Source organism: Chiloscyllium plagiosum, unplaced genomic scaffold (assembly GCF_037043375.1).
Source record: "Chiloscyllium plagiosum isolate Xiang-an unplaced genomic scaffold, Cpla_swu_hap1 HiC_scaffold_27, whole genome shotgun sequence".
NCBI classification, from domain to species: domain Eukaryota; kingdom Metazoa; phylum Chordata; class Chondrichthyes; order Orectolobiformes; family Hemiscylliidae; genus Chiloscyllium; species Chiloscyllium plagiosum.
Window position 1 is genome coordinate 41,466,868 of NW_028270165.1, and position 72,089 is coordinate 41,538,956.

The 72,089-nt window shown below is 45.8% G+C and overlaps 1 protein-coding gene and 1 long non-coding RNA gene across 2 annotated transcripts; one reads left to right on the forward strand and one right to left on the reverse strand.

Moving 5' to 3' along the window:
• Nucleotides 1–13,741: 13,741 nt before the first annotated feature.
• On the forward strand, nt 13,742–31,199 carry LOC148143748 (uncharacterized). The gene is made up of 3 exons (XR_015751307.1): nt 13,742–13,879; nt 21,814–22,191; nt 30,709–31,199. It is a non-coding gene; the product is annotated as an uncharacterized LOC148143748 (long non-coding RNA).
• A 2,077-nt stretch (nt 31,200–33,276) lies between these two features.
• Nucleotides 33,277–33,979, reverse strand: LOC148143749 (uncharacterized). The gene has a single exon (XM_087974476.1). The coding sequence runs from the start codon at nt 33,964–33,966 to the stop codon at nt 33,277–33,279; it is 690 nt and encodes a 229-aa protein (XP_087830602.1). The 5' UTR covers nt 33,967–33,979.
• Between the last annotated feature and the right edge of the window lie 38,110 nt (nt 33,980–72,089).

The following is a 72,089-nucleotide window of genomic DNA, read 5'->3' on the forward strand; positions in this document are numbered from 1 at the left end:
CTTCATCAGGATCGATGTCCAGGCAGAAGCCCTTCATCAAAATCAGCTATTCCTCCGAACTGCCTATGGAACCATCTGATCTCACATGGACCACATTCAGCCCAACACAGTTTGAACCTGGACAGGATACCCAGTACACACTACAAATTCGAAACCTTCAGCAACAATTCTCTTTCTGGATCCTCTGCTCCATGCTATCAGCCATGCACCGCCACCTACTCTACCTGCAGTCAGTCCTGCCTCAGCAATACTACCCTTTCTCTTGAATACTAATACAAGTCACACCCACAAAGAATCCAAACGTGCTCCACTTGACTGGATTGGTGTCTGAGCAGATGGGATGACTGACTAAATCCCTTTCCGCACACGGAGCAGGTGAAAGGACTTTCCCCAGTTTGAAACCGGTGGTGTCTCTGCAGCTGGAATAATCTGTGAATCCCTTACCATACACAGACCAGGAGAACGGTCTATCCTCAGTGTGGATGCGCCTGTGCGCCAGCAGGATGGCTAAACCCTTTCCCGCAGACGAAGCAGGTGAACAGCCTCTCCCTGGTGTGAATGTGCCGGTTTGTCTGCAGGTCAGAGGAGTTAATGGATCCCTTCCCACACTCGGACCAAGTGAATGACCTCTCCCCGGTGTGAACCAGCTGGTGGGTCACCAGGGTGGATAAATGAAAAAACGCCTTCCTGCACATGGAGCAGGAGAACAGTCTCTCCCTGGTGTGAACCCGAAGGTGCATAAGCAGGGCAGACAAATTAATGAATACCTTCATGCAGACAGAGCAGGAGGATGGTCTCTTCCCTCGTATGGACCTATTGGTGGATCAGCAAGGCAAATGACTGGGTGAATCCGTTCATGCACTTAGAGCAAGCGAACGGCCTCTCTCTGGTGTGAGCTGGCTGGTGGGTCACCAGGGTGATAAATAAATGAACTCCTTCCCACACAAAGGAGATGAAAGACCTCTTCCCCGTGAAACTCTGCCGGTGGATCACTATCTTAGATAAATGAATTAAGCCCTTGCTGCACATGGAGCAGGCGAACGGCCGCTCCCCGGTGTGACCGTGGCAATGATGTTCAAGCAAAGATGGAATTTTGAATTCCTTCCCACAGTCCTCACATTTCCACGGTTTCACTATGATGTGGGAATCCATGTCTCTGTCCAGCTTCAACAACTGTTTGAAGGATCACTCACACATGGAACGTGTTAAATCTCTTGCCACTGCCATTCATCAGGCTTACTTTCCAATTAAGAAGATCATGCATGTCCTGCTGTGGCCTTAACTTCATTTGCTACCTGTACTCAATTACTTTTCATTCCCTGTCTCTCAAAATTCAGTTTAATTCAGCCTTGAATACATTCAAAGAGCCAGTCTCTATTACTCTCTGTGTGGGAGCATTGCAATAAAGAAGACAGAATAAATTCCTCATTCTGCCTGATATGGGAAAGCCCTTATTTATAATCTGCGTCATCGAGTTCTAGATTCTCTGACAAGGAAGTATTTTATCGGCATCTATCCTGACATGTTCCCCCCCCCACCCCCCACCCCCTCAGAAAGTGCCGTACTCACATGTTGGACAATGGAAGGAAGTTGCAGTCTGGAGTGAAGCTCTATCTTCATTCAATTTCAGTGTAAAACTCCCTCCTCTAGGCAACATCGAGGAGCAAAGCAATGTCTCCCCTTTTCCATTCTTCATCTTGGGAGGGAGAGATGGGGGAAAACTGTTCACTTATGGCAACTGCAGTGAACCCAGGGAGGGACAAGGTGCTCAGATGCTCTCTGTCCCTCTTAAATGTATTTTCACTTTTTTTCTTAATTTAACACATTCATTTGAATACAATTTGCATTCTAGAAATGGATTGCTTCTTTCCTCAGGTACACAATTAAAAGTGTAGTTTCTCATGGAACTGAGCAGCATTTAAGGGATTAGCACATTGATATAAAAATACATATGTGTTGCTTCATTTTGTGTATATCTAATATTATTCACTGTTGTAAAACTTTCATGGCTAATATGTTTCACCTTCTAATAACATTCTATATTTCTTGTCATCTTTTTCACTTATTAGGATAGAAGGAAGTCATTCAGCAACTTAAATGGCTTTCTTTTCTCAAGTAGCCTTGATATTTCATTTTCATGTCCTTGATTCAGCTCCATTTGCAGCATCTTTGACAGCATCTTGTTCCAGGTCATTGTGTATGGAGGAAAGCTTCACTTAGGTGATTCTTAAGGCTGGCTGCATGACAGTTTTCAGGTTTTGGTGTCCTGGATAACATGTGATCAGAAGGCATCGGGCAGTTTGCAAGAATTTGGTGTCTATGCTATTTTCATTTAACTGTACACTTACTTTGTTAATTTTTCTGAAGGATATCAAGTGGAAGACATGCAGAAATAAATCTGAAATCAAGTGTAATATCAACTTCTGACAGAGCCATTTGATTTATTAGAACTTGAATATCAGCAGTCATTTAAATCAAGAATAAATGTTTGTTTCTGTGTGCTTCAGAGATCTTGGACACTGGTGTGGCAGGAAGAACATAGCAGAATAGATACCCAAGTGAGGGAGATTCAGGGCATTGACTGAAAAGCGCTTTACCAAATTACTCAGCTTGGGGTATCAACATCACACCACTAGAGACTGTGTGCCTGTTCTGTTTGCTATTGCAGCTGGCCGGCAAACCCAGAACAACGCCAGAAGAACCCAAGCTCAAACATGAAAAACAAACTATGGAAATGTGGGGACGCTAGGAAAGGATTCCCTTCCCTTTCGGCACTTGAAATCCACACATGCTTTCACAACGGGGAGTGGCCTTTCACCTGCTCTGTGTGCGGGTAGAGATTCATTGATTCTTCCACCCAACTGACGCACCAGGGGGTTCATACCAGAGAGAGGCTGTTCACCTGCCCCGAGTGCGGGAAAGGCTTCAGTCAGATGTGCAACCTGTGAACACTCCAGCGGGTCCACTCGGGGGGAGAGGACATTCACAGCCCTGCGTGTGGGAGGTGGTTTGCTCAGTTAGCTGCTCTGCTGATCCACCAGCAAGTCCACACTAAGGACAAGCCATTCACTTGCTTTCAGTGTGGGAAAGAGTTCATTGACTCCTCCTACCTGCGCAAGCACTGGTGAGTTCATGTGCCATCACGAAGGGATTGAAGTAGCGACAGTCTCGTGCTATTATTGGCTGGATGATTAACCCAGTTCTGGGGACTCCCGGGTTCGAATCCCGCCGTGGCACATGGTGGAATTTTAATCCGGTCAGAGGTCTGAAGCTTAGAATCTAACGATGAAATCACTTTCGGGGGGGGAGGCCATCTGATTCACTAATGTCTTTTATCGGGAAGGTAAATGTCATCCTTTACCTGGTCTGCCCCACACATGACTCCAGACCCGCAGCAGTGAGTTTGACTTTTGACAGTACTCGCTCCCGCCGGGCAAGAAATGCTGGTCTAACCAGTGACGCCCTAATCCCACAGAGTTATGGGGTTGTGCAGCACTGAAACAGATCCTTCGGTCCAACTCGTCCGTACTGACCAGATATCCTAACCCAATCAAGTCCCATTTGCGAGAATTTGGCCGCGGAAAATTTCCAAAGGACTTATGACGCATGCTCCTCGGCGTCAGCAAGCACTGCGCATGTGCATTTATGTCGGCAATGTAGTGCGCATGCGCATATCTCTCCGTGGAAGCGCCGCGCGACTAATTTTTACGGACCAATGGAGAACCCTGGAGGACCGGAAGGAGTCTGGTCCTCCTGCCAATTAGAGCCCCGCTATTGTCAAAATGTGGAAGTTGGACTATGAGATTCTGAGGGTAAAAACAATGACTACAGTTGCTGGAAACCAGATTTTGGATCAGTGGTGTTGGAAGAGCACAGCAATTCAGGCAGCATCCGAGGAGCAGCAAAATCGACTTTTCGGGCAAAAGCCCTTCGTCAGGAATAAAGGCAGAGAGCCTGAAGCGTGGAGAGATAAGCTAGAGGAGGGTGGGGGTGGGGAGAAAGTAGCATAGAGTACAATAGGTGAGTGGGGGAGGGGATGAAGGTGATAAGTCGGAGGCGGGGGAGGAGGGTGGAGTGGATAAGTGGAAAAGAAAATAGGCAGGTAGGACAAGTCATGGGGACAGTGCTGAGCTGGAAGTTTGGAACTCGGGTGAGGTGGGGGAAGGGGAAATGAGGAAACTGTTGAAGTCCACATTGATGCCCTGGGATTGAAGTGTTCTGAGGCGGAAGATGAGGCGTTCTTCCTCCAGGCGTCTGGTGATGGAGCAGTGGTGAAGGAGGCCCAGGACCTCCATGTCCTTGGCAGAGTGGGAGGGAGAGTTGAAATGTTGGGCCACAGGGCGGTGTGGTTGATTGGTGCGGGTGTCCCGGAGATGTTCCCTAAAGTGCTCTGCTAGGAGGCGTCCAGTCTCCCCAATGTAGAGGAGACCACATTGGGAGCAACGGATGCAATAAATGATATTAGTGGATGTGCAGGTAAAACTTTGATGGATGTGGAAGGCTCCTTTAGGTCCTTGGATGGAGGTGAGGGAGGAGGTGTGGGTGTAGGTTTTGCAATTCCTGCGGTGGCAGGGGAAGGTACCAGGATGGGAGGGTGGGTTGTAGGGGAGCGTGGACCTGACCAGGTAGTCACGGAGGGAACGGTCTTTGCAGAAAGGGGTGGGGAGGGAAGTATATCCCTGGTGGTGGGGTCTTTTTGGATGTGGTGGAAATGTCGGTGGATGATTTGGTTTATGCGAAGGTTGGTAGGGTGGAAGGTGAGCACCAGGGGCGTTCTGTCCTTGTTACGGTTGGAGGGGTGGGGTCTGAGGGCAGAGGTGCGGGATTTGGACGAGATGTGTTGGAGGGCATCTTTAACCACGTGGGAAGGGAAATTGCGGTCTCTAAAGAAGGAGGCCATCTGGTGTGCCTGGTTCTACCTCTTTCCCAAGATCTACAAGCCTGACCACCCTGGCCAACCCATTGTCTCAGCATGCTCCTGCCCCACTGAACTCATCTCTACCTACCTCAACACTGTCCTATCCCCCCTAGTCCAAGAACTCCCCACAAACGTTCGAGATACCACCCACGCCCTCCACCTCCTCCAAGACTTCCATTTCCCAGGCCCCCAACGCCTTATCTTCACCATGGATATCCAATCCCTCTACACCTTCATCTGCCATGAGCAGGGCCTCCAAGCCCTCCGTTTTTTCCTCTCCCGACGTCCCCAACAGTATCATTCCACCGACACTCTTATTCGTTTGGCCGAACTGGTCCTCACCCTTAACAATTTCTCCTTCGAATCCTCCCACTTCCTCCAGACCAAAGGGGTAGCCATAGGCACACGTATGCGCCCCAGCTATGCCTGTCTCTTTGTTGGCTACATAGAACAGTCGATCTTCTGTAATTACACCGGCACCACTCCCCACCTCTTCTTCTGCTACATTGAAGACTGCATTGGCACCACCTCATGCTCCCGCGAGGAAGTTGAACAATTCATCAACTTCACCAACACATTCGACCCTGACCTTAAATGTACCTGGATCATCTCTGACACCTCCCTCCCCGGGCCTCTCCATCTCCATTAATGACGACCGACTTGACACTGACATTTTTTACAAACCCGCCGACTCCCACAGCTACCTGGATTACACCTCTTCCCACCCTACCTCTTGCAAAAATGGCATCCAGTATTCCCAAATCCTCCACCTCCGCCATATCTGCTCCCAGGAGGACCAGTTCCACCACAGAACCACACCAGATGGCCTCCTTCTTTAGAGATCGCAATTTCCCTTCCCACATGGTTAAAGATGCCCTCTAACGCAACTCGTCCACATCCCGCACCTCTGCCCTCAGACCCCACCCCTCCAACCATAACAAGGACAGAACGCCCCTGGTCCTCACCTTCCACCCTACCAACCTTCGCATAAACCAAATCATCCGCCGACATTTCCCCACCTCCAAAAAGACCTCACCACCAGGGATATATTTCCCTCCCCACCCCTTTCCGCCTTCCGCAAAGACCGTTCCCTCCGTGACTACCTGGTCAGGTCCACACCCCCCTACGACCCACCCTTACATCCTGGCACCTTCCCCTGCCACCGCAGGAACTGCAAAACCGACGCCCACACCTCCTCCCTCACCTCCATCCAAGGATCTAAAGGAGCCTTCCACATCCATCGAAGTTTTACCTGCACATCCACTAATATCATTTATTGCATCTGTTGCTCCCAATGCGGTCTCCTCTACAAGAGGAGACTGGACGCCTCCTAGCAGAGCGCTTTAGGGAACATCTCCGGGACACCCGCACCAATCAACCACACCGCCCTGTGGCCCAACATTTCAACTCCCCCTCACACTCTGCCGAGGACATGGAGATCTTGGGCCTCCTTCACCGCTGTACGCCTGGAGGAAGAACGCCTCATCTTCCACCTTAGAACACTTCAACCCCAAGGCATCAATGTGGACTTCAACAGTTTCCTCATTTTCCCTTTCCCCATCTCACCCGAGTTCCAAACTTCCAGCTCAGCACTGTCCCCATGACTTGTCCTACCTGCCTATCTTCTTTTACCACCTATCCACTCCACCCACCTCCCCGCCTCCGACCAATCACCTTCATCCCCTTCCCCACTCACCTATTGTACTCTATGCTACTTTCTCCCCATCCCCACCCTCCTCTAGCTTATCTCTCCACGCTTCAGGCTCTCTGCCTTTATTCCTGATGAAGGGCTTTTGCCTGGAACGTCGATTTTGCTGCTTTTCGGATGCTGCCTGAAATGCTGTGCTCTTCCAGCACCACTAATCCAAAATTACGAGATTCTGAACTTGTTGGTGTTGCTTCTATTTCTGAATGAAGATTGAGCTTTACCCCGGACTGCAACTTCCTTCCTCTATCGAACATCTATGAGTACAGCACTCTCTTTTCTCACCACTTTTTATACTTTTTTTCATTCTGGGCTTTAGTTGTTTATTTGCAGCAACTGCATGGAAAGGTAGTGAATCCAGGGAGGGGGCAGACTCTGGAAAATTTGGTACAAGTCAGTGTCTCAATCGGCAAACACGTGCCAAATGCTGTACCACAATGAGAAGTTATACCCTTTGCATTGAAAAAAGGATAGAAAGTGAGGGAAGAGAGGAGTGGGAGTTGTATTTTTGATAAGGTATAGTATTCCTGCTGTAGTCTGGAAGGATATTCCTGGGAGTACATCCAGGAAGGTGATTTGGGTGAAGCCTGGAGATTAAAAATGGTATGATCACATTGGGATTGTATTATAGACCATGGAATAGTCAGCAGGAACTGCAAGAAGTATCTGCAAGAATAATAGGGCGGCTATGGTAGGGAATTTTAACTTTCCAAACATAGATTGGGACTGCTTTGTGTGAAAGGTTTAGATGGAGCGAGTATTGTTACAAAGGAATTTAAGGGGCAACTTTTTCACGCAGAAGGTGGTGCATGCAAGGAAAGAGATGGCAGAGGAAGTGGTGGATGCTGGTCCAATTACATTTAAAAGACATCTGGATGGGTCTGTGAATAGGAAGGGTTGATAGGGATGTGGGCCCAATGCTGACCAAATGGGGTTAGATTGGATTAGATATCTGGTTGGCACGGACAAGCTGGACTGAAGGGGCTGTTTCTGTGCTCTGACTCTGGCTTGCCATTAACATTTGCCATATGTAGGTGTCAATACCTTGAGGTTTCATTCCAACCACCAACCCCCCCCCCCCGCCCCCCCCACCACCACCACCACCTCCCTATCCCAGATTGACAGTGATGAATATTGTAGTGTCTTAGATTATTTGAAAATCTGAAGATGGAAGTTTCAAAATAAACAGATGAAGTGCTTATGCTTGAAACATTGGCTCTCCTGCTCCTCGGATGCTGCGTGACCTGCTGAGCTTTTCCAGCACCGCCACTCTTCGACTCTGACTCTCCAGCGTCTGCAGTCCTTACTTTCACGTCAATGTCTGACAGTCACTTAATGCATCGGGATCGCAACAATTTTCGAATGTGATTCTGTGAGAAGGAGCAAAGTTTTTTGGTTCTTATTTCAGTACATTTTCAGCATTTATGGGACTGGATGAGAGACCCTACTGTTGCAGCACACTGAGTGTGGAGTCTGAAACAAGTTATATGGCCTGGGAAGAGGAATCACGGTGGTGAGGGGGCTGTACACACTTTTTGTGTATGGCTGAATCTTTAGCCACGGAGAAACATGAGGAATCCCGCCCCATGGAGAAACCATGGAAGTGTGGCGACTGCGGGAAAGGCTTCCGTGTCCCATCTGCCCTGGAGACTCATCGACACAGTCACACCGGGGAGAGGCCCTTCAGCTGCCTGGAGTGCGGGAATGGCTTCACCCGCTTCTGCAACCTACTGGTCCACTGGCGGGCCCACACTGGGGAGAGGCCATTCAGCTGCCCTGAGTGCGGGAAGAGGTTCACTAGCTCCTCCCACCTGTTGGCCCACCAGCGGATCCACATTGGTGAGAGGCCGTTCCCCTGCCCCGAGTGCAGGAAGGCCTTCAGTGAACCCTCATAAAGCACAGGCGGGTCCACACAGGGGAGAGGCCCTTCAGCTGCCCCGAGTGTGAGAAGGCCTTCAGCTATTCCTCCGACTTGCTGGCCCACTGGCGAATTCACACGGGCGAGAGGCCATTTGCCTGCCCAGGGTGTGGGTGAAGGTTCACGGTCTCCTGCAACTTGCAGAGGCACCAGCGTTCTCAACAATTGGATTCCGCCGGTGATGCTGCTGTGGGTCACCCCCAGGACTGAACCTCCTGCCTGTTCTGACAGTGGGAGAGTCAGTGGGCTTTTTTTTTCGTTTTGTGCTGGACCGTATTCCCCCCCCCCCCCCCCCCCCGTTGGATTTTGGAATCCAAAGTCGGCAAGCAGGAGGCTGGGAGAACACAGCAAGCCAGACAGCGCCAGAAGATGGAGGAATGAGCATTAACACTTCTTCTACCAAAACGTTGACTTCTCTGTCAGACATGATTTACCAGGATGTTGCTGGGGGTTGGAGGATTTGAGCTGCAGGGAGAGGCTGAATAGACTGGGGCTGTTTTCCATGGAGTGTCGGAAGTGGAGGGGTGACCTTCAAGGATTACAAAATTATGAGGGGCATGGATAGGGCAAATAGACAATGTCTTTTCCCTGGAGGAGGGGAAGGAGCAGTGCTCCAAAAGCTTGTGACTTCAGCTAAACCTGTTAGACTCTCACCTGATGACGTGTGACTTCTGACCTTGATCCAGCCCGATCCAACACCAGCACCTCTGCATCAGCGTTGACGAAAGAGATCGGATTTTATTTGGCATGATTTAGTGAGATGCTCATCTGGAAACTCAACTGTCAGAGCAACAAAGAGACACGAGTCATAGAGTCCGACAACACAGTGACAGGCCCTTTGGCCCAAACTGGTCCACGCCAACCAAAACGTCCATCAACACGAATCCCATTTCCCTACTCTTGGCCCGTACCCTTCTAAACCTTTCCTATCCATGTATTTGTCCAAATTCCTTTTAAATGTAGTTAGTATACCCGCCTCATCCACTTTCACTGGCAGCTCATTCCATATGCATACCACACTGCATTTAAAGAAAATTTACCCCTCAGGTTACCTGTTATTCTTTCCCCGCTAACCATAACCTGATGTCCTCTAGTCCTCGTTTCCCAACTCCAGGAAAAAGACTGAGCTCATTCACACTATCCATGCCTCTCATGATCTTGGACACTTGTATAAGGTTCCCCCCTCAGTCTCCTATGCTCTAAAGAAAGAAGTCCTAACTTGTCAAACCTCTCCCATAACTCAAACCCTTGAGTCCTAGCAATATCCTTGTAAATTTCTTCTGCAATCTTTCCAGTTTAATACCATCCTTGTTATAGTAAGGTGACCAAAACTGAACACAATACTCCAAGTGTGGCCTCACCGATGTCTTTGATAACTGCAACGTAGCTTCCCAACTGTTATACTCAGTGCCCTGACTGATGAAGGCCAGTATGCCAAAAGACTTCTTCACTGTCCTGTCTACCTATGTTGTCAGAAATATAGGACTTGCTCCAAACTGTATTCATAATCCAACTGATGGGACAGGAAACTGCTTCCTTTCTTGAGACTAGTCTCCCAGTGGGAACTTGCTGGCTGACTGTCTGATGTACTGAACTTTACAGTGCTCCATTGCCCTGAGTTATCTGGAAGGAGTCCACACGCAAGTGCCCAAGGTGATGCTCGAAACCTTTATCATCTCTTTGGAATTAATCACCATTCAATGCTCTTGAGTCATATAGTCCAGAAATAGTATGACTCCAACCAGTCCATGATGCCCCATTAAACTAGTACAACCTACTTGCTCCAGGCCTGTATCCAGTAGTAATAGTCAGAGATGCACAGCACAGAAACAAATCCTTCAATCCAACTTGTCCATGCTGATCAGATATGCTAACCCCATTTTGTCTCAGCGTATTTTGAGATTTGTAGCTCGGGTTGAGGTTCTGGATGTAGGTTTGCTCACTGAGCTGAGAGGTTCATTTCCAGATGTTTCGTCACCCTACTAGGTAACATCTTCAGTGGGACTCATGTACATTGCTTCACCTGAGGCCCACTGAAGATGTTACCTAGTAGGGTGACGAAATGTCTGGAAATGAACCTCCCAGCTCAGCGAGCAAACCTACATCCAACTCATTTTGACCCATTTGCCAGCACTTGGCTAATATGTCTCTAAACTCTTTATATACTTACACACATGAGGATGCCTTTTACATGTTGACATTGTACCAGCCCTTCACCGCTTTCAGTGGCAGCTCATTCTGTACACACATCACCCTCTGTGAAAAGGTTGCTCCTCAGGTCCCTTTTAAAACTTTCGCCTCTCACTTAAAACCTGTTCCCTTTTGTTCTGGACTCCCCCAAACCCAGGAAATGTCCTTGACTTTTTACCCTATCCATGTCCTTCATGGTTTTATAAACCTCTATAAGGCAAACCCTCAGCCGCTGACACCCCAGGGTAAACAACCCCAGCCTATTCAGCCTCTCCCTTTCCCTCCAAACCTTTGCTATTCACGTACTTATCCAAATGTTGTAATTGTACCCATGTCCACCACTTCCTCTGGAAGTTCATGCCACACACGAACCATCCTTTGTGTAAAAAATTTGCCCCATCTCTGTTTTTCAAACTCTCTCTCCTCTCACTGTAAAAATGTGTCCCCTGATCTTGAAATCCTCCATCCTTGGGAAGAGGCAACTACCATTAACCCTATCTATTCCTCTCATGGTTTTATAAACATCGCCTCTCAACCTCCTCTGCTCTGGCAGAAAAACATCCCAGCCGATCCAGCCTTAATTCCAATTTGATAATAGTGGCGCAGTGATGATTTCAGCTCTTTGTGTGTCAAGGATCTCTCAATTGTAAACAGTGCCTCTTAAGTTCACCTCATCTTAAAACGAATGGCACCCCATTCATTTAAAATGTCGATGTTTTCTGTGCAAAGTCAGTCCTGGTCGGAAAATAGCCAGTGGTGTCATACGCTACTTGTGACCAGATTTGTAAGATATGTTTTGAGATGGAGGAGTAAAACTTCACAATAAAAGATTAATGCAGCCTTTATTCACAATTCATTATTAAACACACTTTCTCCATTTACAGATGTGATTGAGAGGCTTCTCCGAATGAATCTTTGACTGATAACTGAGTTTGTCAGGATTTTGAGAGTCACTGTAGCTCTGTTGTAGCACAGGGGAGTGCGCTTTCAGGCAGACCACACATTGCGCAGAAAGCTCTCCCGCATCAGACGAGTAAAGTCGACGTGTTTGTAACAAATTGTGAAACTTGAAAGGGTTCAAAAAACATTTGCAATGGTGTTGCCAGTGTTGGAGTGTTTGAGGGAGGAAGAGGCTGAATAGGCTGGGATTATTTTCCCTGGAGCATTGGTTGCTGAGGGCTAAGTTTATAGAGGTTTATAAAATCCACAAAGGGCGTTGATAGCGTAAATAGGCAAGGTAGTTTCCTCAAGGTGGGAGAGTTTAGAACGAGAAGGCGCAGTTTTAGGGTGAGAGGAGAAAAGTTTAAAAGGGATCTCAAAGTGGTAAGTTTCTCACAGAGACGAGAGAGATTGAAAAACAGACATGGGGCAATTTTTTTACACAGAGGTGGTTCGTGTGTGGCATGAACTTCCAGAGGAAATGTTGGAGGCTGGTACAATTACAACATTTTAAAAGTATCTGGATGGGTTTATGAGCCAAATGCTGACACATGGGACGAGATTAATTTTGGATTTCTGGTCAGTATAGACGAGTTGGACTGAGGGGTCTGTTTCCCTGCTGAGTATGTCTCCGCCTCTATAACAAGACACATAGGGCCCTCGGGTTCACACACAAATAAACTGTCAGTAACATTGAGTCTCGGAGTTAGGTTGAGTCAATGTGGTAATTTTTGAGGCAGACAAATGTACCTCAGGGAGACACAGCCTCAGAGGAAAGGGGCGGAGACACGCCGCGATTGCGCCATGTAAGGGCGTGTCTCCGAAAGTCGGCCGCCATTGGTCAGGTGAAGTAAGGTGCGCTCTGATTGGAGGGGGCGCGGAGACGGAAAGAAGAAAAACAAAGATGGCGGCGCGAGGCTGCGGTTTTCTCATCGACTCAGCGGGCGGTTTCTGACGGAGGGAGGGGGGCAGACAGGCATCGTTTACCTCAGAAAATATCTTTAAAATACATTTCAAATTAAAGCCGGAACTTTTCAAACAAAAGTTGTGAAGAAAAGGAGACAGTCCCCGGTGGGGTTTATTGTTTATTTGTGTATAATTCCCGGGGCCCGGGAAGGGGGAGGTGACGGTTACCGGGTGAACGAGAAAACAAATTAAAAATGTCGGCGGTGGAGGAGAGAGAGCCGGCGCCCGCGGCTTCTTCGGCGGCGGCCGGAGCCCAGGAGCTCAACAACCCCCCGGAGCTGGAGGAAGGTCCGAGCTCCAAGAAGCGGGGGGTCCGGCTGGAGGCTGGATTTGCTCAAGGCTTGTATCTATTAACTTATTTAAATGGTACCTACTGTATGGGGCTATGGTTTACATTAAAACCGGAGGATCATGTCAGAGTGTTTGTTTATATTGAGCAGTTGTAGTTGGTAAAATACACTCCCTGGAGGAGCACCTTCTATGATGCTGCATTTCTTACCTTCTGCGCTTCCCCTATTTGATTTTACATTTTATTTGGTCAAATTTAATTTCACAATAATCGGACATGGTATTCACTGTGTGCTATCAATTTGTTTGTTGGAATATTGTAAGACAAAATTAATGGTGTAATTTCATTTCTGATGTCAGAGTTTGACATTGAATGTGCAGATGTGAATACCAGTAAGATGTGAAAATAAATCAAGAACTAATGCTTTTAACAAATGCAGTTCACTGATATTAATGGCTTTGTCTCATTTCAGGGTGCTGATTCAAGTCTGACCAACAGACTCTTTCATCCCGTCATCCAACTTAATTAAAGTCTGATAGAAAATAACTCTGGCAGGCTAAAATTTATACAATTTATTTAGATTAGATTAGATTACTTACAGTGTGGAAACAGGCCCTTCGGCCCAACAAGTCCACACCGACCCGCCGAAGCGCAACCCACACATACCCCTACATTTACCCCTTTAACCTAACACTACGGGCAATTTAGCATGGCCAATTAACCTGACCCGCACATCTTTGGACTGTGGGAGGAAACCGGAGCACCCGGAGGAAACCCACGCAGACACGGGGAGAAATTTATAAGATTTATTTACACGTCCGTTGTGCTTGACGTGGTCTCCTTTGCTTCAGGGAGACTGGACTTGCAGAATGTTTCGGAGAACACCTCTGGGACAAGCGAAGTAAATGATCCACTGTCCTGTGGCTGAACACTTTAACTACCCCTCCCACTCAGGTAAGGCATGTGTGTCCTGGGCTGCCTCCATCGCCAAACTCTAGCCACCTGACACCTGGAGGAAGAACACTTCATCTTCCATTATGGGACCATCCAACAATTGGGATCAGTATAGATTTCACCAGTTTCCTCAATTCCACCCTCCCCCTCCCCCTTAACAAGCTTTATAGGATAGTTAAGTATGGGATCAGAAAAAAAAATGCATTTTCATCTTATACTTTGGTAAACATGGTAACTAGACTTAGTCTACAATAATCTATAAAGAGAAAAAGATCATAAGTCACGGTAATGGAAAAATTGATAAGGAATGAAAGGGGGAATGCTAGCTAAGATACAGTGGAAATGGGGGGAATTTCATGCAAAACTAATTTAGAGGTATGTGGGAAAATATAGACACTGCAGTACTGAACATGACAGCAAACTGTCCTTTTCAGAAAGATGCATTTGCAAGACGTCAGACAGAGATGCATAAAATTCCTACAGTGCAGAAAGAGGCCATTTGTCACATTGAGTCTGCACTGACCCACCAAAGAGCATCCCATTCAGAATCATCCCATGCCCCTGCATTTACCATGGCTAATCCACCTAGCCTACACATCATGGAGCAATTTAGCCCGGTCAGTCCACCCACCCTCCATATCTTTGGACTGTGGGAAGAAAAGCCTGTAGACAGGGAGAACATCCAAACTCCACACAGTCGGTCACCTGAAGATGGAATTGAACCTGGGTCCCTGGCGTTGTGAGGTAGCAGTGCTAAGCACCGTACTACCCCAATATGTTATAAAATTTGAATAAACCCACTATGTTGTAAATTTGTTCGTATGAAGAAATTATTGAAAATGATTGGAAGCAATAGTCCAAATGAAATCTTTTTGAGTGTGATCCAAAACGTAATTCTAATCTAATGATTGAAAATGCTTCGACCTCTGGAATGGTCTGCGAGAGTATATGTTGGAATTAGATTCAATTATGGCATTCAAAAGAGAGTTGGATCATTAAACTGAAAAGTAAAGTAATTGCAGTGTTCGGTGAAGAGAAGTACTAGGTTCTGTGGTGATTATAATGTCAGTTAGGTGGATCGCACAGAATATTAGTTCCTTGATTGGGGCTGTTAACCTGGTCCAATCGGGGAGCCCTGGCTGACAGAAACAGGCATGTCAGAGGTTCTTTTCACTCTGAGCAAACTGGACCAGTGTCAAGGTTTCTGCACATGTAAATAAAGGGTAACATGGTGACACGCCTCTGTGGGGTTGTTTCAGGTACAATCCCCATATTTCCAGGCTGGCTGTCTCCCATTGGATAGTTGACATGTGAATCTCCTGGTCAAGGAGGTGCATGTCTGGGGATTGACCAATAGGAAGCCCAGAAGGACTGGAAGGTGCCTGCTCCTCCTACCAATCAGAGTTCCCCACCCCCTCCCCATGTCTAAATGCAGAAGTTGGACCATGAGCTTCTGAAGCTGCTGCTGCTCCTCTCTCAATGAAGATTGATCTTCACCTCAAAGTGCAACTTTCTCCCTCTGTCCAACATTTGTTGGTACAACACTTTTTTTGAAGGATGCCATCTTTTCTGATCATCACAATTAAAGGGGTGTCTTCCATATGATATTCAAAGGGACGGTCAGTTAGGAAGGCAGGGTCATGTCTTGTGTTATTGTGTGGTATGTGTGAAAGCTGCAACAAGACATCTCAACTACGATGCTCAGTGCTCTGACTGATGAAAGCAAGCGGGCCAAAAGCCTTTCCTGTCTACCTGTGACTCCACTTTCTAGGAGCTATGAACCTGCACCCCAGATCTCTCGGTTTGAATACTGCATGTGAAACAGATTCGATGCTTATTGGTAGACATTATTAGTTGGTGCTTATCTTGACTATTTCAGTACCTTATCTCGATACATAATTCCTGGCTCTCTAATCGTATACTTTTGTTATTCTTTTCTGCCTTTAATATAGCACTGAATCTATTTCACATGCAGTGTCTCCAACCAAGAAGTTTGAGACACTGCATGTGACACTGCAGTGTCTCGAAGAAGTCCTAGAAAGTGGAGTCATGGGTAGACAGGGAGGTGAAGAAGACTTTCAGCATGCTTGCTTTCATTGGTCAGAGCATCGAGTATAGGAGTTGGGACATCTTGTTGCAGCTGTACAAGATGTTGGTAAGGAGTACAGCATGCAATTCTAGTCACCCTACTGTTGGAAGGATATTACTAAGTAGAAAGGATGCAGAAAAGATTTACTGGGATGCTACTTGGCTGGAAGGTTGTTATAAGGAGAGGCTGGATAGGCTAGGACTTCTTTTTTCCCTGGAGCACAGGGGACTGAGACGTGATATAAAATCACGAGAGGCAGAGATAAGGTAGACAGCCAAAGCTTTTTCCCCATGTGGGGGTCTAAACTTAGAGGACACAAGTTTAGGGTGAGTGGAGGAGAGATGTAAATGGGTCCAGAGCGGCAAACGTTTACACGGAGAGAGTGGAGAATGTCTGGAACAGATTGGCAGAGGTGGTGGTGGAAGCGAATACAATTTTGTTGTAGAGTCATGGAAATAGACCCTTTGGTCCAACCCGTCCATGCCAACCAGATATCCCAACCCAATCTAGTCCCACGTGCCAGCACCGGGCCCAAATCCCTCCAAACCCTTCCTATTCATATACCCATCCAAATGCCTCTTAAATGTTGCAATTGTACCAGCCTCCATCACATCCTCTGGCAGCTCATTTCATACACGTACCACTCTCTGCGTGAAAAAGTTGCCCCTTAGGTCTCTTTTATATCTTTCCCCTCTCACCCTAAACCTATGCCCTCTAGTTCTGGACTCTCCGACGCTAGGGAAAAGACTTTGCCTATTTATCCTACCCATGCCCCTCATAATTTTGTAAACCTCTATAAGGTCACCCCTCAGCCTCTGACGCTCCAGGGAAAACAGCACCAGCCTGTTCAGCCTCTCCCTGTAGCTTAGATCCTCCAACCCTGGCAACATCCTTGTAAATCTTTTCTGAACCCTTTCAAGTTTCACAACATCTTTCCGATAGGAAGGAGATCAGAATTGCTTCAATATTCCAACAGTGTCCTGTACAGCCGCAACATGACCTCCCAACTCCTGTACTCAATACTCTGACCAATAAAGGAAAGCATACCAAACGTCTTCTTCACTATCCTATCTACCTGCGACTCCACTTTCAAGGAACTATGAACCTGCACTACAAGGTCTCTTTGTTCAGCAACATTCCCTAGGATCTAACCATTAAGTGTATAAGTCCTGCAAAGATTTGCTTTCCCAAATTGCATCACCTCGCATTTATCTGAATTAAACTCCATCTGCCACGTCACAGCCCATTGGCCCATCTGGTCCAGATCCTGTTGTAATCCGAGGTAACCCTCTTTGCTGTCCACTACACCTCCAATTTTGACGTCATCTGCAAACTTACTAACTGTACCTCTTATGCTCACATCCAAATCATTTATGTAAATGACAAAAAGTAAAGGGCCCAGCATCGATCCTTGTGGCACTCCACTGGTCACAGGCCTCCAGTCTGAAAAACAACCCTCCACCACCACCCTCTGTCTTCTACTTTTGAGCCAGTTCTTATCCAAATGGCTAGTTCTCCCTATATTCCATGAGATCTAACCTTGCTAATCAGTCTCCCATGGGGAATCTTGTCGAACGCATTATTGAAGTCCATATAGATCACATCTACTGCTCTGCCCTCATCAATCCTCTTTGTTACTTCTTCAAAAAACTCAATCAAATTTGTGAGACTTGATTTCCCAAGCACAAAGCCATGTTTGACTATCCCGAATCAGTATTTGCCGTTCCAAATACATGTACTTCCTGTCCCTTAGGATTCCTTCCAACAACTTGCCCACCACCGAGGTCAGGCTCACCGGTCTATAGTTCCCTGGTTTGTCTTTACCCCCCTTCTGAAACAGTGGCACCACGTTTGCCAACCTCTTGTCTTCTGGCACCTCACCTGTGACTATCGATGATACAAATATCTCAGCAAAAGGCCCAGCAATCACTTCTCTAGCTTCCCACAGAGTTCTTGGGTACACCTGATCAGGTCCTGGGGATTTATCCACTTTTAACCGTTTCCAGGCATCCAGCATTTCCTCCTCTGTAATCGGGACATTTTGCAAGATGTCACCATCTATTTCCCTACAGTCTATATCTCCCCCATTTTTTGTGGCTCCACACAAAGGCCCCCTTGCTGTTCTTTGAGGGGCCCTATTCTCTCCCTAGTTAGCCTTTTGTCCTTAATATATTTGTAAAAACCTTTTGGATTCTCCTTAATTCTATTTGCCTAAGGTATCTCATGTCCCCTTTTTGCCCTCCTGATTTCCCTTTTAAGTATACTGCTACTGCCTTTATACTCTTCTAAGGATTCACTCTATCTATCCCTGACATATGCTTCCTTCTTTTTCTTAACCAAACCCCCAATTTCTTTAGTCATCCAGCATTCTCTGTACCTACCAGCCTTCCCTTTCACCCTGACAGGAGTATACTTTCACTGGATTCCCATTTTCCAGCCGTCCCTTTACCTGCGAACATCTGCCTCCAATGAGCTTTCGAAAGTTCTTGCCTAATACCGTCAAAATTGGCATTTCTCCAATTTAGAACTTCAACTTTTAGATCTGGTCTATCCTCTTCCATTACTATTTTAAAACAAATAGAATTATGGTTGGTGGCCCCAAAATGCTCCCCCACTGACACCTCAGTCACCTTCCCTGCCTTATTTCCCAAGAGTAGGTCAGGTTTTCCACCTCCTCTAGTAGGTACATCCACATACTGAATTAGAAAATTGTCTTGTACACAATTAAGAAATTCCTCTCCATATAAACCTTTAACACTATGGCAGTCCCAGTTGATGTTTGGAAAGTTAAAATCCCCTACCATAACTACCCTATTATTCTTACAGATAGCTGAGATCTCCTTACAAGTTTGTTTCTCAATTTCCCTCTGACTATTGGGGGCTGTATAATACAATCCCAATAACTTCCACCCAAATAACTTCCCTGGATGTATTTCCAGGAATATCCTCCCTCAGCACAGCTGTAATGCTATCCCTTATCAAAAATGCCACGCCCCTTCCTCTCTTGCCTCCCTTTCTATCCTTCCTGTAGCATTTGTATCCTGGAACATTAAGCTGCCAGTCCTGCCCATGCCTGAGCCATGTTTCTGTAATTGCTATGATATCCCAGTCCCATGTTCCTAACCATGCCCTGAGTTCATCTGCCTTCCCTGTTCGGCCCCTTGCATTGAAATAAATGCAGTTTAGTTTATTAGTCCGACCTTGTCCCTGCCTGCCCTGACTGTTGACTCACTTCTGTTCTCAGCTGTACCCGTCTCAGATCGATCTCTTTCCTCACGATCTCCTTGCCCCCCCCCCCCCCCAACTTGCTAGTTTAAATCCTCCCAAGCGGTTCTCGCAAATTACCCTGCCAGTATATTAGTCCCCTTCCAATTTAGGTGCAATCCGTCCTTCTTGTACAGCTCACTTCTACCCCAAAAGAGATTCCAATGATCCAAAAATGTGAATCCTTCTCCCATACACCAGCTCTTCAGCCATGCATTAATCTGCTCTATCCTCCTATTCCTGCCCTCACTAGCTCGTAGCACTGGGAGTAATTCAGATATTACTACCCTTGAGGGCCTCCTTCTTAAATTTCTGCCTAACTCTCTCTAATCTCCCTTCAGAGTCTCAACCTTTTCCCTTCCAATGTCATTGGTTCCAATGTGGACAATGACCTCCTGCTGGCCCCTCTCCCCTGTGAGAACATTCTGCACCCTCTCTGGGACAGCCTTGATCCTGGCACCAGGGAAACAACACACCATTCTGCTTTTTCTCTGCTGGCCACAGAATGTCTGTCTGTACCTCTGACTACAGAATCCCCTAACACGATTGATCTCTCATTGCATTAGAGCCAGTCTCAATACCAGAAACTTGGCTGTTCATGCTACGTTCCCCTGAGAATCCATCACTGCCTACATTTTCCAAAACAGCATACCTGTTTGAAATGGATATATCCACAAAAGACTCCTGCCCTTGGTGCCGACCTCTCTCACCCTCCCTGGAGTTAACCCATCTATGTGACTGTATCTGAGACTTTCCGCCCTTCCTATAACTGCCATCCATCACATACTGTTGCTGTTGCAAATTCCTCATCGCTTCTATCTGTCTGTCCAACCGATCCACTCAATCTGATAAGATTAGCATCCAACAGCATTCTGGCAGATATAATCCACAGTAACCCTTAAACTCTCTTTAAACTCCCACATTTGACAAGAAGTACATATCACTGCAAAGGCCATTTTTGCTCCTTCACAATCTACAGACCCAGAAAATAACACCATCATATTCCTCTACAAACACTGCCCCAGGTTAAATTAATAGCTATGGCTTATATTTTATGTTTAATCAAAAGACTTATCTCCAAAAACACATAATCAAGAAAGAATCCACTATACTCACTACTGCAGCTTTTCTCTTGGGACAGACCTAAAACAACAATTAACTTATCTAATTCTGTGCTGTGAACTTCGCCCAACAGTTCCTCCAAGATTAGTTGTGAATTTCACTGTTTGTTAATTTTCCCAGATGCACTCCGATGTCCAGCGATACACGAATTCAAACAGTCATTGAAGAAACATTTAGACAGATACATGGATGGGAGGGGTATGGAGGGATATGGCCTAAATGCAGGGAATGGGACTAAATTAATTGTGAAAACTAGGCATCATGGGAACTGTTTCCATGCTATAGACCTCTATGACTCAATTTCAAGACAGAGGGTTAGAATCGTAGAATCCCTACAATGGGGAAGCAGGCCATTCGGTCCACCAAGTTGCCACTGACCCTCCAATGAACATCCCACTCAGATCTACCCCAACCCTGCATTTTCCATGGCTAATCCCCTGAGCTTGCTTATCCCTGGACACTGGTAATTTAGCATAGCCAATCCACCTAACCTACACATCCCTGAACACTATGGGTACTTCTGCACAGCCAATTCACCCTAACCTGCACCTCTTTGACTGTGGGAGGAAACCGATGCTGACACTGGGGTAATGTTCACACCCCACATGAACATTGCCCAAGGCTGGAATTGAACCTGGTCCCTGGTGCTGTGAGACAGCAGTGTTAACCACTGAGCCATTGTGCCGCCCCATGGTTATTATGATACTAAAGGTTTTAATTTGATATTTTAAGTTAAGAACAACACCTGTGCCCCCTGTAACCCTGCAAGTTTATTTTTGTTTCAAATACACATTCAGTTTTGAAATCATTGATCCTTTGATTGGTGGGGAGAGTTTCAAAGAGATTTACCAGATGTTGTTGGGGATGGAGGGTTTGAGCTTTGTGGATAGGATGGATCGGTTGGGACTCTTCTCACTGGAGCTTCAGACATTGAAGGTGACCTGGTAGAGGTTTATAAAATCTTGAGGGGTATAGATAAAGTGAATGAGGTGTATTTTCCATAGGCTGGGGGATTTCAAGACTATGGGGCACATTTTTAAGGTGAGAGGAGACAGAAGTGGCAAAGGTCTTTTACACAGTGGTTCATGTGTGGAATGAACTGCCAGAGGGAGTGGTGGTGCTGCTACAATTATAACATTTAAAAGGAGAGGTGTGGGGGGGGGGGAATATTGGGTCAGCAGCAGGCAAGTGGGACGAGTTTAGTTTGGGATTATGTTCAGCATGGACTAGTTGAACCGAAGGGTCTGTTTCCATGCCTTACAACTCGAGGAGTCATTCAGGTTACGATGGTCTGACTATCCAGATAACGCATGTGCTCACATCCCTATTAGTCTCTGATCAAATGTTACGGTATATAAGATAACAGAATGTAAAGGAAGATCTTTTGGTTTTGGGGATGTGGAAACCAGAATTGTCTGCTCTAAATCTCTGCGCTGACTTTCATAATCTCTTTATACAGGTTACAAGAAGGGAAGGATCTACAGAGAGAAGTCTGAAAGCAAAAGTCATTTCAGGTCTGAAACAGACACTCAACTCGCCATGATCTAAAGATCACAAGTCTCTGGACCTCAAATGTGAAACATTTATCTATTCTGTTGGCTTCGAAGGTTTTTAAACATCAGTGTGATTGGAAATGTATGGAGTGTGAGAACACGCACAGATGTGTGTGAAAGTGTTCGACTGACCATCAGAGGAAGTATTCCCAGGAACACTACCTGAGTGAGAGTCTTCCTGTGTACTTGGCTGTGGAAGGAGCTTGAACCAGTTAGACAGATCGAATCCTCACTGCACAATTGTTACGGACCAGACCGGATCCCCGGACAAATACTTTAAGAAGGTAGCCGTGACCCTCATTTTTTCTCATTTTAAAGCCATATGTGAAATGTGACTGCTGGCCGTTAAGCAAAACATGATTTGCTTAAAGGCTGTCATTAAAATACAGCTAAAGAGAGGAATTTAGGATAATTCTGCAGACTTGAAACTTAATAGACACAGAGTAACTGTTACTAACTAACTATTCCGATACAGTAACATCTCTTTAAACACACCCTTTTTGGCAAAAAGGCGAATTCCAACACACATTTTCACATCGTGTTCTCCAGAAGGAACAAACCAACGAGCAAATTCAGAGAGAGTAGCAGCCAAGAGACACACACTGAAGCTTCCAACTCCTCCTGCTTAAGGCAAAAATCTAAAATAAAAGTAGAAAATGTGGTCGAGGGTGCTGGACACACCCAAGCTGCTCCCATTGGTCTGTTCTGAATGTTGTGGTTGTGCTAGCCTCCGCCACTTCCTCTAATGGCACGTTCTGTGTGCGCACCACCCTCTGGGTTGGGGGTGGAGGTTGCCCATTGGGTCCTGTTTGTGTCTTTTCTCTCTCATCTTGGACCTATGCCCCATGGTTCTGGACTCCCCCATTCTTGGGGATGGGGGGGGGGGGGGATCCTTAACTATTCACCCTACCCACACCCCTCATGATTTTGTAAACCTCTATAAGGTCACCCCTCTTCTTGTAAATCTCATTAATGCAAAGCCAAAGATTCATCAATGTCCAACTGACAGATGTCCAGCTCCCAAAATAGTCTCTCATATTAATTTCCATCAGAAAGTGGTGATGTCAAGACAATGTCTTGCTCCCTCTGAAGTAAGGACTTGGCCACTTCATCCGGCCGATAGTTGTATGAATCGTAGAAGAATCATGGAATCTCTACAGTGCAGAAACAGGCCCTCAGCCCAACAATCCATACTGAGCCTCTGAAGAGTAACCCACCCACACCCATTCTTCTACCCTATTGCTCTACATTTACCCCTGACTAATGCACCGCACCGACACATCCCTGAACACTATGGGACAATTAAGCATGATCAATTCACCCTAACCAGCACATCTTTGGATTGTGGGAGGGAATGAAGCAACCAGAGGAAACCCACACAGACACTGGGAGACAACTTGGAAACTCCACATAGACAGTTGCCCCGAGGGAGGAATCGAACTCTGACTCGCCCAGCAATTAAGACCCTGGCAATTTCCACTTACTTCCAATCAAAAGTGACTGGAATTCAAAGATTCCATCTGAAGTTTTATTTCTCTTCAGTTCCGACCTTCACTATCGATCAACGAATCTCTGTTTCCTTTGTCACAATTCTGACAACCTTACAGAGGGGAGGGAGCAACTGGAGATTTATTTTCAGAGTCTAGATTTATTTTCAGAGCAACTCCAATTCACGCTGTGTCAGTCGGTTTCCCTTCGTATGATCAGCCTTACCCATGTCGTCCTTTCCCCAGAGATGGGGAATTGAAGATTAGAGGGGTTGGATTTGAGATGTGAGGGGAAAGACTTAGGAAGGACCTGAGGGGAAACGTCTTCATGTAGAGGGTGGTGCAACAGTTCTGGTCGCCACATTACCAAAAGGATATGGGCGCTTTGGACAGAGTGCAGAGAAGGTTTGAGGATGTTGCCTGGTGTGGAAGGTGCTAGGTATAAAGAGAGGTTAGGTTTGTTTTCATTAGAAAAAAAGGAGATTGAGGGGGGACCTGATTGAGGTTTACAAAATCATGAAATGTATCGACAGGGTGGATAGAGATAAGCTTTTTCCCAGGGTGAAGCCCTGGGAAAGGTCATGCTTTCAAGGTGAGAGGTGGAAAGTTTAAAGGGGATACATGCGGCAAGTACTTTACACAGAGGGTGATGGGCACCTGGAACACATTGCCAGCAGAGGTAGTAAAGGTAGGCATGGTAGATTCATTTAAGATGCATCCAGGCAGATGCATGAGTAGGTGGGGAGCAGAGGGATACAGATGCTTAGGAAGTGGGCAACAGGTTTACACAGTAGGTTTGATCGGCTCAGGCTTGGAGGGCTGAAGGGCCTGTTCCTGGGCTGTAAATTTTCTTTGTTCTTTGTATGTGGAGTTGGCTGCCAGAGAAAGTGGCTGAGACAGATACAATAACAACGTTTAAAAGGCATCTGGATGGGTTTTTGGATCATAGAATTATAGCATCTCTACAGTGTGGCAACAGTCCCTTTGGCCCAAAACATTCACACTGGCCTTCTGAAGAGTATCTCACCCAGACCCATTCCCCTATTACTCTCCATCTTCCTCTATAAGAATACCCTTCAGTTTCCAGAGAAAAAAATCCCAGTCTATCCAACCTCTCCCTATAACTCAATTTTTCCAGACTCGGTAGCATCCTAGTAAATCTGTTCTGCACCCTTTCTAGTTTAATAATTTCCTTTCAATAGTAGGGTGACTTGAACTGAAGGCAGTATTCTGAAAGTGGTCTCACGAAGATCTTATAAAGCTGCAACAAAATGTCCCAACTCAATAAATACTGAGAAACTGGACATTGGTAATCAGAAACAAAAACAGAAGTTGCTGGAAAAGCTCAGCAGATCTGGCAGCATCTGTGGAGAGAAATCAGAGTTAACATTTTGGGATCAGTTTTGAGGGGCACCAGACCCAAAACGTAAACTCTGATTTCTCTCCATGGGATGCTCCAATGCTCAGTGCGCTGACCAATGAAAGCAAGCGTGCTGAAAGTCATCTTCACTGCCCTGTCTACCTCTGAGTCCACGTTCAAGGAACTATGCACCTGCACCCTCTAGCTCACTTACAATTGACATGTATGTCCTGCCCTGGTTTGACCCACTAAAATGCATTGATCTAAATTAAACTCCATCTGCCAATCTTCAGTCCATGGCCCACTTAGAGTCATAGAGTAAGACAGCATGGAAACAGGCCCTTTGGCTTAAACTGGTCCATGGTGCCCACCCAGCTAGTTCCAATTAGAGTCATAGAGATATACAGTACAGAAGTGATCCTTCAGTCTAACTCATCCATACTTACCAGATATCCTAACCTAATCTAGTCCCATTTGCCAGCACTTAGCCCATATCTCTATAAGCACTTCCTTTATTCATATACCCATCCAGATGTCTTTTAAATGCTGCAGTTGTACCAGCCTCCACCACTTCCTATGGCAGCTCATTCCAAACATGCACCACCCTCTGCTTGAAAAAGTTGTTCCTTGGGTCCCTTCCCCTTTCACCCTATACCTATGCCCTATAGTTCTGACTTTCCCACCGCAGGGAAAAGACCTTGTATATTTACCCTGTCCATGCTCCTCATGATTTTATCAACCTCTAAAGTCACCCCTCAGCCTCCAATGCTCCAGGGAAAACAGCCCTCTGATTTTGGTGCAGCATCTTGTATAGTTTCAGCTGACCTCAAAGTATTTCCAATGAAGTTAATCATTTCACTGAATGATAAAGAGATGGACAGGGTTGTGGTCTGGCCCCGGACCTTTGTGACGTTTCCCAGATTTGATCTCCCTCCTTGAGGCTTTTTCACACTGGATCCTGTATTCATGTAACATTTACCAGCTGCATCGTGGCAACCGCCAATTCATTGGATACTTCCCCATCACTTCAGGAACCTTTTAAATTCCTCATTAAAGACGATCCAAATGCATATTGATCTTTGATCAGTTCCATCAAATTTATGGTTACACCTACTGTTAGAATTCTTTAGCTAATAAGTTGTTGCTTCCCATGTTTACCAGTCACCTCTATCCTTATCCTTGGGTGACTTATGATGTATTCATTCACCTCATTCCAATGTCTGCTAATTTCTGTATCAATGATTCGTTCCTCTCCGTATGATATGGGGCAGCTTTCACTATCTGAAACTGGTTGGAATCTTTTCTTCTAATGCTTTAATGATTTTTTTTGAGCAGGTAGATCTGTAACTACTAAAGGACCTATAATCTATAAATATTTGAAGGATCTTAGAGTCATAGAGATGTACAGCACAGAAACAGACCCTTTGGTCCAACCTGTCCATGCCGACCAGATATCCCAACCCAATCTAGTCCCACCTGCCAGCACCTGGCCCATATCCCTCCAAACCCTTCCTATTCATATACCCATCCAAATGCCTCGTAAATGTTGCAATTGTACCAGCCTCCACCACATCCTCTGGCAGCTCATTCCATACACGTACCACCCTCTGCGTGAAAAGGTTGTCCCTTAGGTCTCTTTAATATCTTCCCCTCTCACCCTAAACCTATGCCCTCTAGTTCTGGACTCCCCGACCCCAGGAAAAAGACTTTGTCTGTTTATTCTATCCATGCCCCTCATAATTTTGTAAACCTCTATAAGGTCACCCCCAGTCTCCGACGCTCCAGGGAAAGCAGCCCCAGCCTGTTCAGCCTCTTCCGATAGCTCAAATCCTCCAACCCTGGCAACATCCTTGTAAATCTTTTCTGAACGCTTTCAAGTTTCACAACATATTTCTGATAGGAAGGAGACCAGAATTGCACGCGATATTCCAACAGTGGCCTAACCAATGTCCTGTACAGCTGCAACACGACCTCGCAACTCCTGTACTCAATACTCTGACCAATATAGGAAAGCATACCAAATGCCGCCTTCACTATCCTACCTACCTGTGACTCCACTTTCAAGGAGCTATGAACCTGCACTCCAAGGTTTCTTTGTTCAGCAACCTAATCTAAATATTAGAACAGATTGATTAAATATTTAACGAGTCGACAGAGTTATTATCGTTTTACTTGTCAGAACTATCTTAAGCAAACATTTTTCCCAAGATGTCTAACTCCTGTCAACTATGTTCTGCTGCATTAACCACGGCTCGTTGTTTGTGTCCTGCTCAGTTATGGGCAGTCAGAACAGGAAAAGACTTTGGCTATTCACCCTATCTGTGCCCCTCATCATTTTATAAACTTCTGGAATTGTCTGAAGACAAGTATCTGTGATGCTGGAGATCACTGGAAGAGGCCAAGATGGATCATCCACTTGGTACTTCTGGCTGAAGATTGCTGTGAGTGCTTCAGCCTGATTTTTTTGTGCTGATGTGCTGGGCTCTTCCATCATTGAGGATGGGGATATTGGTGGAGCCACCTCCTCCAATGAGTTTGTTAAGTGTCCACCACCATTCACTACTGGATAGGGTAGGACTGCAGAGCTTCGATCTGATCCATTGGTTGCATTATTATTATTCACAATTTATAATAATGATTTGGAGTTGGGGACAATGTGTCACAGGTCAAAGTTTGCAGAGGACTGTGAAACGTTGCAGAGGAACATAGATATTTTGAGTGAGTGGGCAAAGGTCTGGCAAATGGAAAACAATGTTAATAAATGTGAAGTCATCCATTTTCATAGGAATAGCAGTAAAAAGGACTATGACTTAATGGTGAGAAGTTGCAGCATGCTGCTGTGCAGAGGGACCTGGGTGTCCTTGGACATGAATCAAAGGGTTGGTCTGCAGGTGTAACGAGTAATTAAGACGGCAAATGGAATTTTGTCCATCATTACTAAAGGGATTGAGTTTAAAAGGCGGGAGTTTATGTTGGGCATTCCGACAATCAAGTCTACGCCATTCCCTCCGAAGAACGTTTCTCACAGATCCCCCTCCCACCCTATCCAGTCGTTTCTGCTGGTGGGTGAGACCTGGACTAGGGGTATTGGCCTCAATATGAGGGGGAGTAGAATTCGGACAGAGATGAGGAGGAACTGTTTTTCCGGGAGAGTATTGAATCTTTGGAATTCTCTGCCCAAGGAAGCAGTAGAGGCAGCTTCATTAAGTATATTCAAGACACAACTGGATGGGTTTTTACATAATAGGGGAATTAAGGGTAGTCGGGATCATGCAGATAGGAGGAGCTGAGACAATGAATCGATCAGCCATGATTTTAATGAATGGCAGAGCAGGTTCAATGTGCCAAATGGCCTGCTCCTGCTTCTATTATTATGAAACTATAACCCTACATCTAATCTGCACATCCCTGGACACAATGGGCAATTTCGCACGGCCAATCTAAATTGAGGCTTGTGAGCATTGTAGTGATGTGAATAATGAATGTCAGAAAATGATAGAAAGGGACAAGGAGGATAAATGTTCCAGCACTCAAAATTGGATTCTAAAAATCACAAAACTTGAAACTAAAGAGTGTGTCTGAATGTGTGCTGCATTGTCACACATTCTATCTGTGACATTCAAACTGAATGAATTGACTGCACACGTTGAAGAGAATAATTATGATCGGAGACTCTTTACAGCGATGTGGCTTCAGGATGACAAGGATTAGATCCTGAATATTGAGGGGGTGCCATTCAAGTCAAATGGGAAGCTAGGTAAAGGTAGAGAGTTGGCACTGCTCATCAAAGCACTGATAACATGGTAGTGTGGTGTCAGCTTGGATTTCAGGTCCTGATTTCTCGTCCTCTGTTGATCTCCCTGTTCCCACAGAGGAAGATGTCAGCTGTTCTCAGCTCTGCTGAAGCTCTGACCTCCACCCCCACCCCCATCCCCACACCCACCCACCCCCCAGCCCTAACACCTTCTGGAACAATAAAACATTCAGTCGACCAAGGCCCATTCCACAATCTCCCAGCCTTAGGTCGCTTTTAAATCTTTGCCCTCTCACCCTAAACCAATGCCCTCTGATTTCAGACTCCCCCACCCTGGGGCAAAGATGTTACCTATTTCCCCTATCCGTGCCACTCATGATTTGATAAATCTCGATAAGTTCACCCTCTGCTTCTGACGGCCCAAGGGCAACATCCCCATCCCATTCAGTCTCATTTTATACCACAAACCCTCCAACCCTGGCGACATCCTTATCAATCTATTGGAGTTTCACCATATCTTCCTATCCTATAGGAGGGAGACCAGAATCAAATGCAACATTCCAAAGGTGGCCTAACCAATGTCTTGTACTGCTGCAATTTGACCTTCCAACTCCTATACCCAATGCACTCAGTGGGTCAAATGGCCTCTTTCTGCACTGCAGGTGTTTTATGATTTTAATTGATATAATATGTAGATTTATATTAAATATAAATTGCTTCATATGGTGTAAGTCTGATATTCACTGTTGTACAAGCTGCATGGCTATGATCTTTTACCTAATATAGTAATGGAATTACATGCTGTATTTCTTATCAATTTTATTTAATAGGTGAGCAGGAAGTCATTCAGCAACTTTACTGGCTTTATTTTATCAAGCAGTGGAGTTTAATTTAGATAAATGTGAGTTGCTGCATTTTGGGAAAGCAAATCTTAGCAGGACTTATACACTTAATGGTAAGGTCCCAGAGAGTGTTGCTGAACAAAGACACCTTGGAGTGCAGGTTCATAGCTCCTTGACAGTGGAGTCACAGGTAGATAGGATAGTGAAGGCGGTGTTTGGTCTGCTTTCCTTTATTGGTCAGAGTACAGGAGTTGGGAGGTCATGTTGCTGCTATACAGGACATTGGTTAGGCCACTGTTGAAACATTGCGTGCAGTTCTGGTCTCCTTCCTATCGGAAAGGTGTCGTGAAACTTGAAAGGATTCAGAAAAGATTTACAAGGATGGTGCCAGGGTTGAAGGATTTGAGCTATAGGAAGAGGTTGAATAAGCTGGGGCTGTTTTCCCTGGAGCGTCAGAGGCTGAGGGGTGACCTTCTCGAGGTTTATAAAATCATGAGTGGCATGGACAGGATGAACAAAGTCTTTTCCCTGGGGTCGGGGAGTCCAGAACTAGAGGGCATAGGTTTAGGGTGAGAGGGGAAATATGTAAAAGGACCCTAAGAGGCAACTTTTTCACTCCGGTACGTGTATGGAATGAGCTGCCAGAGGAAGTGGTGGGGGCTAGTACAATTGCAACATTTAAAAGGCATCTGGATGGGTATATGAATAGGAAGGTTTTGGAGGGATATGGGCCAGGAGCTGGCAAGTGGGACTAGATTGGGTTGGGATATCTGGTCGGCATGGACAGGTTGGACTGAAGGGTCTGTTTCTGTGCTGTACATCTGTATGACTCTATGATGTTTCATTTTCATATCCTTATTCAGTTTCATTTCCAAGTCATTGTAACCAAATGAAGTTTTCCTCAATACACACTTAAGGCTATCTGGCTGCCTGATGTGTCCTGGATAATATGTGATCAGCAGGTATCTGGTAATCTACAGGAGTTGTCATTTTTTTTAGATTACTTAGTGTGGAAACAGGCCCTTCAGCCCAACAAGTCCACACCGACCCACCAAAGCGCAACCCACCCAGGCCTATTCTCCTACATTTACCCCTACACCTAACACTACAGTCAATTTAGCATGGCCAATTCACCTAACCTGCACATTTTTGGACTGTGGGAGGAAACCGGAGCACCTGGAAGAAACCCACACAGACACGGGGAGAATGTGCAAACTCCACACAGTCAGTCGCCTAAGGTGGGAATTGAACCCAGGTCTATGGCGCTGTGAGGTAGCAGTGCTAACCACCATGCCGCCCACATTATATTTATTTCACTGTACTGACCGTGATCATTTATTTTGTGGATTTCGTTGCAGGAAGACATGAGGAAAGAACCAAATGTTACATCAACCTCTGATGGAGCCACTTGATTTATTGGGAAAGGAAATCAAGGAAATCGTACCAAACATCATCTTCACTATCCTATCTACCTGCAACTCTGAAGGAATTATGAATCTGTACTCCAAAGTCTCTTTGTTCAGCAACACTCCCTAGGACCTTACCATTAAGTGTATAAGTCCTGCTCTGATTGGTTTTTCAAAAATGCAGCACTTCGCATTTATCTGAATTAAACTCCATCTGCCACTCCACAGCCCATTGGCCCATCTCATCAAGATCCTGTTTTAATCAGAAGTAAATTTCTTCGCTGTCCACTATACCTCCAATTTTGGTGTCCTCTGCAAACTTACTCCACCTATGTTCATAGCCAAACCACTTATATAAATGATGAAAAGTAATGGACCCAGCACCGATCCTCGTGGCACACACTGGTCACAGGCCTCCTGTCTGAAAAGCACCCCTCCACCACCACTCTCTGTCTTCTACCTTTGAGCTAGAACTTTGAAAAAAATAATTCTGAGGTCAAAATGCCTCCCCTCATTGTGATTCTGTTTGCCGAGCTGGGAATTTGTGTTGCAGCCGTTTCGTCCCCTGTCTCCGTGACATCCTCAGTGCTTGGGAGCTTCCTGTGAAGTGCTTCTGTGATCCTTTCTCCGGCATTTATAGTGGTTTGTATTTGCCGCTTCCGGTTGTCAGTTCCAGCTGTCCGCTGCAGTGGACAGATACAAATCACTATAAATGCCGGAGGAAACATCACAGAAGCGCTTCACAGGAGGCTCTCAAGCACTGAGGATGTCACCTGGATAGGGGACGAAACGTCTGCAACACAAATTCCCAGCTCGGCGAACAGAACCACAACAACGAGCACCCGAGCTACAAATCTTCTCCCAAACTTTGAATGCCTCTCCTCTTCTTCTCCTGCTCCCAGTACGCTGGCTGTAGCCAGCCAGCTGAGAGTCAGTCCTCAATGGAGGAGATTCCAATCTCCTGGTTTTTTTTTTTACTGAGGTGACTAAATCTCTTGGTTAAACTTTTTTAAAAATCTCCTCACTTATTTTTTTCCCCAGCACCCATGTGTGTGTGGAGGTGTGAGATAGCAGATACATTCAATTTTGCTCAAAGCACACAATCTGCAGGCAGTCGATCCATTTTTTATTTGGAAGTAGAACCAGTCTGACTCAACATTAGGAGACAGGCAGGCTCTAACCTCACACCTTTAATACATTCTCTGAGCTGAAATGTCACCTTCAAATTACATCGAGAACGTTCCTTATAAGTAGTTCTGGGATTTACATATTAATGAACTGAAACCTGCAACCCATTCTAAAAGATGAAAGACTTGACAGCAATCTAGATTTGTTCAATTCAGTTGTATGACACAGAATTTGTACCAAAAAATTACAATGTCTTGTGATCCAGCTCTACAGCTACCTGATGAAGGAGCAGCACTTCGAAAGCTCGTCCTTCCAAATAATACCAGGTTATGTTCCAATACGTTTGTCTGATTTTTACCTTTGTTTCTCGTGAACACAGCCCATACTTTCTGCTGCAGGCAGTAACCTTTACAATGCTGATGAAATGATGCAGTACCCGCAGAGATGAAAAACTTAACAGTTTTAATTTTAATTCTGTCTTATGATCCAGCTCCACAGCTACCCGATGAAGGAGCGGTGCTCCAAAAGCTTGTACTTCCAAATAAACCTGTTGAACTATAACCTGGTGTTGTGAGACTTTTAATCTTTGTTTCTAGTGAATCCAGCCCACATCTCCCACTGCTGCCAGTAAACCTGACAATGCTGATGAAACAATGAACCCGAACTCCTGAAAAATTTATAATTTCTCACAATTCTGCCACTCGTTCACTTCTGATCCAGGACATTGGAAACTTAGTGCTGGAGGTTGAAAGAAATGAGTAGCTTTAAAACAAAAACTTGTTGAATCTCTCAGCTTTCAATGAGAGTCTGAGTCTGACGGTGAATTCTGGTAACCTTTATTGCAACCCTGCTTCATTACAGTTTCAATTTTCCCAGAAAAAAGGTGCACGAAAAGTAGCGTTTTTTAAAAAAAACAGTTCAAGGTCAAAGCGCACACACTCCCCATCCTCCACTTTCTTTACTATTGGTCAGCACCAAATTATCCCTTTGTAACTGGATCCTTGGAACAGCCTTCACCTGGAGGAAGTATTGCCTCACTCAGCAGTTTCAGCCTACACTCTGTATACAAGTTAGTTTCTCCAGCTCATTTGCAGGAGGGAGGTGCACTCATGAGTCAACCACACTGCTGTGGGTGTGGAGCCACGGGTAGGCCAGACCGGGTAAAGGATGCAACTGGGATGACAGTGAATCCTTTCCTGCAAAGGTAGCTTCATTCTCGAAAAAGGACTTGAGTGAATAAGATGGGAGTTTTCTTCCCCTGAAAATGGTTTCATTATTTGATTCTGAACTCCAGATTTCAATTGCGCCATCTACCATGGTGGGATTCAAACCTGGGAGACCCCAGAACTGGGTTGATTGTCTAGTCGAAAATGGTACTTATCCGTCACTCCTTCAATTTTTCTGTGATGGCACGTGAACTCGTTGATGTCTCTGGAGGTAGGAGGAGCAGGTGAAGCCCTTCCTGCACTTGGAGCAGGTGAATGGCCTCTCCCCAGTGTGGATCCGCTGGTGGGTCAGCAGGTGGGAAGAATTGGTAAATCCCTTCCCACACTCAGGGCAGGTGAATGGCCTCTCCCCTGTGTGGACCCGCTTATGCTGCCGCAAATTGCTCAAATGATTGAATCCTTTCCCACACACAGAGCAGGTGAATGGTCTTTCCCCTGTGTGGATCCGCTGGTGGTTCAGCAGGCTGGAAGAATCAATGAATCCCTTCCCACACTCTGGGCAGGTGAACGGCCTCTCCCCCGTGTGGAGCCGTTCATGCTTCCTCAAGTTGCTCACACGACGGAAAGCCTTCCCGCACTCTGAGCAACCGAACGGCCTCTCCCCAGTGTGGACCCGCTGGTGGGTCAGCAGTGCAGATGAATGCGTGAACCCCTTCCCGCACACCAAGCACGTGAACGGTTTCTCTCCCGTGTGGATCCACTGGTGCGCCCGCAGGTTGGAAGAATTTGCGAATCCCTTCCCACACACTGAGCAGATGAACGGCTTCTCCCCGGTGTGAACGCGTCTGTGAATTTCCAGCACTGAGGGGGAATGGAATCCTTTCCCACAGTCCCCACATTTCCATGGTTTCCCCATGGGGAGAGTGTTCCTTGTGTCACTCTGGGTTTGAAATTACAAACAGAACGGGTACACAGTCTGTCCCCACCGTGAGGGGTGTGATTTTGATTCCCCCAAGCTGAGGAAATGGTTTGAAGCACTTTTTCACAGTCAGCACACTGAATCTCCCTCACTCCCTCACTTAGTATTCTTCCTGCCACACTCGTGTCCAAAACCTCTCAAGCAGACCAAAGCAAACATTTCCACTCAACTTGAATGGCTGCTGATATTCAAGTCCCAATGAATCAATGAGCTCTGCCAGAAGTTGATGTATCAATTGCTTTCAAATTTCTTTCCGCATGTCTTCCTGCAAAAATAAACTCACAAAATAAGTGATCACGGTCAGTACAGTTAAGTAAAGATACATTGATGGCAATTCCTGTAGATTGCCAGGTGCCTGCTGATCACATTATCCAGGTCACAGAAACCTGAAAACCCTCATGCAGCCAGATAGCCTTAAGTGTGTATGGAGGAAAACTTCATTTAGGGGACAATGACCTAGAACAAGCTGCCTACAAAGGTGCTGGATCAAGATATGAAAATAAACTGTCAAGACTGCTTGCAGAAAGAAAGCCAGGAAAGTTGCTGAATGAGTAAGGTGAGGGATAGGTCCCAGGGAAATAGTGAGGAAAGAGATTAACCCGAGATTCGTACAGTTGGGAAATGGAGTGAATCAAACAGTCAGGGCAGGAAGGAATAATGCAGAGAACAACGTAGGACTTAAGTTATACTGCATTTACATCAAAGCAAGAGACCTAACAGGGAAGGCAGATGAAATCAGGGTTCATGGTCAAAAACATGGGACTGGGACATCATAGCAATTACAGAAATGTGGCCCAGAGATGGACAGCTCAATGTTCCAGGATACAAATGCCATAGGAAAGATACAGGGGGGACAAGAGAGGTGGGGAGTGGTATTTTGATAAGGGATAGTATTACAGCTGTACTTAGGGAGGATATTCCTGGGAATACATCCAGGGGAATTATTTGGGTGGAATTGAGAAATAAGAAAGGGATGATCACCTTATTGGGATTGTAATATAAACCTCGAAAAATCAGCAGGAAATTGAGATACAAATTTGTAAGGAGATTTCAGTTATCTGTAAGAATAATAGGATGGTTATGGTAGGGAATTTTAACTTTCCAAACATTGACTAGGACTGCCAGCGTTCAGGGTTTAGATCAAGATGAATTTGTTAAACGTGGACAAGACAATTTTCTGAGGCAGTATGTGAATGTTCCTACTAGAGAAGTTGCAAAACCTGACCTACTTTTAGGAAATAAGGCAGGGAAGGTGACTGAGGTGTCAGTGCTGGACCACTTTGGGAAAGGGACAGACCGGATCTAAAAGTTGAAGTTCTAAATTGGAGGAAGGCTAATTTTGATGGTATTAGGCAAAAACTTTCAAACGTTGATTGGGAGGCAGATGTTCACGGGTAAAGGGATGGCTGAAAAATGGGAAGCCTTCAGATATGAGATAATAAGAGTCCAGAGACCGTATGTTCCTGTTAGGGTGAAAGAAAAGGCTGGTAGGTGCAGGGAATGCTGGATGACTAGAGAAATTGAGGAGCTGGCTAACAACAAGAAGGAAGCATATGACAAGTATGGACAGGACAAATCGAATGACTCCTTAGAAGAGTATAAAGGTGGTAGGAGTATGCTTAAGAGTGAAATCAGGAGGCAAAAAGGGACATGAGATAGTTTTGGCAAATAGGGTTAAGGAGAATTAGAAGGGTTTTTATAAATTAAGGACAAAAGGGTAATTGGGAGAGAATAGGGCCCCTCAAAGATCAACAAGGCAGCCGATGTGTGGAGCCGGAGTAGATGAGGGAAATACTAAATGAGTATTTTGCATCAGTGTTTACTGTGAAGGAGGACATGGAAGATATAGAATGTGGGGACATAGATGGTGACGTCTTGATGGTGACGTCTTGAAAAATGTCCACATTACAGAGGAGGTAGAGCTGGATGTCTTGAAACACATAAAAGTGGATAAATCCTCAGAAGCTAGGCAAGTGACTCTTGGGCTCCTTGCTGAGATATTTGTATCATCGATAGTCACAGGTGAGGTGTCGGAAGACTGGAGTGGCTAACGTGGTGCCACTATTTAAGAACGGTGGTAAGGAAAAGCCAGGGAACTATAGACCAGCGAGCCGGACATCAGTGATAGGCAAGTTGTTGGAGGGAATCCTGAGAAACAGGATTTACATGTATTTGGAAAGGCAAGGACTAATTAGGGATAGTCAGCATGGCTTTGTGCTTGGTAAATCAATCAGACAAAGTTCCTCATGGAAGACTCATTAGCAAGGTAAGATCTTATGAAATACAGGGAGAACTAGTCAACCGGATACTGAACTGGCTTGAAGGTAAAAGAAAGAGGATGGTGGTGGAGAGTTCCTTTTCAGTCTGGAGCCTGTGACCAGTGGTGCCACAACGATCGGTGCTGAATCCACGACTTTGTGTCATTTATATAAATGATTTGGATGTGAACATAGCAGGTATAGTTAATAAGTTTGCAGATGACACCAAAATTGGAGATTCAGTGGACAGCGAAGAAGGTTGCCTCTTATTAAAATAGGATCTTGGGCTGAGGAGTGGCAGATGGAGTTTAATTCAGATAAATGCGAGGTGCTGCATTTTGGAAATGCAAATCAGATCAGGACTTATTCAACCTCAATGTCATGGAGATGTACAGCATGGAAACAGACCCTTCGGTCCAACTTGCCCATGCTGACCAGATATCCAAAATTTATCTAGCTGCATTTACCAGCCCATCTCTCTCTTGACCTTTCCTATTCAAACACCCATCCAGAGGCCTTGTAAATGTTGTCATTGTACCAGCCTCCACCACTTCCTCTGATAGCTCATTCAATACATGCACCACCCTCCGCATGGAACTTTACATCGTTCCACTCTCATTCTCAACCTCTGCCCTCTACTTCTGGACTCCCCTATGCCAGGAAAGAGACCTTGTCTATTTACCCTATCCATGCCTCTCATGAATTTACAGTAAGATCACCCCTCAGCCTCCAACACTCCAGGGAAAACAGCCCAATCTATTCAGCCGCTCCCTGTAGCTCAAACCCTCCAACCCTGGAAACTTCCTTGTAAAGCTTTTCTGAACCTTTCCATCCTTGCTACTCAAATACTAATTTTACACAGAGGGTGGTTCATGTGTGGAATGAACTTCCTGAGAAAGTGGTGGATGCCGGTAGAATTAAAAGACATTTGTTTCAGTACATGAATAGGAAAGGTTTAGAGGGATACAGTCCAAGAGCAGGCAGGAGAGACTGGTTTAATGTGGGATTATGGTTGGAATGGACTGGTTGGACTGAAGGTCTGTTTCCATGCTGTATGACTCTATGGCAGGCTTTCAGTTCTTGAAAGTGGAGTCACAGGTAGACAGGACAGTGAAGGTGGTGTTTGGTACACTTCACAGGACATTAGTTAGGCCACTTTTGTAGTATTGCATGCAATTCTGGTACCAGTGATCCCACCCTGACATGCCATGCACTAGAGATAATGACTAAAATTGACTGGGTCACAGAATAAAATCATAAAACCCCTGCAGTGCACAAAAAGGCTATTTGGTCCATTGAATGCATCGGGTATAGGAATTGGGAGGTCATGATGCAGCTGTACAGGACATTTGTTAGGCTACTTTTGGAATATTGCATTCGATTCTGGTCTCCCTGCTACAGGGTAGGAAGGATGTTGTGAAAGTTGGAAGGATGTTGTGAAACTTGAAAGGATGCAGGACAGATTGATAAGGATGTCGCCAAGGTTGGAGGGCTTGTGGTATAAAGAGAGGCTGTTTCCTTGGTGCATCAGAGGCCGAGGGATAACCTTGTCAATGTTTATAAAATCATGAGGGGCATGAATAGAATAAATAGGGAAGCATACTTCCCCAGGGTGGGGGTGTCCAAAACCAGAGGTCATAGGTTTAGGGTGGGAGGGGAAAGATTTAAAAGTGACCTAAGGGTCAATGTTTTCACACAGAGGGTGGTGCGTTTATGCACTGAGCTGCCAGAGGAAGTGGTCAGTACAATTACATTTAAAAGGCATCCAGATGGGTATGTGAATAGGAAGGGTTTTGAGGGATAAAGGCCAAATGCTGGCAAATGGATCTAAATTTACATAGGATACCTTGTCTGCAAGGATGTGTTGGATCGCAGTCTATTTCCATGCTGTATGTCTCTATGTCTATTTGATAACAGATGCTTTATTTCTGTTGATGCAAATATTTTTATCAATCATGCCTGGGTGGTAATACTTAGAGTCATAGAGATGTACAGCATGGAAACAGACCCTTCGGTCCAACCTGTCCATGCCGACTAGACATCCCAACACAATCTAGTCCCACCTGCCAGCACCTGGCATAGATGTAAGGGAGCGAGAATTCCTCAATTAGGGCACTATAAGAACCCTGGGAGACACCGATTTCTGGTTTACGACCTAACGAGCAAACATTAAGTACAAGCACCTATTTATTCTCAATTTTGTTTCATTTTTCTTGTTTTATTCCCTGCTACGATGATTCTCTCTGTCAACGATGGTTGACAGGCTGGGAGATTGTGAGTTGGGCCTTGATTGACTGAATGTTTTATTGTTCCGGAAGGTGTAAAAGGTGGGGGGGGGGGGGGGGGTCAAGGCTTCCTGCAGAGCTGAGAACAGACTGACATTTTACTCTGTGGAAACAGGGAGATCAACAGACGGCAGAGAAATCAGGACCTGAAATCTGAGCTGACACCAGACTACCCTGTGATCAGTGCTTTGATTGGCAGTACCTCTACCTTTACCTAGTTTCTCATTTGACTAGAATGCCACGTACCCCTTCAATATTCAGGATCCAATCCTTGGCACCCTGAAGCCATGTCTCTGTAAGGAGTCTCAGATCAGAATCATTCTGTTCGATGTGTGCAGTCTATTCATTCACTTTTGTTATGATGCAGCACACCTTCAGACACACAGTCTCCAGTTACAATTTTTGTGATCTTTAGAATCCAGCTTTGATTGCTGGGACATTTACTCTCCTTGTCCCTTTCTATCATACTCTGATGTTCATTTTCACATCACAACATTGTTCACCTGCCTTGATTTGGACTGGCCATGCTAAATTGCCCAGGGATGTGCAGGTTAGCTATGGGAATGCAGGGTTATAGTTTCATAGTAATTGAAGCAGGAGTAGGCCATTCGGCCTGTCAAGCCTGCTGTGTCATTCATTAAGATCATAACTGATCTATCCATTGTCTCAGCTCCTCCTACCTGCATTATCCCAACTACCCTTAATTCCCCACCATGCAAATACTTACTCAACTGTGTCTTGAACATTCTTAGTGAAGCTGTCTCTACAGGTTCCATAGGCAGAGAATTTCATGGAGTCACTACTTTCCGGGAAAAGGAGTTCCTCCTCATCTGTGTCTTAAACCGATTCCCTCTAATCTCGAGGCCATGACCTCTAGTCCTAATCTCACCCACCAGCAGAAATTACTGGATTGGTTGGTGGTGGTGATGGTGGGGTGGGGGCGGGATGAGGGGGAAGCATTTCGGAGGGACCAACGTGGACTTGAGGGGCTGAACAGCCTACTTCCACACTGTAGGACTTCTATGATTTACCGCACTTATTTTTGCCTTGGATCACAGCTCCCAGAACCTCCCAGCTTCTGCAAATTAAAAGACAAGTCCCATTCTGCCCTCTCGTATGTCTATTATTTAACTGCTTTATCATTTCTAGTGAATATAGCCCACACCTCTCACTGCTGCCAGTAATGATTAGATTAGATTACTTACAATGTGGAAATAGGCCCTTCGGCCCAACAAGTCCACACCAACCCTCCAAAGAGCAATACAATGCTGATGAAACAATGCAATACCTGCAGTACTGAAACCCGTAAGGCTTCTAACGATACCAGTTACTGACTCACTGCTCCTTCTGATGCACAGCATTGGAAATACAATGTTGAAGGCTGAATGAAATGAGCAGTTTAACTCAAAAATCCACCTAACCCTTCACTAGGCTCCCCGCTCAGCCCACTTTACTTACTGCTGGTAAACCTTAAACCACTTCATCCCCACAGTGCAATGAATTCCCAATTTCCACCGAAATCCTAGACGTACCCATGTACTCAGTTGCTTTCTCACAATTGAAAGATTTCATTGTAACTTCTTCTGCTTCCAGTAAAGGCAAAACATCTTTGAAAGCTGCTCTCAAAATTCAGTCTTCACAATCACACTTCTGCTTTCACGGAAGATGATTAGAGTCATACAGCACAGAAACTGAGCCCTCAGTCCAACTCATCCATGCCGGCCAGATATCCTAAATTAATCTAGTCCCATTTGCCAGCATTTGGCCCGTATCCCTCTAAACCCTTCTTATTCATGTACCCATCCAGATGCCTTTTAAATGTTGTAATTGTAGCAGCCTCCACCACTTCCTCTGGCAGCTCATTCCAAACATGCATTACCCTCTGTGTGAAAAAGTTGCCCCTCAGGTCCGTTTTAAATCTTTCCCCTCTCACATGAAACCTATGCCTTCCGGTTTTGGATTCGCCTGCCATGGGGAAAAGATTTTGGCTATTCACCCTATCCATACCCCTTATAAAATTCTGTAAGGTCACCCCTCAGCCTCCGATGCTGCAGAGAAATTATCCCTGGCCTATTCAGCATCTCCCTATAGCTCTAACCCTCCAGCTCTGCCAACATCCTTGTAAATTTTTCCTGAATTCTTTCAAGTTTCACAACATTGTTCCATAGGAGGGGGCCCAGAATTGCACACACTATTCCAAAAGTGGCCTAACCAATGTCCTGTGCGGCCATGACAATGACCTCCCACCTCCTATATTCAATGCTCAGTAAAGGAGAGCGTACCAAATGCCTTCTTCACTATCCTGTCTCCCTGCAATTCCCCTTTCAAGGAACTAGAACCTGCAAGGTCTCTTTGTTTAGCAACATTCCCCATTAACTGTGTAAGTCCTGCCCTGATTTGTCTTACAAAATGCAACACCTCATTTATCTAAATTAAACTCATTCTACCACTCCTTGGCCCATCAGCCCATCCTATCAATTCTAATTTATATTGAACTTTCTTTCCTCTCTCAGCCCAGAAAAGCTGAAAAATCTCCATCCAACCCACACTCCCTCCGTTCTGACTTTGCTGAACGTAATTCCTACTGTACCTCAACCTGAAGGGTCTGGTTCATGCTGATCAACAGGCCCACACTCGGGACGGGGGGCAGGGGGTGGAATCTAGTTGATACAGACAGAACACTGAATGGCCTGGACAGAGTGCACATGGGGAAAATGGTTCCATTGGTAGGAGAGACTAGCACCTGAGGGCACAGCATTAGAATAAAAGGAAAACCTTTTAGAACAAAGATAAAGAGAAATCATTTCAGCCAGAGAGTGGTGAACATGTGGAAGTGACTGCTACAGAAGGCTGTGGACGCTAGTCACTGAGTATATTTAAGATGGATGTAGATAGGTTCTTGAGTATCAAGGGGGAAATCGAGGGTTACGGGGAGGAAGTGGGAAAATGGGATTGAGAAACTTACCAGCCATGATTTAATGGCAGAGCAGCCCCAATGGGCTGAGACACCTAATTTATTCTCCTGTGTTTTATGGTCTCTTGCTTTTCTGGACACAGAGAAAGAATTGGGAGCAGGAACAGACTGTTTAGCCTGTCGAGCCTGCACCAACATAAGTGGATATGAAGATACCTACATCTAGGTGGATAGGCTGGAAATATTTCCACTGGAGCAGAGGAGGTTGAGAGGTGACCTTATCGAGGATTATAAAATCATGAGGGGTATAGATAAGGTGAATGGCGGATATCTTTTCCCTTGGTGGGGGTTCAAGATTAGGCAGCAAATTTGAAGGTGAGCGGAGAAAGATTTTAAAAAGGCATAACGGGCACTTATTTTTAAAAACACAAAGTGGTTTGTGTGTGAAATGCATGTCCAGACGAAGGGGTGGACACAGGTACAGTTAGAACATTTAAAAGACATTAGGATAAGTACATGAATGATGAAGTTGAATTCAGATAAATGCGAGGTGCTGCATTTTGGAAAAACAAATCAGTGCAGGACTTATACACTTTATGGTGAGGTCCTGGGGAATGTTGCTGAACAAAGAAACCTTGGAGTGCAGTTCATAGTTCCTTGAAGGTAAAGTCGCAGATAGATAGGATAGTGAAGGCAGTATTTGGTATGCTGTCCGTTATTGGTTAGAGCATTGAGTAAGGAGTTGGGAGGTGATGTTGCATCTGTACAGGACATTGGTGAGGCCACATTTGAAATATTGTGTGCAACTCTGATCTTCTTGCCATCAGAAGGATGTTGTGAAACTTGAAAGGGTTCAGAAAAGATTCACCAGGATGTTACCAGGTTTGAAAGATTTGAGCTCTTGGGTGAGGCTAAATAGGCTGAGGGTGTTTTCCTTGGAGTGTCAGAGGTTGAGGGGTGACCTTACAGAGGGGCATGGATTTGGCAAATAGACAATGTCTTCTCTGTGAGGTGGGGAGTCCAGAACTAAAAGTTTAGGGTGAGAGGGGAAAGACATAATAGGGACCGAAGGGGACCTTTTTCACAGGAGAGTAGTGCGTGTATGGAATGACCAGCCAGAGGAAGTGGAGGAGGCTGGTATAATTACAGCATTTAAAAGGCGTCTGGATTGGTCTATAAATAGGAAGGGTTTAAAGGCTTATGGACCAAGTGCTGGCAAATAGGACGAGATTATGATAATTGATCATCATGGACTAGTTGGACTGAAGGGTCTGTTTCTGTAACCAATCTATACTGGTCTTAAAACCATTTTTTTGCCTTCCCCCATAACCATCCACTTCTTTGTTGTTCAAAAATCAGATGAACTCAGCCTTGGACGTATTCAATGACGCCCTAACTGCAGGAAGGCATCCCCACCTCTCAGCTCAATTCCTCCTCCTAATACACCACTTGCCTTGCTTGCTGCATCTGTCTGACAACTGGCACTGACTGGTGTAGAATGACATCTACATCTGTACATCTACACATCATTTCTGATAAAAGGTTCCTGCATTTACCGTGTGTTTTTCAATTGAGACACAGAACTGAACTAACTTTCCCAGAATCTGTCCCCTCCCTGGATTCACTCCATTTCGCTTCAATGTCTGCAAGTCAACAGCTGAACCCCGGAATGGAAAATGGGGTGAGAAAAGAGAACACTGTACTCACAGATGTTGGACAGAGGAAGAAAGTTGCAGTCTGGGCTGAAGCTCAATCTTAATTCAGAGAGAGAGAGAGAAACAGCACCAACCTCAGAAGCACACGGTCCTCCTTCCGCATCCAGTCTATAGGTTTGCTGTGATTGGCAGGAGGACCAGTCCCCATCCGGTTCTCCAGAGCGTCCCATTGGCTCACCAAAACAAGATCGTGGGGCGTTTCCCGTGTCGCATGACCAACACGCGAAGTTGCTGACACCGAGTAGCATGCGCAGTATGGAGCCGCTGGTTATTACTGACAGATTTTCAAAGTTAAAAATCACACAATGCCAAGTTATAGTCCAACCGTTTATTTATTGATTTCCAATTTATTTGGAATCACTAGCTTTCGAAGCGCTGCTTCTTCATCGGGTGGTTGTGGAGCAGAATCATAATACCAGACTCTTTAGCAACAGGATTGCAGAGTCATGGAATGTAATATTAAACAAATTTAGCTTACCTCTATCATCTTTTAGAATGACCATGTTAGTTTCGATTCCTTCGTATGTAAATCCCAAAACTTTTTAAAAGTTATGTTCTCAAGATAGGTTTTAACAATAGGTGTCATCTCAATCAGATAATGCATTGAAGGTGTTAAGTTAAAGTCTGTCTGTGTCCCAATGTTACGTCAGACTGATTCTATTTCTATCGAGACGCATGTGTCCAAAAATGAGACAGATACTAAAGAGTAGTGAGTGTGATGGTGGGATGAAACTTGTTAATATTAGTGTCATTAGTTCAGTGACTCCTCGCCATGGGTCCAGAGGAAGAAAGATCATCAATATATCTGGTGTATAGTGTTGGTTGGAGGTCCTGTGCAGGAAAGAAAGACATAAGACTATGGGGTGAATTTGCATTTGCAGAAATATATTTGTAGATACATTCTATTTTGCTCAAAAAGTGCACAATCTGCAGGCAATCACTCCATGTAATATTTTATAAATTCCTACTTTGGAAATAGAACCAGTCTGGCTCAAGATAGGCTCAAACCTCACACCTTTCATGCATTGACTGAGCTGAGATGTCACCTCTTTTTATAAAACCTTCAGTTATCTCGAGACTGTGACTTAAAAGAAGTTCTGGAATTTATATATTAATGAACTGAAATCTGAAACCCATTCTAAACATGAAACACTTCAAAGCAATCTAGGTTCGTTCAATATATCATTCAATGTAATTTTGCTACAAATACTGTGTCTTATGATCCTGCTCCACAGCTACCCAATGAAGGAGCAGCGCTCCAAAAGCTAGTACTTCCAAATAAACCTGTTGGACTATAACTTGGTATTGTGTGATTTTTAACTTTGTTTCTAATGAAAACAGCCCACAACTCCCACTGGTGCCAGTAAACTTTACAATGCTGAGGAAATGATGAACCTGCAGTCCTGAAAAATGAACAATTTCGAATAATACGAGCTACACATTGACTGCTCCTTCTAATATATGGCATTAGAAACCTCGCACTGGAGATTGAAAGAAACGAGCAGCTTTAAAAAAAAAACCTGTTGGATCTCATAGCCTTCCATGTCTGAGTCCTTCGGTAAGTTCAGGTAACCTTTATTGTGGCAAAAGTGAGGATTGCAGATGCTAGAGATCAGAGTTTGGATTAGAGTGGTGCTAGAAAAGCACAGCAAGTCAGGCAGCATCTAAGGAGCATGAAAATCGACATTTCGGGCAAAAGCCCTTCATCAGGAATCAGATTCCTGATGAATGGCTTTTGCTTGGAACGTCGATTTTCCTGCTCCTCAGATGCTGCCTAACTTTTATTGTGACCCACTTAGTTACAGCTTCAGATCTCCCCAGCAAAAAGGCATAGAAAGAGTAGCTTATTTGTATTTTTAACAGCTCAAGGTCAAAGCGTACACACTCCCCTGCACCCCACGTTCTTCACTGTTGGTCAACTGAGTTGTCCCTTTGTAATTGGATCCTTGGAACAGCCTTAACCTGGAGGTAGTATTGCTTCACTCAGCAATTGCAACCCATACCCTGTATCCAAGTAAGATTCTCCCTGCTCATTTGCCGAGGGGCTTTCAAGCATCAACCACACTGCTGTGGATCTGGAGTCACGTGTAGACCAGACCAGGTAAAGGATGCAGCTGGGACGACTGAGTGAATCCTTTCCAACAACAGCAGTTTCCTTCCCTAAAACATGAGTGAATCAGATAGGGATGTTTTTCTCATCATGAGGTTCTGAACTCCAGATTTTTGACTGAATTCCAATTCCACCATCTGCTATTCAAACCCGGGAGTCCCCAGAACTGGGTTATTAATTCAGTCGATAATGGCACTCGGCTGAAGCTCCTTCAATTCCCCTGCGATGGGATGTGAACTCACTGGTGTCTCTGCAGGTGGGAGGAGCGGGTGAAACCCTTCCCGCACAGAGAGCAAGTGAATGGCCTCTCTCCGGTTTGAACCTGCTGGTGGGCCAGCAGTGTAGATGACCGAATGAATTCCCTCCCACACATGGAGCACTTGAATGGCTTCTCTTCCACATGAACACGCTGGTGCTTCTGCAGATGGCCCATCTCACTAAATCCCTGTCCGCAGGGTGAACAGCCTCTCCCCTTTCCTCCATGTGAACGCGTCTGTAGGTTTCCAGCATCGATAGGAAAGGGAATCTTCTCCCACAGTACCAACATTTCCACATGGGGGGGAAACTTTCCTTGTGTCACTCTGTGTTTCAAATTACAAACAGAAAGGGTACACAGTCTCTCCCCACCGTGAGTGGTATGATTTTGATCCTCAAAGCTGAGTAAATGGTATGAAGCAATTTCCACAGTCAGCGCACTGGATCTCCCTCACTCAGGTGTCTCAGTATTCTTCCTGCCGCACCAGTGTCCAAAATCTCTCAAGCACACAAAAGGATACATTTCTTCTCGATGTGAATGGCTGCTGATATTAAAGTCCCAGTGAATCAAGTGGCTCTGTCAGAAGTTGATGTATCTTTTGGTTTCAGATTTCTTTCCCCATGTCTTCCTGCAAATAAAATCACAAAATAAGTGATCACGGTCACTACAGTCAAATGAACATAACATCGGTGACAATTTCTGTAGATTGCCAGATGCCTGCTCATCATATATTATCCATGACACAAAAACCCAAAAACCCTCACGCAGCCAGGTAGCGTGAAGTATACATTAAGAGGAAAACTTCATTAAGGTGACAATGACCTGGAACAACCTTCCTATAAAGGTGCTGGAAATGGAGCTGAGTCAAGGTTTTGAAAATGAAATGTCAAGGCTGCTTCAGAAAAGGAAGCCAGAAAAGTTGCTGAATGACTTCCTGCCGACCTATTAAATAAAAATGATTACAAGAAATACAGGATGTAATTCCATTATTATATTAGAAGGTGAAAAATCATAGCCATGCAGCTTGTATAACAGTGAATATCAGATATACACCATATGAAGCAAGCATAAAATCCCTGCAGTGCAGAAAAAGGCCATTTGGCCCATTGAATGCATTGGGTGTAGGAGTTGGGAGGTCACGCTGCAGCTGTGTAGGACACTGGTTAGGCCACTTTTGAAATATTGCATTCGATTCTGGTTTCCCTGCTATAGGATAGGAAGGATATTGTAAAACTTGAAAGGATGCAGGACAGATTGATAAGGATGTTGCCAGTGTTGGTGGATTTGTGGTATAAAGAGAGGCTGAATAGGATGGGGCTGTTGCCCCTGGAGTGTCGGAGGCTGAGGGTGACCGGATAAAGGTTCATACAATCCTGAAGGGTGGATAGAGTAAATAGGCTAGAGTGGTGGTGGAGGCTGGTACAATTACAACATTTAAAAGGCATCTGGATGGGTGTGTGAATAGGAAGGGTTTGGAGGGATATGTGCCAAATGCTGGCAAATGGGTCACCAGATTTATATAGGATAGCATGGATGTGTTGGATCAAAAAGTCTATTTCCGTGTTGTATATTTCTATGTCTATTTTATAACAGATGTTTTATTTCTGTCGTTGAAAATATTGTTATAAATCATAGCTGGGTACTAATACTTAGATGTAAGGGAGTGGGAATTCCACAAGTAGGGCATGATAAGACGCCTGGGAGACCCCAATTCTGGTTTACTATCTAATGAACAACCTTTAAGCACGAGCACCAAATGTGCATTTATGTTTAATTTTGTTTCATTTTTCTTTATTTATTCCCTGCTATTTTTAAAGTACAGATTTGACATGGCCTAGGGAAGCCCTTATGGACTCAGACCCGTAAGCCTGTCTTTCTTGGTTCGTCTGAAAGATCGTACTCTTTGGAAGTTTGGAATAAAAACCTCTTACAGACAGTTTAGTTTAATGTTAGTCATCCCCTTTATTCACTAGTAGCATCACTGTTACAACGTAACACTGACACCTATATGCTAAACTAACTAGGTTCTAATAACCTAGGAGAGTAGGGTTGAAAATGTGTTGCTGGAAAAGCGCAGCAGGTCAGGCAGCATCCAGGGAACAGGAGAATCGACGTTTCGGGCATAAGCCCTTCTTCAGGAATGCCCGAAACGTCGATTCTCCTGTTCCCTGGATGCTGCCTGACCTGCTGCGCTTTTCCAGCAACACATTTTCAGATCTGATCTCCAGCATCTGCAGACCTTACTTTCTCCTCCTAGGAGAGTAGGGTACCAGCTCTTCAAGTGCCCCAGCAGGCTACTGCAATGTACTGACACAAAGTGGCTTCCTTTAGACAAAAGTTTACAAAAAACATTGCATGTTCTTAATTAGACAGATAACAGTGAAAGACAATAATTTGCAATGAAGAGAAGTTAATTGACAGATCTGTGTGTGCTTGACTGGTCACTCCTAAAGGCCTTGAGCTATCCATCAGGTGGGAAAAACAAATCCAACCGAGTTAGGCGTCTGGTGGCGAGATAAGTTCCTATAAAGAAGTACCAGTCTAAATTAAGTGGGAGATGTCATAAGGTAACCTTGCACATCTCGCATGTCTGATACAATTGTTTTACAAAATGGCTTTTTAGCAAGGAGGGCAAACTTTTGACCATAAAATGGCTTCCTTACAGATTGTGTCAGAATCTCTTCAATGTTAGGTTTAGAATAATTTTAAGCTGGGAGCAGATTCCTGCTTTTTATCTTAAGCACAAAATTGTTCTGTACCTGAGGCTGAAATGTTACTGCAAGGTTGTATTTAAAATGATTAGTCTTGAATTAAACATGCCTTCTTTTCAAGTTTGTGATTCAAATAAGACATCAGATCTGAATGTTAGAATTGACAGTGGGGCAGTCTGTAAGGTCTGTAAAAACAGCAAGTAAGTTAAAGCTTTATCAATATTTCCTTTTACAGAGTTTGCATTTCATAACCAGAATTGGCTACTCAAAATCATCAAAAAGTCTCAAAATGCAATTAAATTCAATCCATAGCAGCTAAGCACTAAGAATTAATTTTCTACTGGATTCAACAGTCTCAGCACTAAAATGGCGTCTCTCTCTCTCGTGTCCTTTTGAACTCTCAAGTCAGGGTTTTGTAACAGCAAAGATTTATTTTCTCTGTGACTGCCCTGCTTGCAAGGGGTATAAGAATCCATTATAATTGACAGCAACTGACCGTTAATTACAAAGTTTTTGATAGTACCAAGTTTCGTTTCAGGGTCAGAATCAAACACTGTCATTAATTTCACAAGGGAATGGCTGTGAATGTTATCACTTGGTGTCCTGTTCATACAGATTCACCGATGCTGAGGCAAACGTTCTTAATTGTCTTACAGCATCCTGTTATCACTTGGTAAGCCCAGGTGTCCCTATCTTTTTCATTCTTTAAGATGCCCCCCTTTTCTGAGCCTTGCTGCCTGTCTATTTTCTAGTGCAGTAAATGTGTTCTATAATTCAGCATTACATATAGTCTAACTGTTTAAAGACAAGTTTTCAGACTATAGACGTTCTCACTATGATGACTCTCGCGGTCTGGATGGTTGACAGGCTGGGAGATTGGGCCTTGATCGACTTTTATTGTTCTGGAAGGTGTAAAAGGGGCTCAAACTTTCAGCAGAAAGCCAGGTGAGCTGAGGACAGATGACACCTTACTCTGTGGGAACAGGGAGACCAACCGGAGAACAGAGAAATCAGGACCTGAAATCCGAGCTGACACCAGACTACCATGTTATCAGAGCTTTGATTAGCAGTGCCCACCCTCTACATTTACCTAGCTTCCCATTTGACTTGAATGTCATGTACCCCCTCGATATTCAGAATCCAATCCTTGTCATTCCTGAAGCCATGTCTGTGGAAGGAGTCTCAGATCATATTCTCTTCAACGTGTGCAGTCAATTCATTCACTTTTGTTACAATGCAGCACACATTAAGCCATACAGTCTTCAGGTTCAATTTTTGTGATTTGTAGAATCCAGTTTTGATTGCTGGGACATTTACTCTCCGTGTCCCTTTCTATCATTCTCTGATGTTCATTTTCCACATCACTACATTGCTCACCTGCCTTGATTCGGATTGCCCATGAGAAATGCAGGTTTATACATTCACAGCAATAGAAGCAGGAGTAAGCCACTTGGCCCATCGAGCCTACTCTGCCATTCTTTAAGATCATGTCTGATCTATCCATCATCTCAGCTCCTCTTTACCTGCATTATCCTGACTACCCTAAATTCACCTACCATACAAAATCCCATCGAACTGTGTCTTGAATATGCCTGCTTCTATTGCTTCCTTGGGCAAAGAATTCCATAGATTCACCACTCTCGAGTTCCTCCTCCTCTATCTTAAACGTACCCTTAATCTTGTTACCCAGTCTCACCCACCAGCAGAAACGACTAGATAGAGTGGATCTGGGTGGCTTGCTGTTTGGATAGGTCAGTGTGGACTTGATGGGATGAATGGTCTGCTTCCACGCTATAGGGATTCCAAGATTTACCACAGTTGTGCTTGCCCAAGACCACAGCACCCAGAACCTCCCACCTTTTGCAAATCGAAAGACAAGTCCTGCCCTGTTCTCTTGTATGTGTGTTATCTAACTGCTTAATGATTTCTAGTGAATACAGCCCACGCCTCTCGCTGCTGCCAGTAACCTTTACAAGCTGATGAGACAATGCAATACCTGCAGTACTGAAAATCATAAGGTTTCTAACGATACCAGTTACTGATTCACCGCTCCCACTGATGGACAGCATTGGAAATACAATGTCAACACTTCTGTTTTCCCTCAGTCCAAATTGTCCATGCTGACCAGATATCCCAAATTAACATAGTCCCATTTGCCAGCAATTTGCCCATATCCCTTTCAATTCTCCCTATTACCAGATGCCTTTTAAAATGCTGTAATTATACCAGCCTCCACCACTTCCTCTGGTAGCTCATTCCATACACACAACACCCTCTGCGTGAGAACGGTGCCTGTAAAGTTCCTTTTAAATATTTCCCCTCTCACCTCAGACCTATGACCTCTAGTTTTGGACTCCCCTACTCTGGGGAAAAGATTTTGGTTATTCACCCTATCCATGCTCCTTATGAACTTCTATAAAGTCACCCCTCAGCCCCAATGATCCAGAGAAAACAGCCCCAGCCTATTCAGCCTCTCCATATAGATCAAACCCTCCAACTCTGGCAATATTCTTGTAAATCTTTTCCAAATCCTTGCAAAGGTTCGCAACACTTTTCCTGTAGCAGTGAAACCAGACTGAATGCAGTATTCCAAAAGAGGCCTAATCAATGTCCGGTACAGCCGCAACATGACCTCCCAACGTCTGTACTGAAATGCACTGACCTATAAAAGCAAGTATACTAAACCTGTCTACCTGCGACTCCACTTTCAAGAAACTATGAACCAACACTCCAAGGTATCTTTATTCAACAACATTCCCCATTAAATGTGTAGATCCTGCCCTGATCTACCTTTCCAAAATCCAAATTTCAAAATGTATCATCCATGGTTGAATGGTGGAGCAGATCTGATCAGCTGAATGGCCTAATTTCTGCTCCTGTGTCATTTGGTCTCTTGCTATCCTGGACACAGAGTGAGAGAATTGGGAGCAGGAATAGGTCATTTGGTCTTTCCAGCTAGCACCAGCATTGAACAGTATATTCATAACTGGATATTAATATACCTGCATCTAGGTGGATAGGCTGGGACTTTTTTCACTGGAGCATTGGAGGTTGTGAGGTGACCTTAGAGAGGATTATAAAATCATGAGGGGTATAGATGAGGTGAACGGCAGGTATTCTTTCCCTAGTGTGGGGTTTCAAGATTAGGGAGCAAATTTTGAAGATGAGAAAATAAATATTTTATAAAGACATGAGGGGCACCTTTTTTTTAAGACAAAGAGTAGTTCGTGTGAGGAATCAATGTCCAGAGGAGTTGCTGGATGCAGATACAGTTACAATGTTTAAAAGACATTTGGATAAGTACATGAATAGGAAAGGTTCGGAGGGTTATAGGCCAATCATTGGCAGGTGGGACCAGTTTAGTTTCAGAACACAGTCAGCATGGACTAGTTCGACTGAGTGGTCTGTTTGGGTGCTGTATGACTCTGTAACTGTTCTGTACTGATCGTGAAACCATTTTCTTGTCTTTCCCCATAACTCCTTTGTTCTTCAAAGTCAAATGAACTCAGCCTGGAATACACTCCATGACCGACCTAACTGCAGGAAGACATCCCCACTTCTGAATTCAATTCCTCCTGCTGATATACCACTTGCTTTGCTCATTGCTGGCTGCACCTGTCTGACAACTGGCACTGACTGGTTTCGAAGGGTACTGAGGCCCCATTGTCCATCCACACATCATTCCTGATGAAGGCTCATGCCCGAAATGTCGACTCTCCTCCTCCTCCTGCTCCTCAGTTGCTGCCTTACCTGCTGTGCTTTTCCAGCGCCACACTTTTCAACTCTGATCTCCAGCATCTCACTTTCGCCACATCTCAACATATCACTACAATAACAATGCACCTCCTTTCTGCGTTTTTTTTTTCACTGCAAAGACTAGAACTTCACATTGTGATACTGCATTTGCCATGTGTTTGCAAACTGAGACACAGACCTGGATCAACTTTTCCAGAGTCTGGCCCCTCCCTTGATTCACTCTTTCAGTTGCTGCAAGTCAACAATTAACCCCAGAATGAAAAAGTGGTGAGAAAAACACTGTTGTACTCACAAATGTTAGACAGAGGAAGGAAGTTACAGTCTGGGGTGAAGTTTAACCTTATGCAGAGAGAAAAGAGCAGCAGCATGTTCAGAGCTCAATGTCCAACCTCCGCATTTCGACAATGGCCGGCTCTGATTGGCAGGAGGACCAGATTCCTTCCGGTCCTCCAAGGTTCAAGTGTCCAAATGCGAATACGAGAGAAAAATGCCGAAGCCAATTTTTTTTTGCCGAACTTTTTTTCCCCTGTGCCTCGACATTTTATTTCTTTTGCATTTTGACTGGCTGCTCAACGTTTCAGTCTTTTCCCCAGGTTAGAGGTATTCCAAAACTAGAGGGTAAAGGTTTAGGGTGTGGGGGAAAGATTTTAAAAGATCTAAAAGACTCGGACTAGAACATTTACCCCTTACTGGGCGAAAGTAAGGACTGCAGATGCTGGGGATTAGGGTCGAGAGTGTGGAGCTGGAAAAGCACAACATGTCAGGCAGCATCCGAGGAGCAGGAGACTCGACGTTTCGGGCAAAACCTTTCATCAGGAAATAGCCATGGGGAACTGCAGGGCTGTAGCGTAATCGAGTGAGTCGAAGTGGGATGCTGTTGGGAAGGTCGGTGTGAATGTGGGATGATATAGTTGCACTACCTTAGCCACGAGTATATTGAGAAATGATTGCCCCAAGTCTGCTGTGGGAGGAGTGCGTTTCAGTTGGTGGGACACTGACACCCTGTCAGCGCTGTCTCTCTCTTCACATTCTGCCCCCTGTCCATTTTCTCCCCACCCACTGCCCCCTGCCCATTCTCTCTCCTCACACTGCACCCCCTATTCTATCCCCCAACCCTCTGAACCCCAGTCTGACCCCTGTCCATTTCTCTCCCTTCTCCACCACCACCAGCGACCGCCCCCCATCCTTTCTCCTGCCTCAGCCCTCTTTGATCGCTGTATGAAGCCCTTCTAAGGAGAGAGAGAGAAAATGGTTGATGATGACTCTACCTGGGAAACAGGGAATGTGGGAAGTAGCTGATTTTTAAAATTGAGAATAACTCAAATCATATATTCAGAAGCTTCGTTAAAGTGTGGAAGAATGTTAATTTATTTTTAAAAAGCTGCAGAAATCTTTCTGAAACTTGCATTGATGTATTTGCACAACAAAGGACAGGCTGTAAGGAGTGAATGAGTGAATAAAAGACAAGTCCCACCTTGACCTCGAGGAGAAAGTGAGAACTGCAGGTTATGGAAATCACAGTTGAGTGTGGTGCTGGAAAAGCACAGCAGGTCAGGCAGCATCCAAGGGGCAGGAGAATCGCGGTTTCGTGCATAAGCACTTGGCACTCGGCCATCGCTCCTTCAATCCTCCTGTGATGGCGCGTGAACTCACTGGTGCCTCCCCAGGTGGGAGGAGCAGGTGAATCCCTTCCGGCACTGACAGCAGGTGAACGGCCTCTCTCCAGGGTGGACCCGCTGGTGGGTCAGCAGTGCAGCTGACTGAGTGAAACACCTCCCGCACATGGGGCACGTGAATGGCTTCTCTTACTTGTGGACCCACTCGTGCGTCTGCAGATGGCAGATCCGACTGAACCCCTTCCTACACACTGAGCTGGTGAATGGCCTCTCCCGGTGTGAATGCGTCTGTGGGTTTCCAGCAGGGATGGGGAAGGGAATCCTTTCCCTCAGACCCCACATTTCCACGGTTTCCCCATTGGGGGAGCTTTACCTTGGTTGCTCTGGGTTTGAAATTACAATCAGAACGGGGACATAATCTTTCCCACCGTGAGGGTGAGACTTTGATTCCCCCAAGCTGAGTAACTGGTTTGAAACACTTTTCACAGTCAGCGCACTGAATCTCCCTCACTCGGTGTCTCAGTATTATTCCTGCCACACCAGTGTCCAAAATCTCTCAAACAAACAAAGGGAAACATGCCTTCTTGATTGGAATGGCTGCTGATATTCAAGTCCCAATGAATCAAGTGGCTCTGTCAGAAGTTGATGCATCATTTGCTTTCAGATTTCTTTCTGCACATCTTCCTGCAAAAAAAAACACAAAATAAGTGATCACTGTCAGTACAGCTAAATGAACATAACAAAGGTGGCCATTCCTGTAGATTGCCAGATGCCTGCTGATCACATATTACTCAGCACACAGAAACCTGAAATCCCTCATGTAGCCAGATAGCCTTAAGTGTGTATGGAGGAAAACTTCATTTCGGCGACAATAACATGGAAAAAAATTGCCTAAAAAGGTACTGGAAATGGAGCTGAATCAAGGATAGGAAAATGAAATGTCAAGGCTGCTTGAGAAAAGAACGGCAGTAAAGTTGCTGAATGACTTCCTGCTGTCGGATTAAATAAAAAACGGTGACAAAAAAAGGACGTGACCCCATTACTACATTAGAAGGTGAATAATAATTGCAAAGAAACTTTTACAGCAGCCAACAATATCAGACATACACCAAATGAAGCAACATACCTCTACATTTTATATCAATGCGCCAATCCTTTAAATGCTGCTCAGTTCCATGAGAAATTAACCTTTTAATTGTGAACATGAAGAAAGAAGCAACCTTTTCCAGGGTGCAAACAGTAAACGTGCCAAACTGAGGAAATACACAAGGAAAATACACCCCACCTCCCCCTCCCGCCCCCTGCCCCACTTGCGGAGGATGGGGAATGGAAAGGGGGAGACATTGTTTTGCTCCCAGATGTTGCCCAGAGGGAGGGTGTTTCACTCTGAAACTGACAGGGCTGCATCCCCGTTGTGACGTCAACAATGGAGGGCGGGCCGAGCAGCTGTCCCGCAGTTGAGGCATTTGTGGAGGGGAGGGCACTTTGCAAACTCCTACTCTCCTCCAAGTCAAGCAGTTTGAGTTCAAACAAAGCAATGGCTTTAATTTTAGGCTAGAAAACCTCCTCTGTGCCATGGGAACCCTCCTCCCTTGGGGAATGCAGGGATACAGATTCATAGTAACAGGAGGAGTAGGCCATTTAGGACAAATCCTCCAACCCTGGCAACATCCTTGTAAGTCTTTTCTGAACCCTTTCCAGTTTCACAACATCTTTCCGATAGGAAGCAGACCAAAATTACATGCAATATTCCAAAAGTGGCCTGACCAATGTTCTGTACAGTGGCAACATGAGCTCTCAATATCTTTACTCGATACTCTGAACAATAAAGCAAAGCATAACAAACGCCTACTTCACCATCCTATCTGCATGCAACTCTACTTTTAAGGAGCTATCAACTTGCACTCCAAGGTCTCTTTGTTCAGCAACACTCCCGGGGACCTTACCAATAAGTGTAAAAGACCTGTTCTGATTTGCTTTTCCAAAATACAGCACCCCACATTTATCTAAATTAACCTCAATCTGCCACTCAGCTCATTGGCCCATCTGATCAAAATCCCGTTGTAATCTGAGGTAATCTTCTTTGCATCCACTACACCTCCAATTTTGGTGTCATCTACAAACTTGGTAACTACACCTCCAATGTTTAGATCCAAATCAATTGTATAAATGACAAAAAGTAGTGGACCCAGCACCGATACTTATTACATACCACTGATCACAGGCCTCCAGTCTGAAAAGCAACCCTCCATCACCACCCTCTGTCTTCTGCCTTCGAGCCAGTTCTGTATCCAAATGGCTAGTTCTCCCTGTCTGCCACGAGATCAAAACTTTCCCACCCGTCTCCCATGAGGAACCTTGTTGACCACCTTACTGAAGTCCATACAGATCATGTCCACTACTCTGTCTTCATCAATCCACTTTCTTACTTAGAGTCATAGAGGTGTAGAGCAGGGAAACAGACCCTTTGTTCCAGCCCATCCATGCCAACCAGATATCCCAACCCAATCTAGTCCCACTTGCCAGCACCTGGCCCATATCCCTCCAAACCATTCCTACTCATATACCCATCCAAATGCCTTTTAAATTTGCAATTGTACCAGCCTCCACCACTTCCTTTGGCAGCTCATTCCATACACGTACCAAGCTCTACATGAAAACGTTGCCCCTTAGGTCCCTTTTATATCTTTCCCCTCTCACCCTAAACCTATGCCCTCTAGTTCTCTACTCCACCACCCCAGGGAAAAGACTTTGTGTATTTACCCTATCCATGCCCCTCATAATTATGTTAACCTCTATTAGGTCATCCCTCAGCCTCCGACGCTCCAGGGAAAACAGCCCCAGCCTGTTCAGCCTCTCCCTATAGCTCAAATCCTCCAACATTCTTGTAAATCTTTTCTGAACCCTTTCAAGTTTCACAACATCTTTCCGATAGGAAGGAGACCAGAATTGCATGCAATATTCCAGCAGTGGCCTAACCAATGTCCTGTACAGCCGCAACATGACCTCCCAACTCCTGTAATCAATACTCTGGCCAATAAACGAAAGCATACCAAATGCCTTCTTCATTTTCCTATCTACCTGTGACTCCACTTTCAAGGAGCTATGAACCTGCACTCCAAGGTCTCTGTTCAGCAACTCTCCCTCGGACCTTACCATTAAGTGTATAGGTCCTGTTAAGATTTGCTTTCCCAAAATGCAGCACCTCGCATTTATCTGAATCTAACTCCTTCTTCAGAAAACTCAATCAAGTTCGTGAGACATGATTTCCCACGCACAAAGCCATGTTGACTATCGCTAACCAATTCTTTCTTTTCCAAATGCACGTAAATCTTATCTCCCAGATTCTCTCCAACAACTAGTCTATCGCGGATGTTAAGCTTACTGGTCTTTCATTCCCTGGCTTTTCCTTACCACTTTCTTAAATAGTGGCATCACGTTAGCTACCCTCCAGTCCTCCGGCACCTCACCTGTGACTATCTATGATACAAATATCTCAGCAAGGGGCCCAACAATGCTTTCCGTAGCTTTCCACAGAGTTCTAGGGTACACCTGATAAGGTACTGGGGATGAACCCACTTTTATGCATTTCAAGACATCCTTCACCTCCTCCTCTGTAATGTGGACATTTTCCAATATGTCACCATGTATTTCCCCACAGTCTATATCTTCCATGCCCTTCTCCACAGTAAAACCTGACGCAAAATATTCGTTCAGCATCTCCTCCATCTATTGCAGCTCCACACATAATCCGCCTTGCTGATCTTTGAGGGGCCCTATTCTCTCCCTTGCTACCCTTTTGTCCTTAATGTATTTATAAAAACCCTTTGGATTCTCCTAAATTCTATTTGCCAAAGCTATCTCATGTCCCCTTTTTGCCCTCATGACTTCTCTCTTAAGTATGCTCGTATTGCCTTTATACTCTAAGGATTCGCTCGATCCCTCTGTCTATACCTGACATATGCTTCCTTGTTTTTCTTAACCAAAATCTCATTTTCTCTAGTCATCCAGCATTCCCCAACCTACCAGCCTTTCCTTTCACCCTAACAGGAATATACTGTATCTGGACTCTTGTTATCTCATATCTGAAGGCTTCCCATTTTCCAGCAGTCCCTGAACCTGCGAACATCTGCCCCCATCAGCTTTTGAAAGATGTTGCCTAATACCTGAATCTTCCTGCAATTTAGAACTTCAACTTTTAGATCTGATATATTATTTTCAATCACTATTCTAATGTTAATAAAATTGTGGTTGTTGGCTCTTAGGTTTTGCACCATCTCTAGTATATACATCCACATTGTGAATTAGAAAATGTCCTTATACACACTTAACAAATTCCTCTATTTGGCAGATAGGTAAATGGGCAGGAGTTATACCTTGGGTCCACTTTTCCTTCACTCCCATCAACCCTAACCCCATTCCCACCCCAATAGTCCAACGGCACTTTCCCCTGCAACTGCCGAATGTGTGACACCAGCCCATTTATCTGCTCCCTCTGCACTATCCAAGGGTCCAAACTTACCTTCCAGGTGAAGCGGCACTTTACCTGCACTTCCCACAACCGAGTCTACTGCATTTGCTGCTCACAATGTGGTCTCATCTACATTGGGGAAACCGAAGCATAAACTGGGTGACTGCTTCGCAGAACATCTACGTTCTGCCCGCAAAAAAGACCCTGAATTTCCAATTGCCTGCCAATTCCACACCCCACTCTGTTCCCTGGCCAACATCTCTGTCTCAGGTTTGCTGTAGTGTTCCAGCAAAGCTCCGCACCAGCAGAACGAAGAGCACCGAATATTACACTTGGGGACCTTACATCCCTCCGGTCCCAATATCGAATTCAATAATTCTAGGGCCTGAACTCCATAATATCCTCGTCCCTACCACACACACCAAGCCTTGTTATCACATACTGGATTAGTGGTGCTGGAAAAGCACAGCAGTTCAGGCAGCATCCAAGGAACAGTAAAATCAACGTTTCAGGCAATAGCCCTTCATCAGGAATACAGGTTTCCAGCATCTGCAGTCATTGTTTTCACCTTGTTATCACATAGTCTGTCATTACACACTGCCTTTCTTAGACACGAATAGTCCCCAATAACAGTTATTCACCCTCCCACGCAGATTGTTATCAACTCCCTTTCCTGTCCAACAGTTCTTCCCTCGCTTTGGGCTCTGTCCTGATCTATCATTTACTGCATCCGCCTTCCTCCCACAATATTTTTCGCATATTAACCGACATTTTCCCAATCGCTATCAGTTCTGTGGAAGAGTCACCGGCAACTCCTGTTTTTCTTGTTTCTGATAAACAGCGTCCGCAGTTCTTTCAGCTTTTTGTTGAGGTAGAGTTGGAAATTGTTTCGAGAGACACAAGGAGAGGGGGGAGAGACAGAACAGACATGAACTGTTGATCTCCGTTGTTACTCATAACGTAAAATCATTGTAGTGCGATCGCTTCCCTTAACCGTGAATAGAAGCGCGTCAGGCCTTGTGAGCTTGTGGCACAACGTAAGCGCGTTTGACTCCCCATCCGAAGGTTGCGCGTTCACGTCATGTCAAACTCACTGAAGTTAACTTCGCCTAATCCAAATCAAGCAAAGCGTGCGCTCACTCCGGGTATCTGCTGAGTCAAGTCTTCTTTCTGGAAACTTTCGATCACACGCGTGAAGCTTTGCTGTCAGTTTGATTTGTGAACACTGTGTCAGGGAGGTGGCGTGCCCATTGTTTGGGTAAATGCTCAGCTCCCCCAATGTGAGAAATAAAACTACCCGGTAACTCTTCCACGTCTGCTTATGCGAGAAGACTCAAAGGTGGAATCATACCCCGAGAACAATGAACAACCTGCCAAGGGTGCAGCGAACTCCTGAAACAGCTGAGATTGCTCAGTACGAAATACATTGTGCATTGCTTCCAGAATTACAAGCAGCAAAGAGTTTCAAGAACATCTGTCTCCCTGCTCCCAGGACGCTGCTGTTTGTCCCGTCCCCAGGGACCGGGCTCTCTCCACTGGTGGATAATTGAAACATTTTGTTTCTACTTGCAAGCTGTACTGGTGGAAGACAGAGTCCAGTCGCTCTTCTGCTCTCTTTCTCTCACTATCATTTGGGGTAGGAGACGTCAGTTACAGTAATGCGTAAGAAATGGGCAACTTTGAACTTGTTCCAAAGGTCCTGTTAAGGGAGAGACAGAAAGATGCTGTGCTGCCAGGACAAAGAGGAATGGACACCGGAGACTCTTCCCTCAGGTAAATTGGTATGAGTGCATTTTTGTGCAGCCTGCTTGGTGTTCAGAATTTGTCTTGACACAGCAATCCTGCAGAAAGTCTTTTGTTACACGGGCGTTAGTTTCTTTACTGTGGGAAGTGGACAAAAACAGCAAGTCACGTGTTTCAACTTCAGTTCATTGCCATCTGAGAGAAGAGGTTTCACACTTGAGATCAGAACACACCGACAGAAACCAGGACAAGACAACTCAGAGCTCCACAAGCGTGCCACCGCAACTGTGTAAATTTGACTCGTGTATCGAAATGACATATTTAGTTCAGATACCCGAAGTTTTGGGAAGCAAGGTAAGGGAAAGGCAAGGGAAAGAGCAGAGCACCGTTGTACGGGAAAGTTGCGAAAGGTGACATTAAGCGAATTGCAGGGGATGGTTATGCTCCATCAACTGCTGGATTATGGTCCCAGCACTCTCCCGCTGCATCACGTTACGACAATGCACCAAAGCACATCCAGAGAAGAATTCAGCTTTTCCTCTGGTGCGTGGCATGCACGTTCGGGAATGATGTCAAAGATGTTGCTGCGCGCACGTGTCATATGCTGTTGAGCGCACGTGTGGAGGCTGTGTAAATATAAACTTTGTCGAAATTCCCATATTCTGTTGGTCGAACTGTGATTTCACTCTGAATCACAACATGTATCACAGCGCAGATGGAAGCCATGCGGCCCACCTTTGCTCTGTTGGTTCGACATAGGAAGTAAACGAGTGTCTCCATTCGTATCATTCTCTTGGCTGAGAGACATAGACTCATAAGAGATGTACAGCATGGAAACACACCCTTCGGTCCATCCCGTCCATGCTAACCAGATAGCCCGATCCAATCTCGTCCCACCTGCCAGCGCCCGGCCCATATCCCTCCAAACCCTTCCTATTCATACACCCATCAAAATGCCTTTTAAATGCTGCAATTGTACCAGCCTCCACCACTTCCTCTGGCAGCTCATTCCATACACGTACGTGAAAAGGTTGCCCTTGAGGTCTCTTTTATATCTTTCCCCTCTCACCCTAAACCTATGCCCTCTAGTTCTGGACTCCCCCACCCCAGGGGGAGCCTATTTACCCTATCCACGCACTTCAAAATTTTGTAAACTTCTATAAGGTCACCCCACAGCCTCTGACGCTCCAGGGAAAACAGCCCCAGCCTGTTCAGACTCTCCCTGTAGCTCAAATGCTCCAAACCTGGCAAGTCTGCACATTGTTACGTCGAACACGAAAACCGAATTCCTTCCTCTTTGTCAGTGTCAGACAGGGACTTACTGACCCTAACCACTCCCTGTACGAAAACTTTCTACCTCGTGTCACTTTTACTTCTTTTCCTCGTGACTTTAAAACTCTGCCGAATCGTTGTGGATCCTTTCAGGTGTGGGAGCATTTTCACAACATTATTTCCTGTTTCTAGGTCCCTCATGACTTGGAAAGCTTCGGTTCTCCGAGGAGAGCTGTCCCAATTTTCCAATCTACATTCATTGCGGACATTCCTCAAACACCGCACCACTCACGTCAACTTGTTCAACGCTATCTCCAACCATTTCACTTCCCTGTTCTCTGTCCCATTGGTACTCTAGGGAGCCTAACCTCGTTTCACGAAGGTGTTTTTTGAGAAAATTAACCACGCATTTTTGTACACGTCAAGTTAAGACAGGCGGGCGCATGCGGGATTTGAACACGGGACCTCTCGCAAGTCGGTGCAGTAAAAGACCTTAAGCGAGAATCATACGCCTCGACCAACGAGCCAGACAGCAAACACACACTCAACTCCCCACGCCTCTTGAGCGACCTGAGACTTGCTCAGTATGAAATACATTTGAGATTGCTCTGAGGATTGCAAGCGGCAAAGAGTTTCCCGAACAGCTGCTTCTCATCCAGTCTCCCTGCTGCTATTTCATTCCACTGCATTCGCTGCTCACAGTGTCATTTCCCCAATGTAGCATGAAGCATAAACTGGGTGACTGCTTCGCAGAACATCCCGGTTCTGCCCCCGGAAAAAAGGCCCTGACCTTGCGGTTGCCTGCCACTTTAACACATCACCCTGTTCCCTGGCCAACATCTCTGTCTCAGGCTTGCAGCAGTGTTCTAGCTCCAGATGAAAGAACAACACCTCATTTTCCACTTGGTGACCTGACAGCCCTCCGGTCTTCAATATCGAGTTCCATAACTTTAGGGCCTGAACTCCCCCATGTCCTTGACCCCTACCACACAAACGACTCCTTGTTATCACCTCGTCTGCTATGACACACTACGTATTGTTAGCCGCTAACAGTCTCCATTAACAGTTATTCGCCCTCTCACGCGGATCGTTATTCACTCCCACGTCCTTCCTATTGTTCTCTCTCTGAGCTGGCGGCAAACACAGCAATGTACATCGGAGACTCTGAGCCAGCTGAAACTTGCTCAGTATGAAGTACATACCACGTTGCTGCAAGAATTGCAAGCAGCAAAGCGTTTCCAGAACATCTGCTTGTCATTCTGTCCCCGGGGCGCTGATATTTGTCTCATCCCCAGGAACTGGACTACCTCCACTGGTGGATAATTAAACCATTTTATTTCTACTTGGACGTTGTTCTGGGGGGGGGGGGGGGTGTAGGCTGGGGGGAGGGCAGAGTGCATTCGCTCTTCTGCTATCTCTCTCTCTCTCTCTCTGAAATCCTTGGGGTGAGAGGTATCAGTTACACGAATGCGTGGGTGGGACAGAGAGAAATAGACACCGAAGACTCTTCGCCCAGGTAAATTCACATTGTTGTGCAGCCTTCTTGGTGTTCAGAGTTCGTCTTCACGCAGCAATCTTTGGAAAGTCTTTTGCAAAGGGGGCATCGCTCTCTTTGCTGCGACCGCGCAGCAGTTAACCATCTGAGCCCCAAGTGTCCCAGATGAAGAGAATCCGAAAGGAACCTTCACTCACTGAGAGTCATCCCCACGGCCCTGAGCTGAGGGACTGCAGGCAGTCCGACACGGAAGGGACGATAAAAATGAACCAGTTTTGCTCCCTCAGCCTCTCTGTCCCAGAGACAGGCAGTGGGACGGCATAACACGTAGCATCATTCTCGCGCAGACAGAAGCCGTTCAGCCCATCGAGTCCACGGCGATTCTCTGTCACTGGCCTCTCTCTGAAGTTATTCACAATCGGTGATCTGTCCTAATCGTGGGGGAATGTGTCTGAGTCGTAATGCGGTTTCCGACATGCCGACCGTCTTATCATTCACGTCCGAACCGGCATGGCGAATTACTGCAGGGAATGGACAAAAACGTAAGGCATGTGTTTCAACTTTATCAGCTCATTGACATCTCAGAAAAGTGGTTTTACAATTCACTTCAAAGGAACTCGAGGGAGAACAGGAGAAGACCGCTCAGACCTCCAGAAGCGAGTCACTTCGCCTGCGTGAATTTGGCGAGTCTATCAGTACGATACATGTCACTCAGACACTCAAAGTTATGGGGAGCAGATGCAAAGTCAAGATATAGAACAGAGACTCACGACAAAGGAAAGCTGCTCAAGGAGAGTTTGAGCAATAGCAATAGAGGATGGTTTCGAGCTATGGGCCTCTGGGTTGTGGGGCCCGCACGCTTTCGTTGCACCACTCTGTAGTTCGCATGCCGTGCGTTTTCTCAGAACCCTTCAGCTTTTCGACAGGCACCTGGCATGCACGTTCCAGACTCATATCAAAGATCTCCACTGCTGTTATGTAATATACTGCTGCGCAGAGGTGTGGAGGCTGTGTTAATATGAACATTCTGTTGGTCGAACATGACCACCGAATTCAATTTTGTGTCCATTGAATCTGCCCCTTTATCACTGTCAGACAGGGATTTACTGACCCTAACCACTCCTTGTACGGAAACGTTCTTCCGAAGGTCACTTTTACTTCTTTTTCTCATGAATTTAAAACGCTGCCGAATCGTTCTCGATCCTTTCAGGCGTCGGAACACTTTCACGACATTATTTCCAATCTCTAGTCCCCTCATGACTTGGAAAACTTGCCACGCCGGATTTCAAACTTCTGTTCTCCGAGGAGAGCTGTCCCAATTTTCCAAACTACCTTCATGGCTGACCTTCCTCAAACACGGGACCACTCACGTCAACCTGTTCAACGCTATCTCCAATCATTTCACTTCTCCGCTTCCTTCCCCATTCGTACTCCAGGGAGCCCAGCCTCGTTTAACGAAGGAGCTTTTTGAGAAGTTTAATCGGGCATTTTTGCACAAGTCAAGAAAGCCAGGATCTCTCGCAAGTCTGCCCGTTAGAAGACCCAATGCGAGAATCATACCCCTAGACCAACGAGCCACAGGCCGCTGGCTCCAGCACCTCCTGAACCAGCTGAGACTTGCTCAGTGTGAAATACATTCGCCATTGTTCTCAGAATTGCAAGCAGCAAAAGAGTTTCCAGAACAGTGCTTCTCATTCTGTCTCCCTGCTCATTTTGTTCATTTTCAAATGAACAAAACCAGCAGGTCTAGTCCATCTGTGGAGAGAAAGGAGAGATGATGTTTTGAGCCCAACGATCCGTCTTCGGAACTGATGGAATGAGTGGGCGGGTAAAGACCGTGGAAGAAGGTGGACAGGTTCTAAAATGATTGAACTCGGCGTTGGGTCCTGAAGGCAGCGCGGTCTCTCAGGAGAAAATGAGGTTTCGCTCTTCCAGCTCGCGCTGTGCCTTGTGGGAGCACTGCAGCAAATCAGAGACTGAAATGTTGTCATGGGAACACAGTGGGAGGTTGAAGTGACAGGAAACTGGAGACTGACGGTTTATGGGAGAAAGGACACAGAACGGGGGATGTGCTCCAAAAGTGTACAGAAAAGCCACACCCCCAGACCAGACCCTGAACTACAACCATCAAAACACAGACAAGAGAAGCTGCATTAGGACGCTGTTCAAAAGGGTGACTACACACTGCAGCACTGCCGACCTGTGAAAGGAAGAAGAACACGTCTACAGAGGCTTCACCAGGAACGGATAAGCCCGCAACTTCATCCACAAGGGCCGAGCAGACAAACAACGGGACAAGGATCTGCCACGACCCAACACACTCACCACTTTACCTTATATAATAAACCTCACAGAACTTACAGCCAGACATCTCCGACCACTCGGATTCATGACAGCCCATAAACTGACAGCCACGCTCAGACAACAACTCACCAGAACAAAAGACTCAACCATATCATGTGGAAAACGAATATAGTTCAAAGGCTGCACGAAAACTATACAGTACAGGACAAACAGGCAGACAACTAGCAATCTGTAGCCATGAACAACATCTACCCATTAAACACTGTCTCTGGTACCCACACAAACACAGATGACAAGGACGATAAAATCGACTGGGACAGCACAACGGACATAGTACAACTAAACAGAGGACAGCCAGAGAAATTCAACAAACACAGCACTCATCCAGGAACTCCACCAGTAAACACATTGACATATGCCAATCACTGCAATGAACAACCAGAACAGTCAAACAAAAGCAGCAGAAACAGAACCAAATACATTCCAGAAGACACAGTACAGCAGTTCACAGGAGGCTCCAAAGCACTGAAGATGTCACCAAGACAGAGGATGTAACGCCTGCAAATCAACTTCCCAGCACGGCGAGCTACGACCATCGGCAGCCGAACTACAAAGCTTTCCGCAAATCTTATACGGAAGTGTAATTCCTGTCGAAATTTGAGAGCATCCTGTTTATGTCACTCAGTTCCTGCAAGCATAAACTTTGTTGTGATTCTGTTCGCCGAGCTGGGAATTTGTGTTGCAGACGTTTAGTGCCCTGTCTAGGTGACATCCTCAGTGCTTGGGAGCCTCCTGTGAAACGCTTCTGTGATGTTTCCTCCGGCATTTATAGTGGTTTGTACCTGCCGCTTCCGGTTGTCAGTTCCAGCTGTCCGCTGCAGTGGCCGGTATATTGGGTCCAGGTCAATGTGCTTGTTGATAGAATCTGTGGATGAGTGCCATGCCTCTCGGAATTCCCTGGCTGTTCTCTGTTTTGGCTTGTCCTATAATAGTAGTGTTGTCCCAGTCAAACTCATGTTGCTTGTCATCTGAGAGAGATCCCGGGTTCAAATCGCCGTTTCGGACGTGAATGACAAGACGATCCGCATGTCAGAAACCGCATCCCGGGGACAGAATGACAAGCAGATGTTCTGGAAACTCCTTGCTGCTTGCAATTCTTGGAGCAAAGTGGAATGTATTTCACACTGAGCAAGTTTCAGCTGGCTCAGAGTCTCCAGTGTACATTGCTCTCTTTCCCGCCAGCTCTTTCTTATTCACTCAATGTCGTCTTTAGCAGCTTTCCCGCATAATGGCGCACTGTTGTGCACCTCACCTTCTCATTTGCTTCCCAAAAGTGACATTAGGAAGAACGCTTTCGTACAGGGAGTGGTGGTTGAGGTCAGTAAATCCCTAACTGACACTGACAAAGAAGCAGATTCATTAGACGCAAACGGGAATCCGGTGGTCATGTTTAAAGTAACAATGTGCAGAATTACATGGAGAAGGCAAGAGAATGTGGGCCGCATGGTGAAGGTGGGCCGCATGGCGTCTATTCAGAGTGAAATCACAGTTCGACCAACAGAATGTGGGAAGTTAGAAAACGTTTATATTTACACAGCCTCCATACATCTGCGCAACACCATATAAGACGACAGCAGTGGAGATCTTTGACATCAGTCTCGAACGTGCATGCCACGCGCCAGACGAAAGGCTGAAGGGACCTGTGGAAGAGGGCGCTGTGTATGCGAGCAGAGTGGCGCAGCGGGAGCGGGCTGGGCCCATGACCGATAAGTCGAAATCTTCCTCTGCTGTTGTTCAGTGTCTCTTTGAGCGTCTTTCCTTTGTCATGGTACTCTGCTCTGTATGTTGCCTTGAAAACGAGAGTCTGAATTCCCACTGTTCAAGTAACGTGCTTTTGGCGGTCTGAGTGGTCTTCTCCTGCTCTTCGTCGGTTTCCTATGAACTGAATCGCAAACCCACTTCTCTGAGATGCCAATGAGCTGATAAAGTTGAAACGCATACCTTGTGGTTTCATGCCTTCCCTGCAGTAGTTCGCCACGCCGGTTCCGACGTGTATGACAAGACGATCCGCATGTCAGAAACCGCATCCCGGGGACAGAATGACAAGCAGATGTTCTGGAAGCTCTTTGCTGCTTGCAATTCTTGGAGCAAAGTGGAATGTATTTCACACTGAGCAAGTTTCAGCTGGCTTAGAGTCTCCAGTGTACATTGCTCTCTTTCCCGCCAACTCAGAGAGAGAACAATAGGAGGGACAAAGGAGTGAATAACGATCAGTGTGGGAGGGTGAATAACTGTTAATGGAGACCGTTAGTGGCTAACAATAAGTAGTGTGTCGTAGCAGACTATGTGATAACAAGGGCTCGTATGTGTGTGATAGGGGTCAAGGACATGGGGGATTTCAGGCCCTAAAGTCATGCAACTCGATCTTGAAGACTGGAGGGCTGTAGGGTTTTGAAGTGGAATATGAGGCGTTGTTCTTCCATCTGGAGCTGAGCTTTGCTGGAACACTGCTACAAGCCTGAGACAGAGATGTTGGCCAGGGAACAGGGTGGCGTGTTAAAGTGGCAGGAAAGCAGAAGCTCAGGGCCTTTTTTTGCGGGCAGAACCGAGATGTTCTGTGAAGCAGTCATCCAGTTTATACTTCATGCTCCGTTGGGGAAACGACACTATGAGCAGCGAATGCAGCAGACTAGGTTGCGGCAAATGTGCAGGTAAAGTGCTGCTTCACCTGGAAGGTATGTTCGAGCCTGGAAGGATATTCAGGAGGGAGCGGGTAAATTGTGCTTCTGAGTGAAGTCACGGTTCGTAAAAACAGAATGTGGCAATTTAGACAGAGTTAATATTTGCTTGTCAGCGATATGTCTGCCGGGGCGTGATGGGAGCATAACCCAGAAGGGAAACCATCTTTCCTATTCACTCAATGTCGTCTTTAGCAGCTTTCCCGTATAACGGCGCACTGTTGTGCACCTCGCCTTCTCATCTGCTTCCCAAAAAACTTCGACGTAAATATTTCACATTGATGCACAGGGCCAATGTGCACAGTTGAGATGACACACTCGTGGAGGTCTGCGGGGTCTTCTCCTGTTCTCTGTACCCTATGTTGAGGAGGGCAATGCTTGTCACTGGTCACTCCGGTGTCAGAGAAAAGTTTAGAAAGAAAACGGTTTAATTTTCTGCCAGTAGAGAGGGCCCGGTTCCTGGGGACGGGCAAACGGCAGCAGAGAGACAGAATGAGAAGCAGCTGTTCATAGAGTCATAGAGATGTACAGCATGGAAACAGACCCTTCGGTCCAACCCGTCCATGCCGACCAGATATCCCACCCCAATCTAGTCCCGCCAGCCAGCACCCGGCCCATATCCCTCCAAACCCTTCCTATTCATATATCCATCCAAACGCCTCTTAAATGTTGCAATTGTACCAGCCTCCGCCACTTTCTCTGGCAGCTCATTCCATGCACGCACCACCCTCTGCGTGAAAAAGTTGCCCCTTAGGTCTCTTTTATATCTTTCCCCTCTCACCCGAAATCGATGCCCTCTAGTTCTTGACTCTCCGACCCCAGGGAAAAGACTTTGCCTATTTATCCTATCCATGCCCCTCATAATTTTGTAAACCTCCATAAAGTCACCCTTCAGCCTCCGACGTTCCAGAGAAAACAGCTCCAGCCTGTTCAATGTCAACTATACTTCACTCTGAGCAAGACTCAGCTGGTTCAAGTGGTAGAGCGGGGCCGCAGGCAGCTTGCCGGTGTGGCTCGTTGGTCTAGGGGTATGATTCTCGCTTTGGGTCTTCGTCGACGCAGACGTGCGAGAGATCCCGGGTTTAAATCCCGGACGAGCCCGCGTTTCGTGGCTCGTGCAAAAGTGGCTGCTTAATTTTCTCAAAAAGCACCTTCGTTAAACGAGGTTGGGCTCCCTGGCGTACGAATGGGACAGAAAGCAGCGAAGTGAAATGATTGGCGATACCGTTGAATAGGTTGACGTCAGTGGTGCGGTGTTTGAGAGCTATCAGCGATGAGGGTCGATTGGAAATTTGGGACAGCTCTCTTCGGAGAACAGAAGTTTCAAAATCTGGCCCGATTGAAGCTTTCCAAGTCATGCGACGTCGAGACAGAGAAAGGAATGGAGTCAAAATGCTCCCACGCCTGAAAGCATCGGCAGAGTTTTAAAGTCATGAGGAAAAGAACCAAAAGTGACATTCGGAAGAATGCTTTCGTCCAGGGAGTGGTGGTTGGGGTCAGTAAATCCCTAACTGACACTGACAAAGAGGCAGATGCATTGGACGCAAACGGGAATTCGGTGGTCATGTTTAAAGTAACAATGTGCAGATTACATGGAGAAGGCAAGAGAATGATACGAATAGAGACTCACGTTCACTTACTGTGTCGACCCAGCAGAGCGAAGGTGGGACGCATGGCGTCTATTCAGAGTGAAATCACAGTTCGACCAACAGAATGTGGGAAGTTAGAAAAAGTTTATATTTACACAGCCTCCATACGTCTGCGCAACACTATATAAGACGACAGCAGTGGAGATCTTTGACATCAGTCTCGAACGTGCATGCCACGCGCCCGACGAAAGGCTGAGGGGACCTGTGGAAGATACGCACGTTGCGTAGGAGCAGAGTGGCGCAGCGGGAGCGTGCTGGGCCCATAACCCAGAAGTCGATGTATCGAAACCATCCTCTGCTATTGGTCACTGTACCCTTGAGCGACTTTCCTATGTGATGGCACTCTGTTCGGCATTCAGACTTTCTGAATGCCCCGTATCATACCGATTCTGTCGCGAAACTCACACCGTTCAAACAACGTGCTTTTGGAGGTCTGAGTGGTCTTCTCCTGTTCTTCGTCGGTTTCCTGTGAACTGAATCGCAAACCCACTTCTCTGAGATGCCAATGAGCTGATAAAGTTGAAACGCACACCTTGTGGTTTCGTGCCTTCCCTGCAGTAGTGCACCACGCCGGTTCCGACGTGTATGACAAGACGATCCGCATGTCAGAAACCGCATCCCGGGGACAGAATGACAAGCAGATGTTCTGGAAACTCTTTGCTGCTTGCAATTCTTGGAGCAAAGTGGAATGTATTTCACACTGAGCAAGTTTCAGCTGGTTCAGAGTCTCCAGTGTACATTGCTCTCTTTCCCGCCAACTCAGAGAGAGAACAATAGGAGGGACAAAGGAGTGAACAACGATCCGTGTGGGAGGGTGAATAACTGTTAATGGAGACCGTTAGTGGCTAACAATAAGTAGTGTGTCGTAGCAGACTATGTGATAACAAGGGGCTCGTATGTGTGTGGTAGGGGTCAAGGACATGGGGGATTTCAGGCCCTAAAGTCGTGAAACTCGATCTTGAAGACCGGAGGGCTGTAGGGTTTTGAAGTGGAATATGAGACGTTGTTCTTCCATCTGGAGCTGAGCTTTGCTGGAACACTGCTACAAGCCTGAGACAGAGATGTTGGCCAGGGAACGGGGTGGTGTGTTAAAGTGGCAGGAAAGCAGAAGCTCAGGGCCTTTTTTTGCGGGCAGAACCGAGATGTTCTGTGAAGCAGTCACCCAGTTTATACTTCATGCTCCGTTGGGGAAACGACACTATGAGCAGCGAATGCAGCAGACTAGGTTGCGGCAAATGTGCAGGTAAAGTGCTGCTTCACCTGGAAGGTATGTTCGAGCCTGGAAGGATATTCAGGAGGGAGCGGGTAAATTGTGCTTCTGAGTGAAGTCACGGTTCGTAAAAACAGAATGTGGCAATTTAGACAGAGTTAATATTTGCTTGTCAGCGATATGTCTGCCGGTGCGTGATGGGAGCATAGCCAGAAGGGAAACCATCTTTCCTATTCACTCAATGTCGTCTTTAGCAGCTTTCCCGTATAACGGCGCACTGTTGTGCACCTCGCCTTCTCATCTGCTTCCCAAAAAACTTCGACGTAAATATTTCACATTGATGCACAGGGCCAATGTGCACAGTTGAGATGACACACTCGTGGAGGTCTGCGGGGTCTTCTCCTGTTCTCTGTACCCTATGTTGAGGAGGGCAATGCTTGTCACTGGTCACTCCGGTGTCAGAGAAAGGTTTAGAAAGAAAACGGTTTAATTTTCTGCCAGTAGAGAGGGCCCGGTTCCAGAGAAAACAGCTCCAGCCTGTTCAATGTCAACTATACTTCACTCTGAGCAAGACTCAGCTGGTTCAAGAGGTAGAGCGGGGCCGCAGGCAGCCCGGCGGTGTGGCTCGTTGGTCTAGGGGTATGATTCTCGCTTTGGGTCTTCGTCGACGCAGACGTGCGAGAGATCCCGGGTTTAAATCCCGGACGAGCCCGCGTTTCGTGGCTCGTGCAAAAGTGGCTGCTTAATTTTCTCAAAAAGCACCTTCGTTAAACGAGGTTGGGCTCCCTGGCGTACGAATGGGACAGAAAGCAGCGAAGTGAAATGATTGGCGATACCGTTGAATAGGTTGACGTGAGTGGTGCGGTCTTTGAGGGCTGTCAGCGATGAGGGTCGATTGGAAATTTGGGACAGCTCTCTTCGGAGAACAGAAGTTTCAAAATCTGGCCCGATTGAAGCTTTCCAAGTCATGCGACGTCGAGACAGAGAAAGTAATGTAGTCAAAATGCCCCCACGCCTGAAAGGATCGGCACCGATTCGGCAGAGTTTTAAAGTCACGAGGAAAAGAACCAAAAGTGACATTAGGAAGAATGCTTTCGTACAGGGAGTGGTTGGGGTCAGTAAATCCCTAACTGACACTGACAAAGAGGCAGATTCATTAGACGCAAACGGGAATTCGGTGGTCATGTTTAAAGTAATAATGTGCAGAATTACATGGAGAAGGCAAGAGAATGATACGAATAGAGACCCACGTTCACTTTCTGTGTCGACCCAGCAGAGCGAAGGTGGGCCGCATGGCGTCTATTCAGAGTGAAATCACAGTTCGACCAACAGAATGTGGGAAGTTAGAAAAAGTTTATATTTACACAGCCTCCATACGTCTGCGCAACACCATATGAGACGACAGCAGTGGAGATTTTTGACATCAGTCTCGAACGTGCATGCCACGCGCCAAACGAAAGGCTGAGGGGACCTGTGGAAGAGGGCGCGTTGCGTAGGAGCAGAGTGGTGCAGCGGGAGCGTGCTGGGCCCATAACCCCGAGATCGATGGATCGAAAC

Excerpts from the sequence above, each read along its gene's own strand:
- LOC148143749 (XM_087974476.1), bottom strand. The coding sequence starts at position 33,966 with ATGGGGAAACCATGGAAATGTGGGGACTGTGGGAAAGGATTCCATTCC.